General features: G+C 39.7%; 1 protein-coding gene across 2 annotated transcripts; it reads right to left on the bottom strand.

Moving 5' to 3' along the window:
- Window positions 1-10,524: 10,524 nt before the first annotated feature.
- On the bottom strand, window positions 10,525-61,926 carry OGT (O-linked N-acetylglucosamine (GlcNAc) transferase). 2 transcript variants are annotated; one of them, XM_084869468.1, is made up of 22 exons: window positions 61,660-61,926; window positions 58,723-58,873; window positions 57,636-57,879; window positions 46,186-46,254; window positions 42,805-42,921; window positions 40,261-40,340; window positions 39,267-39,462; window positions 38,878-39,018; window positions 38,092-38,192; window positions 37,807-37,960; window positions 37,620-37,721; window positions 37,238-37,417; window positions 36,036-36,194; window positions 35,544-35,633; window positions 27,148-27,273; window positions 26,591-26,761; window positions 26,360-26,476; window positions 26,098-26,268; window positions 24,231-24,383; window positions 16,542-16,794; window positions 16,175-16,298; window positions 10,525-12,798 (listed from the first exon to the last, which is right to left on the bottom strand). In XM_084869468.1, exons 1-22 carry the CDS (start codon window positions 61,694-61,696, stop codon window positions 12,624-12,626), a joined length of 3,111 nt encoding a protein of 1,036 aa, XP_084725594.1. In that variant the 5' UTR covers window positions 61,697-61,926; the 3' UTR covers window positions 10,525-12,623. The 2 variants fall into 2 exon arrangements, with proteins under 2 accessions (XP_084725594.1, XP_084725593.1); XM_084869467.1 differs by having other exon boundaries at window positions 58,723-58,903; window positions 61,660-61,925.
- Between the last annotated feature and the right edge of the window lie 5,855 nt (window positions 61,927-67,781).

Genomic DNA, 67,781 nt, shown 5'->3' with positions numbered 1-67,781 from the left:
AGAAGAAATAACTCTGGTAAACATATATGCACCCAATACAGGAGCACCCAAATACATTAAAAAAAAAATAAAAAAAAACTTCTGGAGGATATCAATGGAGAGATTGACAGCAATACAGTCATAGTAGGGGACTTTAATACCCCACTATTACCATTGAACAAATCCTCTAAACAAAAAATCAGCAAAGAAACATCAATCCTAAATGACTCACTAGACCAGATGGAATTAATTGACATCTTCAGAACATTGCACCCCAAAGTCACAGAATATACATTCTACTCAAGTGCACATGGATTATTTTCAAAAATAGACCATATATTGGGTCACAGGCAAAGTCTCTTCAAACTCAAGAAGACAGAAATCATATCAAGCATCTTCTTATATCACAGTGGCATAAAACTAGAAATCAAATACAATAAAAACAATCCAAAAAAAATCAAACACATGGAGACCAAATAGCATGCTATTAAATATTGACTGGGTTACCAGAGAGATCAAAGAAGAACTAAAAAAAAAAACATTCTGGAAAAATATGACAATGAATACACAATCCAAAATCTTTGGGACACAGCAAAAGCAGTTTTGAGGGAAGTTCAAAGCTCTACAAGCTTAATAAAAGAAAAGAAAAAGAAAAAAAAAACAGAAACAAGAAACAATGGTAATAAATTACCTAACCCTACAACTCAAAGAGTTTTTAAAAAGCAAAACGAAAATCCCAGTATAAGCAGAAGGAAGAAAATAATCAAGATCAGAGCAGAGATAAGCAACATAGAGACCAAAATAACACTACAAAAGTTCAACAAAACAAAGTGCTGGTTCTCAGAAAGGATAAACAAGATTTATGAGCCTCTTGCCAGGCTCACCAAGAAGCAAAGAGAGAGACTCAAATAAACAAAATCAGAAATGAAATAGATGAAATAACAACAGACCCCTCAGAAACACAAAGGATTGTTAAAAAAAAAAATACTATAAACAACTCTATCCCAACAAACTGGACAACCTGGAGGAAATGGACATATTCCTAGAAAAAATACAACCTTCCAAAACTCAATCATGAAGAATCTGAACAGCTCATTAGGCCAATAACTATGGAAGAAATTGAAGCAGTCATCAAAAAGCTTCCAGTAAACCAAAGTCTGGGGCCAGATGGGGTCACAGGGAAGTTTTATCAAACATTCAAGGAAGAACTAAAACCTATCCTTCTCAGATTATTCCAAAAAATTCAAGAGGAAGAAACACTTCCAAGCTCATTCTATGAAACCAGCATCACCCTAATACCAAAACCAGATAAAGACAACACAATGAAAGAGAATTACAGGCCAATATCCCTCATGAACATAGATGCCAAAATCCTCAACAAAATTCTAGCAAATTGGCTCCAGCAGTACATCAGAAAGATCATACATCATCACCAATTAGGATTTATCCCTGGGATGCAAGGATAGTACAATATCTGCAAGTCAATAAACATGATACATCACATAAACAAATTGAGAAACAAAAATCACATAGTCATATCAATTGATGCAGAGAAAGCATTTTACAAAATCCAACACTCTTTCTTGATAAAAACTCTCAACAAGGTGGAAATAGAAGGATCCTACCCCAACAAAATAAAAGCTATCCTATCTAATAAAAGAGTAATATGCAAATTGACCATCACTTCAACACACAAGATGGCTTCGCCCATGTGGTCAAAGATGGCTGCCCACATGTGGACACAAGATAGCCACCACAAGATGGCCAGGAGGGGAGGGCAGTTGGGAGGGACCAAACCTGCATGGGAGGGCAGTTGTGGGGATCAGGAAAGGGCAGTTGGGAAGGACTGGGCCTGCAAGGGAGGGCAGTTGGGGTGATCAAGCCTCAGGGGAGGGCAGTTAGGGGTGACCAGGCTGGCAGAGGAGGAAAGTAGGGGGCAACTGGGCCTGCAGGGGAGAGCAGTTAGGGGGACCAGGCCTGCAGGGGTGGGCAGTTAGGGGTGACCAGGCCTGTAGGGGAGGGCAGTTAGGGGCAAACAGGCTGGCAGGGGAGCACTTAGACATCAATTAGGCTGACATGGGAGTGGTTAGGGGGCAATCAGGCTGGCAGGCAAAAGTGGTTAGGGGCAACCAGGAAGGCAGGCAAGCGAGCAGTTTGGAGCCATCTGTCCTGAATGGTGAGAGAGATGTCCAACTGACCAGGCCCAAATGGGCAGTTGGACATCCCTCAAGGGGTCCCAGATTGGAGAGGGTGCAGGCTGGGATGATGGACCCCCCAAATCCCTCATGCACGAATTTCTTGCACTGGGCCTGTAGTATATGATAAACCCACAGCAAACATCATACTCAATGAGCAAAAACTAAAACCATTTCCCCTAAGAATAGGAACAAGACAGGGATGCCTACTCCCGTTTGACATAGTACTGGAAATATTAGCCATTGCAATTAGACAACAAGAAGAAATAAAAGGCATCAAAACTGGAAAAGAGGAAGTAAAGCTATCCTTATTTGCAGATGACATGATATTGTACATAAAAAACACCGAAAGACTCCATGAAAAACCTAATTGACTTAATAAATGAATTCAGCAATGTAGCAGGATTCAAATTAATGCCAAGAAACCTATGGCCTTTCTATACACCAATAGTGAACTTACAGAAAGAGAGACTAAAAAAGCAATCCCATTTTCCATTGCACCAAAAAAATTAAGATATCTAGAAATAAACTAAGGAGGTAAAAGAACTATATGCAGAAAACTACAGGAAACTGAAAAAAAAGATAAAGGAAGATGTAAACAGATGAAGAACATACCATGTTCATCATGGATTGGTAGAATCAACATCATTAAAATGTCCATACTACCCAAAGCAATCTATAGATTCAATGTACTCCCCATTAAAATACCAACAGCATATTTCACAGACCTAGAAAAACTCTCCAAAAATTCATCTGAAATAAAAAAAAAAAGACCCCGAATAGCCACAGCAATCCTGAGAAAGAAAAATAAAGTAGAAGGGATCTCAATACCAGATTTAAAGCTGTATTACAAAGCCACTGTTCTCAAAACAGCCTGGTACTTGCACAAGAACAGACATATAGATCAATGGAATAGAATAGAGAATCCAGATATCGACCCAAACCACTATGCTCAATTACTATTTGACAAAGGAGTCATGAACATACAATGGAGTCAAGACAGTCTCTTCAACAAATGGTGTTGGGAAAACTGGACAGATACATGCGGGGGAAAAAAATGAAACTAGATCACCAACTTACATCATACACAAAAATAAACTCAAAATGGATACAGGGCTTAAACATAAGACAGGAAACCATAAATACACTAGAGAAATCTACAGGCAGCAAAATCTTAGACATTAATAAACGGAAGATAAATGATCTAATAAAAAAAAATGAGCAAGGGATCTACATAGAATCTTTTCAAAAGAAGACAGAAGGAAGGCCAAGAGACACATGAAAACATGCTTTAAGTCACTAATTATCCGAGAGATGCAAATCAAAATGACAATGCAGTACCATCAGAATAGCTATCATCAAATCAATAAGTGACAAGTGCTGGCGAGGATGCGGAGAAAAGGGAACACTCGTGCACTGCTGGTGGGAATGCAGACTGGTGCAACCACTGTGGAGAACAGTATGGAGTTTCCTCAAAAAACTGAAAATGGAACTCCCATTTGACCCAGTAATCCCACTTCTAGGAATATATCCCAAGAAACTAAAAACACCAATCAGAAAGGATATATGCACCCCTATGTTCATAGCAGCACAATCTACAATAGCCAGAATTTGGAAACAGCCTAGGTGCCCGTCAGCAGATGATTGGATCAGAAAACTATAGTACATCTACACAATGGAATACTATGCTGCCATAAAAAAGAAGGAATTCTCATCATTTGCAGCAACCTGGATGGAATTTGAGAACATTATGCTAAGTGAAATAAGCCAGGCAATGAAAGAAAAATACCACATGACCTTACTCATTTATGGATAATAAAGAACATTATAAACTGATGAACAAAAAGATAGATACAGAGACAGTAAAGCATCAAACAGACTGTCAAATTATAGCAGGAAGGTTAGGGAGAGGTGGGCGAGATAAGAGATCAACCTAAGGACTTGTATGCATGCATGTAAGAATAACCAATGGATGCAAAATTCTGGGGGGTGAGGTCATGGATGTGAGTGGGGAGGGGTCAATGGTAAGATATGTACACATATAATACATTAATAAAAAAATTTTTTTAATTAAAAAAAGAATTTATATTCTACAATATTCATCCAACTCTCTCCCACTGCACTATTACTACCCTATTCTAAGCTATCATCACTTCTCACCAAACTTCTGCAAATCTAGTTCTCATGCCTTTGTTGTAAAAGAACTATTTATTCCATAGGACTATTGTGAAAATTAAACAAGATAATGTCTGCCTTCCTATATGATCGTGTACTTCTTCCCCATCACAGCACTTATCACACTATACTGTAATTGACTGTTTATATGTTTCTACCTTCCATCCCAGATGGTAAGCTATGCAAGAATTTGGTAGTATATCTGTTTCACACTGATTTGAAGTGTTGTTTTTAATCATGAACTAATTTTTTTTATGTACTCAGGTCTATTTCCAAACTTTGTGTCCTATGGTTTCTACACTCTTCCATATCCACTTTGTACATGCTTGTCTGTGAAGGAGGAAATCAGGGCAGTGTCCCAGGAGAAGACTGAGAGGAGATAAGAGAACTACCTTAAAGTACCTCATCACGGAGAAGAAAAATACATCTGTTACTTCTAGAGGGCAGCACTATAAACCGGGTGGAAGTAAAGATAGGTTTGAAATTCTTCAGAATGCAGAAAATTCTAGTAATTACCCTATACACATATTCAACAATACAATTGTGTAGGGGTTGTATGTTCCTGGCCACTAACAGAGATGTTATATAGAGGATAAGTGTATTGGGTAGGAGGCTGGACTCCAATGATTCTAAGATCCATTTTTATACTTATTTTATAACTAACCAAGTTAAGCACTCTGAAGACTCTAAATAAAGCAAATGTACTTTTGGAGAAAGTTGTGTTGCCAACAAAGTAGGGCTAACCTAAGAGAAAATAGAATTTTTCAAATCTCACCAATCATCATCATGAATCTTCTTCGATTGGCCAGCCTTTTCTTTGGACATGTCCTCACCTATAGTCAAGACAAAGATATGCATTTTAAGAAAACAAGAAGCCAGAACCAATAACACATTTCTTCATTGTGCATTAATTTTGCAGCAGCTTCTTCACCCTAATTTAAAGGCAATGAGAAGTGCTGTGAAATGAGAAGTATTTAAATTTCCTTATCGCATACTGCTTCGATGTAGAAAACTATTCCCACTTTGCCCTGATGAGTCAGAAAACCCAAAGCACCTTACTTCCACCTCACATCTCAAGGAAGTCTACCTACCAGGCTTCAAACCCTCTGTCTCCCCAGATCTCTCCACCTCTCTACTGCTGCTCCCTGCCAGTCTTACACAGACCAGGCCACCACATACCTCTATCCAACCACCACCCTCCCAATCCCCCCACCCCACCTCCTGCTGGTCTTATACCAATCAGGCCACCCTCACTCCACACTTCCATCTTCCTGCCTTCTGCCCCAACCAGTCAGGCCTCCACTCTTCCACTGACTCCACTCATGCCCCCCCTTCCCCATCCCACCACTCCTCCTCAAGTCTTTACACTGACAAGCCTAGAGCCCTCCCCCTACTCCTGCTTCCTCCAGCCAATCAGGCCACTACTCCTTCACTTGCCTGGCCCATGCCACTCCTTCTCCCTCTGCCTCTCCTCCTCAGGTCTTACACTGGCTGACCTATACCCTTGCCCCCCTCTCCTACCTCCAGCCAGTCAAGGCTCAACTTGTCCACTCACATCTGCACCCAACATCCATCCCTTTCATACCCCTGTACCCCCCTCCCACCTCTTCTGCAGCCAATCCGATCGTGGCTCCTCCACTCATCCCCCCCCCTTCTCCTCAGGAGGTCTTATATTGGCTGGCATCCATCAGGCCCCACACCAGCTTCCTACTTCCAGCAGGGTTATTCCACTCCCCCCACACCAGCTTCCAGCCTCCAGCCAATCAGGCCTCAACTCTTCCACTCAACCTTCTCTCCTCCTCAGGACTTACACCAGCAGGCCTATACCCTTCCCACCACTCCAATCACCTCCTATTCCCCCTGCCCCCTCTTCTCTTCAGGATGTCTTACTCTGGTAGGCTTACACCCCTCCCTACACCTGCTTCCCACCTCCAGGCAATTAGGCCTGGACTCCTCCACTCACACATGTCCCCCATGTCCTGTGCCCCCAATCCCACCTCTTCTCCTCAGGAGATCTTACAGCCTCTTCTCAGGAGGTGTTATACCAGCAGGCATAAAGCCCTCCCTCTATTCCTGCTTCCCACCTCCAGTCAATCAGGCCTCAACTCCTTCATTCACCCTCCATTCCCCTCCCTCCTCTTCTCAGGTCTTACTCAAGCTGGCCTATATCCCTCCCCACACTCCTGCTTCCAACTTCAGCCAATCTGGCCTGAACTCCATTCATTCATACACACACACACACACACACACACACACACATACACGCGCACACACACACACACACCATGCATGTCCTATGGGCCTCACTCCTCTTTTTCTCAGATCTTACAGCTTCTTCTCCTTAGGTCTTATACCAGCAGGCCTAAAGCCCTGTCCCCACTCCCACTTTCTGCCTACAGCCAATCAGGCCTCGACTCCTCCACTCACCCCCTCTTTTCCTCAGACTCTCGCTTCCTGCTTCCATCCAATCAGGTCACCAATCCTCCATCCACCCTTCATTCCCCTTGCCCCCTCTTCTCCTCAGGATGTCTTATTCACTGGCAGGTCTACATTCCTCCACACACACCCACTTTCAGCCAATCAGGCCTCGAGGTCCCCACTCACCCCCTCTCCCACTTCTGCCTCTTCTCCTCAGGTCTTAACACAGGCAGGCCTACACGCCTTCCCCCACACCTACTTCCTGCATCCTCGTCTCAGGATCTTTTTCCAGCAGGTCTACATCCCTCCCTGCACTCCGGCTTCCTGCCTCCAGGCCTATACCCCTCCCCCACTTCCCGCCTCCAGCCAATCAGGCCTCCATTCCTCTACTCATTGCCCCCACTACTACCTCTTCTCAGGATGTCTTATTCTGGCAGGCGTCCCCCTCCCCCACTCCCACTTCCTGCCTCCAACCAATCAGGCTTCGACTCCTCTCCTCACCACCCAACTCCCTATTCTCCTCAGAATGTCTTATTCCAGCAGGTCTACATCCTTCCCACCACAACTGCTTCCTGCCTCCAACCTGGCCTCCAGCCAATCAGGCCTCAACTCTTCCACTAACCCCCCCACACACACACCCCTCCTGGTCCTGCTGCCACCTCTTCTCAAGATGTCTTACTCCAGCCGACCAACACCCCTTTCCCCCATACCCACATCCTGCCTCCAGCCTCCAGCTAGTCTTGCACCATTTGGGCCTTGACTCCTGCACTTATCCTCCTCCTCACACTCACCTCTTATCCCAAACCAAATCAGGCATCAACCCCCCCCCCACCCCCCCCCCACCCCCACACACACACACATCTCCACTTCTATCCCCTAGTCCCCTTAACCAGCCTTCCACAGATCAGGCATCAATCACCACCACCCCCCTACACACCCTCCTTCACGCCTCACTCCCCCAGCTGTTCTTCCACCATTCAGCCCTAGACCCTCCCCAAAAACTCATGCCACCTCCCTAACCTCGACTCCCTCATACTCCCACTGCAACCTCCATGCCCCACCTTCATTCCCCATCTTTGATTTAGCAGTTAATATCACTAACAAAACAAAACAAAAATCCTTTCTTCTGAAAAGTCCTTTTTGAAAAGTAGAAACAGGCAAAACATTCTACCAGAATCTCAGTCCCAAAGTTCGTGGACAATAAGTATCCAGGGCATGCAGGGGTCTTCAAACTACGGCCCGCAGGCCACATGCTGCCCGCAGAGGAGTCTGATCCTGCCCGCCAGGTTTTTTGGGCAGTGAGCGCAGCCGAGGTGTTACAGTAGGAATTAGTAGTTCATATAGTCCGGCCCTCCAGCTCTCTGAGGGACCGTGATCTGGCCCCCACTTTAAAAAGTTTGAGGACCCCTGGGAGCGTCCTGAATTAAGTCTGTTCAACCAGGATGAGCTTTCAAAACTCTGCCCACTTCAGTACCCATCACAGCCCCTTTCAGTAACCTACCTGCTTCTGTAGCAGCTGAATGCCGCTGCTCAGCTCCACGAAGGTTGGAAGGCGAGATCCTGAGCAACTGTGAGGTTCGCCGGTAGGTGCGGACCAGCTTTTATAGAGTCCAGGCTCAGTGGAAGGTAGGACCTAAAGTGTTCCAGCCCTCTCTATACCCACCTATCACAGCTTGGTTGTAGGATTTATATTTTGCGGATATGAACTGAAACTGGCGCCCAGCCTTAGTGCTTCTGGAATCAAATCGCTTCCACGGTGCATTGCTTATCTGTCCTGAAAGCACCATTTCCCGCAGAATTCATAGTTTAGCAATCCCCAAATTAACTTTTTGGGTGACCGGACAAAAACTGAGCTGAATCCTCCCAAAGCTCCATCCTTGTAAGGACTTGGATAAGCGAGCTGTTCCCTGTGCATTCCTTGATTTAAACTGCCCGAACCTCTAAGGCTATTTGCCTGCCCTCCAAAGGGGAGGAGGGCACCTAGTCCCCTAGATAAGAGCGAAGCAGCAACCCTACAGTGCTTGGCAACACTGACTGACGTTCGCTTCCAAAACCCTTCAAACCAGGGAGATAAAAGGGGCTGGTTACTTGAAGCTTTTTGGCACTCACTCCAAACACCGAGAAAAATGGGGGAAACAAATGCTTTCTAGATTGTGCCTATTTCTCTATACATAATTTAACCATTTGGCAAACAATACAAATAACACGTCCCTGCGTGTAAATATATTAATAGCACTAAGTTTATTTCATGCAAGGCACTGTTCCAATTGTTTTATGTACATTTATTCCTTATAACACTCTTAAAAGTAGGCAATGTTGGCACTCACTGAACAGCGATCACATACATGGCTAGAAAGTGGCAGAACTGGGATTAAACTCCAGAAGCACTAGTTCCAAAACCTAAACTCTTAAGCACCAAACTGTCTACATACAAGGATAAGCAAAAGTAGATTTACAGGTGTTCATATGAAAATGCAATAATTAAAATATAAGAATAAACTATTTTGAGTACTCACAACTGCAAACCTACTTTTGCTCATCTGTCTATAAAGGTACTTTACTGCAGTGTTTTTCAACCTTTTTTGGGCAAAGGCACACTTGTTTCATGAAAAAAATCACGAGGCACACCACCATTAGAAAATGTTAAAAAAATTTAACTCTGTGCCTATATTGACTATATATAAAGTAATTCTCTTGAATAGGAATCAAATAAACACAAAGAAAGTATTTTATAATTACTTTATTATGAAATATTAAGTAAACAAAATAGTGAAAAATTATAAAATTCTTGTCTTGTCTGCACCTACGGCACACCAGGCAACATCTCGCGGCACACTAGTGTTGAACAGCGGTTGAAAAACGCTGCTTTACTGCTTTACAAGCCTCTTTTTTTAAAATGGGGGTGTAGTTATGGAACTGGGTGCCTCAGAGGTTTGGGGCGGTGGTCGGGAAATTGTGGCTCGAGAGCCACATGTGGCTCTTTGGCCCCTTGAGTTTTTAGCAAAGGCCAGCTTCGGAGTACCCCAATTAAGTTAGTAACAATGTACCTACCTACACAGTTTGTTTTAAAAAATTGGCTCTCAAAAAAAATTTCAATCGCTGTACTGTTGATATTTGGCTCTGTTGACTAATGAGTTTGCCGACCACTAGTCTGGGGGAAGAACCTGAATGTTAGCTGTAGTGAATATTAAAAGCCATATGCTTCAAGTTGACAAGTGGGTTAGAAGTGGAATCAAATGTTAAGTTACACAAGTTTATTCGAGGTGCACAAGCACTTCTTTTAATAACTGATGTGTATTTCTAACAAATAGGAAAGGGTGGGAATGAGAACTTTTATGAGGAGGCTTCTTCCCCCACTATCTTTTAGGAAACAAACTAATCCACATTAGGGCTTTGAGGGTCACAACCCACAGAAGTTATGAGGTAAATTACCTGAAATCTTATTGCAAAAGATTCTCATTTGTATCTCCGAGAAAGCTGGCAGCTAAGCAACATGTTCTGGTCCCTGATGCATTGCTATTTGTTTTGGTCCCTCCCTCATACCACCCTTCAGAGCAGAAAGGAAGAGTCCACAAAAAGAATGAGACCACAAGTGTACTGAAGCCACAGCAGTCCTAAGCAAAACAGGAACAAATATGAATGGATGTGCTGGGAGATGAATGCTTTGTCATCTGTTCAAATTTAGGTTTCATCATTGGATGACCAAATTATTCTGTCCAACACTCAATCTAACAGAACACGAACTACATCAGCCATATTAAGGACAAATCATTCATTTATTAATTATTTTAAAGATCACAAGACAACATCTGAGTTCTGTAGCACAATTTCAATGTTTTACTTTTTTCATAAAGCAGAGCATAATAGAAAAAACAATTTGTTTCCAGTGATCTCTATATCTCTATTCATAATTAAGTCTTCCACAGACATATTACCTGGAAACCAAAGCCTGTTACAAATAAGCAAAGCTTTAACCAGAGCGGCTACTTTCGTGCCAGGAGAAAGTTCATCCCTATAGGAGAAATGATGTGCTATGTAAAATGACTGTAAGGTCACAACCTTGAGGGCACTAGAAGTATATCATCTTATTCCACATTAAGTAGTTTGGTGAATTTCAAACATCAGTTTATCTGCAACCATGCTGGCAACCTTTAATATTTCAATCATGTAAAAAATAAATTAAGAAATCCCTAAACTGATGTTCCTTGATTTACACTGTTAAAAGATACAGTTCATTCACATGTAACCTGGCTAAAAATTATATTTGAGACTCCTGCTCAGATTTTGGTTAACAGTAAGACTTTCAGGAATTCAAGTTCTTATTAATCAATAATTTGTCAGCTAGGATACATTCAGGCATCAGCTGCAACTACAGAATAGGTACACTGCCTTAGTGCTTTGAAAAGACACAATAATCTAGAACACTACTAGCAGACAAAAAATTATCTGTTACTGTTACTGAATAGCATTAAGTGCAGTATAGCAAGACAAAAACATATATTCATATGTTGGTTTGTTTAAGCCTCAAGTCCTCAATCATTTGTTGAAATTCAATAATTTTATTCCTATGGTTTTTAATACCAAGAACTCAAGCTCCAGGTGGCCTAAAGTCTAATTTGTAACTCCAAACCAAATAGCAGTACAGTTTGCTACTATGGCTGAATCCACAGAGACTTCAAGTCCAGAAGACAGTTCCTACATAATACCCTAGAAGGTCTGAAAAATAATTACTCATATACATAGCTGGTCCTTCAGAGCTTTTCACCCATAACATGTTTTTGATGAAAGTTATTTAATGTATTCGTAATAACTTTAACTTAGTGATCAAATATTTGAATACTTATACTTACCTGGGATTTCATCTCTGCTGACAGAAATAGGAAGAACAGGACTAAAAAAAAAACCTTAGAAAGGAAGGTAAAAATCTTATCACACACTATTACTTCGGGAAGCAGCATAGAGGAGCAGTTGAAGATAAAACACTGATGAAATAGATGAAAACTAGGCCAAAAAAAAAATCATTATCATCATCAATGATAGTATCACAACTGTGCCCTTCATAATTAATAATCATTCCTAAGAAGTTTCATTTGGCACTAGATGATGTGTTTTAGAGAAACACTCTGGGATGTTTTGAAACAGACTTAGTTTTGTTAGTTGAGTTACAGGAGAAAATTTAAAGTAGGGGGAAAGGGAAATGGGCCAGAAAAAGAAAATTCTGAATCACCTAAATCAAAAAGCACTGATAGCTCCATTCATTAGGTCAGACACTCAAATGACTGATATAGGCTTAAGTGGTTTATAAAACCTATAAAAAGACTACACCAGCAAAGTTCCCATTAATCTGTAGAGTTCAGAAACTAAAACAAGCAACATTTTAGTTTAAAACCTTATCGCAAGAGAATCATACACACTTCACATGAATAAAATCACCTGAAACCAAACATTTTTAAAAGCTCCAATACCAAAAATATAAAGAAAAAATTAATTCAGAAGACTATCAAGCAATGGAATCACAAAACGGCTGGACAATCTAGATCTCCCCTCCACTAACGGAAGACCAAGGGAGAGTAGACCTTCCAAATCTATGCACCACCTGGTTGCTGCAAAATCCTATGGAGATTCCTTGTAAAATCCTATGGAGATTCCTTGTAGAACAGCAGTTTCCCTTCTCTTGTGTCTCTTCCTATCATGCACAAAGCAACTCTGGCTGTGCTATTTATTCTATTATCCTTATTTGTCACCCATCTGTAATATGACACTATACAGATAAGTAAAAAGTACATTATCTAGTTCCCTTTCCCCTGAAGGTTGAGGCTCAGGTACAGGGGTAATCCTCCTATGCAGAGTCTTTATTTAGGCTGACTCAGTGACTTCTACAGGCTTAATCATGTGATCAGGTTTGTTGCCAGCTGCATAATGCTCCCACATCTGTAGATAGAGCCGCTCTAGTTCCATTGTGTATTGTTTGGTGTTGAACAGAGGGCTAGATATTCTCTGCTTCCAGACTTTGCCACGAATTTTCTTCAAGCTAATTTAAAAAAAAAAAAAAAAGAGAGAGAAAAAGAGAGCTAAGTTTACAAACAGAGCAGGAACTCAGAACTAGCCTCTCCCTACCTAAATACCTAGTCATCTTTGATAAAACACAGGATGAAACTTCACCTTCCCTCAATGCTAAAAAAGGTCACATCTAACATAACGCTAACACTTATAATCAAATTCACATTCTTAAAAAAAAAATTAGTTCTTAAACAAATATATCCAAGATACCATGCTTTCTCCATTCCATCTCATTTTCACCTTTAAAATATGACACCTGTATATTCCTACATACCACTGGTTAGAACATAAACTGCTTATTTAGCAATGTGTACATTAAGAACTTTAAATGTTTATTACCCTCTGGCAATCAGAAACACTTTAAAATCTATTCAAAAGAAATTAATCAGAGATGCAGGCAAACCTAATCATGCAAAGATGTTCATTGAAGCACCATTTACAATAGCTAAGGCACATACATAATACTAAATGTAAACTATAATTGAAAAAAAATGTTTTTAAAGAACCAACAGGCCCAGCCGGCTTGACTCAGTGGTCGAATGTCAACTTAGGAACCAGGAGGTCTCAGTTCAATTCCCAGTAGGGCGCATGCCCGGGTTGCAGGCTCAATTGCCAATGCAGGAGGCAGCAGATCAATGATTCTCTAACATTGATGTTTCTCTCTATATATATATCCCTCTCTCTTCCTTTCTGAAATACAAATATTTAAGAAAAATAAAAAATAAGAAACATTAAACTAATTAATGATGTCCACATCTAAAGTGTTTAGGGAGAAGAGTACGGATATCTGCAATTTACTTCAAAATGTATCAAATAAGATGAATTGCTAGATGCTAGAGGAATAAACAGATGGACAGATATCAAGCATAATAAATTTAGTGGTGAAATCTAGATCACAGGTATATAAGTGTCCATTATAAAATTAATAGTTTTCATTACAATACACTGTAAGAAATCAACTAAGTTCCAAAGAGTAAAAAAAAAGAAAAAAGACACTAAATTATTTGCTGTGGTTATCTCTGGGATGATGGACATGAATATTAATTTTTTTAATGCCAGGACTAAAAATTTTCACTCATTTTCCTTAGATATATATGATATTTAATGGATAAAATTATGAAAATACTTAACCACTGTTGAATGCTTACTATATACCAAGAACTGTTGTGTTTTACACAGAACACCTTTCTTTTCCTTTTTTTAAAAATATACTTTTATTGATTTCAAAGGAGAAGGAAGAGGGAGAGAGAAATAAAAACATCAATGATGAGAATCATTGATTGGCTGCCACCTGCACGCCCTACAGTGGGGACCTAGCCTGAAACCTGGAAATGTGTCCCAATCAGGAATTGAACCATGACCTTCTGGTTCATAGGTTGTTGCTCAACCACTGAGCCATGCTGGACAGGCCAGAACACCTTTTTTTCTTTTAAATATATTTTATTGATTTTTTATAGAGAGGAAGAGAGAGGGATAGAGAGTTAGAAACATCAATGAGAGAAAAACAATAATCAGCTGCCTCCTGCACACCCCCTACTGGGGATGTGCCCGCAACCAAGGTACATGCCTTTGACCAGAATCGAACCTGGGACCCTTGAGTCTGCAGGCCGATGCACTATCTATCCACTGAGCCAAACTGGTCAGGGCCAGAACACCTATTTTTAATTGTCACAACAGCTCTGCAAAGTAAGCACTATCAGTCATCCCTGTTTTTGCCAATGGAAAAACCAAGGCACATAGAAACTAATTTGCCTAAAGTCACAAGCTTATAAGTGGGAGAGCCTGGATTCAAACCCAGGCAATCTGACTCAAAGAGGTAGCCTCTTTAAACTTCCATTTAATGCTACTTCTTAGAAAAATACAAAGGAAAAAAAATATCCCATAATGCACAAAGAAAAACCACAGTTAAGAGATAAACACATTTTCATTGTAAGAATCACTTATCTGCCGAAACTGGTTTGGCTCAATGGATAGAGCATCGGCTTGGGGACTGAAAGGTCCCGGGTTCGATTCCAGTCAAGGGCCATGTACCTTGGTTGTGGGCACATCCCCAGTACGGGGTGTGCAAGAGGCAGCTGATCGATGACTCTCTCTCATCGATGTTTCTAACTCTCTATCTCTCTCCCTTCCTCTCTGTACAAAATCAATAAAATATATATATATATAAAAAAAAGAATCACTTATCTAAGCATCACTACTCTAATTCCCACCTATTGGGACATTTAAGTTATGGTAGTTGTTTTTTTTCTTATGCTCTAGTGAAGATGTGGCATTAGGGTCAAAGCTCTGGGTATTGTTGTTTTTAAGGATCTTATAACTTTGAGGAATGGTTGTACCAATTTACTCACCAATATATGAAAAGGCCAGCACCTCAATACTCCCTCATCATGGGTATCATATAAATCTTTTGTTTGCCCCACCTGCGTGGCTCAGTGGTTGAGCATCGACCTATGAACCAGGTCAGGATTCGATTCCGGGTCAGGGCACATGCCCAGCTTGCGAGCTCGATCCCCAGTATGGGGTGTGCAGGAGGCAGCTGATCAATGATTGTTCACTCTTATCATTGATGTTTCTCTCTCTCTATCTTCCTCTCCCTTCCTCTCTGAAATCAATAAAAATGTGTTTTTAAAAGCTTTTGTTTTAGCCCTAGCCGGTTTGCCTCAGTGGATAGAGTGTCAGCCTGTAGACTGAAGGGTCCCAGGTTCCAATTTGTTCAAGGGCACATGCCTGGGTTGTGGGCTAAATCCGCAGGAGGCAGCCAATCAATGATCCTCTCTCATCATTGATGTTTCTCTCTCTCTCCCTCTCCCTTTCTCTCTGAAATCAATAAAAATATATATTTTTTTTAAAAGAAAGTAGAGTAAGGTTAAAAAAAGGTCTTTTGTTTTATAGGCAAATAATGGTTATGCCTCAACATTATTTTAATTTATATTTCTACTACGGAGGTTGAAACTTTGTCTTATTAACCATTTTAATTCTACTTCAGTGAGTTGTCTGGTCATTTCCCAGTTTATGTCTTTATTAAGGGACTTAAAATGTAAATATGCTTCAGTCTTTATATAGCCAGGCTATTAATATTAGGATTTTTTTCCTCTTATTCGTCTTTAAATTTATTTTACTTACTTTCATTCAGCCATTTACTCTCTGCATAATAAAACCTATCAACCATTTCATTTATGAAAGTTTAGAAAGTTCCTCTCCTTGCCAGAGATAATACAACTAATCCACCTATTTTATATTACCCTTATTGTATTATTTCATTTTATAGCACCTATACCAGTATTCTCTCTAAATTTTCCTGATTCCCTTCACTCTATCATGATTTATTCATAGAAAAGTTTACTTACTATTCTAGATCAGTTCCCAGTTTCACAGCTATATCTTCATATTCCTGTCTATTTTTAGCAATAAGCTCAAGACAACCTAAACAAGTGAGCTGGGAAGCCGCAACTCGAGAAGCAAGAGTCTCTCCTGTAATAAGAAAGATAACAATTACTCACAAGAATGCAACTAGCATCAGGTTATTAATGTTATTTATGTTAAGTATCTATACTACACAGACAGAGAATAGAGATAAGTGCTCAGAACAAGTCTTGTTTTTTTTACCATCCTTCCCTAAATGTTGCTTCTAGTATACACAATTTCACCTGGAATTATCTTCCATAAAAGGGATCTTAAAAAGAATAAGATTCCAATGATTTATAAGTAGCTTACCTGGCATAGTCACCATTGGTGTCCCAGCCCACAGGACATCCATTCCTGTGGTGTGCCCATTACAGAGTGGAGTGTCCAGACAGACATCAGCCAGCTGGCCTCTCCTGACATGTTCTTCTTTAGGAGCAACAGGTGAAAAAATTATACGGTTCTGGGGAAGACCCATGTTTTGTGCATACTGCTGAATATTAGGTTCTCCTACTGCTGGAAAACGCAACAGCCACAGCACACTATTGGGAACACGCTTCAGAATCTAAAATGGGGAAAATAGTAATTATTAATAGCAGCTCCTCCCTTCTCCAGAAAGGTTCCTATAGAGCTCTAATAATTCAACCACACTCTACCCTTTTCATCCAGATAACAGCCTACTGTGAACTTATAAGTCTTTCCTTCACACAGATGAATTAGATCAACTGAACTATAGGTTCCTGTTCTGCTAAGCTGTCCCCAAGGAGAGTTTAAAGAGGAGACTGATGTTAGAAGATACAAAACAAGATACTAACTGGCAAAATCTCAGGCAGTGATTTTGTAGAGATAACAATTTCCCACTTCAAATTTTAAATCTCCCACCATGACACAACAGTTAATTCACACTTGCCTAACTTTATTTCCCTAATCTAGATCAGATGTCAGCAGACTTTTTGTAAAGGTTCAGAGAGCAAATATTTTGGACTTTGCAACCACATGGACTCTGTCCTAACTTTAGGCTCAATTCTCCCTCGTCACTGGAAAGCAGCCACAGACAATACGTAAACAAGTAGATATGACACTGTGTTGATAAAATTTTATTTACAAAAGCAGGCAGTGGGTTGAATTTACCCACAGGCCAATTTGCCAATGCCCGATTTAAATCTACCTCTACTCAATGTACCTTACTAGTTGACCATCCCCTCTCTGAATGCCATAGGAAGAGATGAGTTTCAGAATTCAGAGTATTACAAATTTTAAAAAGTGTACAATGCATGTACATTAGTCTCAGCAGCAACTTCCTGTAAACACACCAGCATCTCTGCATCAAGATGTCAGAATATTCACACTAAATGGGTAAGAGACCATTAATAGAGTAGTTCAGGTAAATGTGATGACAAATAAATTTACCACAAACATATGAAAAAACTTTTTTTTTTTTTAATATTGGGAAGTGAAGATTAAGGAATAGTAAACCTGTACTCATCTGCTTCCTCTTCTCCTCCACCCTCCCCTCTCCAAAGGGGGGAAAAACAGATATTAATCAGAAAAGAAAGCAACCAAGAATCATCTCCATTTTAGCTCCATGGAATAAGAACAAATTATGAAAGGCCCTGGTCGAGTAGCTCAGTGGGTTAGAACGTTGTCCAATATGCCAAGGTTGTGAGCTCCATCCCCACAAGCACATTTAAGAATTAACTAATGAATGCATAAATAAATAGAACAAATCAGTATATATATATATCTCTCTCCTCTCTCTCTCAAAGTTAATTTAAAAAATAATAATAATAAAATGCCCTAGCTGGTTTGACTCAGTGGATAGGACGTCAGCTGCAGACTGAAGGGTCCTGGGTTCTATTCCAGTCAAGGACACATACCTTGGTTGCAGGCTTGACCCTCAGCCCTGGTCGGGGAGCGTGCAGGAGGCAACCAATCAATGTGTCTCTCTCACATCAATGTTTCTCTCTGTCTCTCCCTCTCCCTTATAATATCCTTGGGTGAGGATTAACAAAAAAACGAAAAATTTATCGAATTATGGATAACAAAGGTTGGAACCTTCAGAAATCCTCCTTATGCAAACTGGTCTGATAAGCTGACTAAAAGGTAATGGCCTAAACTGAATCCTTCCTGGTTATATCTCTACAATATTGCAAGAATGTTTAACATGGGTGAATAAGCATGAAGTCTGCTATTCATAGACCATAAAATTATTTTCATTGCTACTTCATAACTATAATTTTGCTATTGTTATGAATTGTCATGTAAATATCTGTGTTTTCCAATGGTCTTAGGCGACCCTGCTAGTGATTTGAGAACTGCTGTTGAAGAGCCTAAGATATTTACATTACTGATTTTCTCTTGCTACTTTTAAGGTTCTCTCTTTATCTTTAATCCTCACTTTGGCCGCCTCCCTATGTTTGTTTCTATGTATGAAGTCAATCTGTTCCATCTCCTGAAAACACAGATATTTACATTACGATTCATAACAGTAGCAAAATTAGAGTTATGAAGTAGCAATGAAAATAATTTTATGATTGGGGGTCACCACAACACAAGGAACTGTATTAAAGGGACCCTACCGGTGCACGGGCTTCTAGTATGCATATAAGATCTTTAGTTAACCTTTTCCCCGCCCTCCCCCCTGAGATTCATCAGTCTGTTCCATGTTTCCATGCCTGTACGTTAAGCATCTGCCCCCTGGTGTCAGTGCACATCATAGCCGGTTAAACAGTCGGATAGTCGCTTAGGCTTTTAAATATATAAATGCCAACAAATTGGATAACCTGGAAGAAATGGATAAATTCCTAGAAACATAAAATCGTCCAAGGCTGAATCCAGAAGAAACAGAAAATCTGAGCATACCAATAACTACTAACAAAACAAAGTAGTATCTCAAAAAACCTCTCTGCAAACAAAACCCTAGACCAGATGACTTTGGATATAAATTTTACTAAACATTTCTTAACACCTATGCTTCTCAAACTATTCTAAAGAAAGGATGGCTCCCCACAAATTTTACAAGGCCAGCATTACTCTAATATCAAAACCAAACAAAGATACTACAAAAAAAAAATAATGGGCCAATATCCCTGATGAACATACAATAGATGTAAAAACCTTTGACAAAATATTAGCAACTGAATTCAATGATCCATTAAAAAGATCAAAGTCCATGATCAAGTGGGATTTATTCCCAGTACACAAAGTTGGTTCAATACTACAAATCAATTGCGACACAACACATAAAATAAAGGTAAAAATTATACGATCATATCAATAGATACAAGGTAGGAATAGAGTGAACATTCCTCAACATAAGAAAGGCATATATGACAAAGCCACAGATAACATTATACTCAAAAGTAAAAAGCTGAAAGCTTTTTCTTTAAGATCAAGAACAAGACAAGAATGCCCAGTTTCACCACTTTTATTCAATACTAGAGGCCCAGTGCACAAAATTCATGCACGGAGGGGGAGAGTGTCCCTCAGCCCAGCCTGCACCCTCTTGCAGTCCAGGAGCCCTCTAAGGATGTCTGACTGCTGAGGAGGCAAGAGAGGCTCCCGCTACCACCACTGTGCTCTCCAGCCATGAGCCCTGCTTCTGGCTGAGTGGTGCTCCCCCTGTGGGAGTGCAATGACCACCAGGGGGCAGCTCCTGCATTCAGCATAAGAAAAAAAAATAAAGGCATCCAAATTGCAAAGGAAGATGCAAAACTCATTACTTTCAGATAAGATGATACTATTGTATATGGAGAGATCCCTAAAGAGTCCACCAAAAAACTATTGGAATTGATGAATGCAGTAAAATAGCAGGATACAAAAGTTAATATTCAGAAATCAGTGGCATTTTCATGCACCAATAACAAACTATCAGGAGAAATTAAGATAATCCCATTTACAATTGCATGAAGAATAAAATACCTAGGGATAAACTTTTTTGTTGTTGTATTTTTTCTGTTTTGTTTTTTTTGTTAATTCTCACCCAAGGATATGTTTCCCATTGATTTTGAGAGAGAGTGGAAGGGAGAGGGAGAGACAGAGTGAAACATTGATGTGAGACACACAATGATTGGTTGTCCCTCAGACCCACCTTAACAAGGGCCGGGAACCTGCAATCAAGGTATATGCCCTTGACGGGAATCTAACCCAGGACCCATCAATCTGTGAGAGGATGCTCTATCCATTGAGCCAAACCGGGTAAGGCTTGTATTTTTTTTTTTTAACTTGTTAACCGGGAAGTTCCCTTTTTAATTACGCAACGTACAATGGGCGCATACTCTTTCACTAGGACGTGTCAGTATCTCACGCCCAGCGGACGTAATTTTATATTATTATTTTTTTATTTATACTTAATTAAAATAAATGAAATATATATTTTTTTCATTTATTTATATATAAAGCACAAAGGAAAATACAAAATTACAAACAAATAGAAAAGAATACCAACAAAAAAATGGAAACATCGAATTAAAAAATTATAAATTTTATAAACAATTATAAAGATTACAGCCGAAGCCGGTTTGGCTCAGTGGTAGAGCGTCGGTCTGCGGACTGAAAGGTCCCAGGTTCGATTCCGGTCAAGGGCATGTACATTGGTTGCGGGCACATCCCCGGTAAGGGGTGTGCAAGAGGCAGATGTTTCTCTCTCATCGATGTTTCTAGCTCTCTCTCTCTCTCCCTTCCTTTCCTTAAGAAAATCAATAAAATATATTTTTTAAAAAAAGATTACAAAAAATATATACAGTCCCTCTCAAGGCGCAACATATATTTCAAGGACGTATTCATATGTCCTACCCGTTCCTGACAGTGTTTATGTTTGACGTATTTATAGGTCCCACTCGGTTAACAGGTTAATCTTTTTTGTATTTTGTTGTTGTATTTTTAAAGTTTATCTTTATTACAGATGTCCCATTTTTTTCCTCATTGACCCCCTTCACCCTGTACTTGGAATCCCCCACCCACAGGCCTTCACCACACTATTGTCTGTGTCCATGGGTTTTGCGTATCTATAACAAAAGCGTAATATGCTAATAAGATGGATGTCCTTTCGGATGACCTTCTGGAAGAAGCCTGGGTGCCAGGTGCCAGAGGGCAGCTGGGGGAAGGAAGGCCTACTCTTTCACGAATTTCATGCAATGGGCCTCTAATTATTTGGTTAATCTCTCTCCACCCACCCACTCACCCAACCCTGCCTTCCCTCTGAGATTTATCAGTCAGTTCCATACTTCTATGTCTCTGGATCTATTTTATTCATCAGTTTATTTTGTTCATTGGTTCCACATATGAGTGAGATCATGTGATACTTGATTTCCTCTGACTGGCTTATTTCACTTAGCATAATACACTCCAGGTCCCTCCATGATGTCTCAAAGGTAAGAGATCCTTCTTTTTCATAGGCTAGGAATAAATTTAGCCTAGGAGGTAAAGAACCTACCTTGTGCCCTAGGCAATTTGGCTCAGTGGACAGAGCATCGACCAGCAGACTGAAGAGTCCCAAGTTCAATTGGGGGAAAGGGCACATACCTTGGCTGCAGGCTCGATGCCTGGCCCTGGTAGGGTACTTAGGTGGGAGGCAACTAATCCAATGTGTCTCTCTCACATCAATGTTTCTCTGTCTTTTCCCCCTCCCTTTCACTATCTCTAAAAATCAATGGAAAAATAATATCCTCAGGTGATAATTAACAACAACAAAAAAGAACCTATACTCAGAAAACTGTGTCATTGAAGAAAGGTACTAAAGAAGATAAATACATTGAAGCACATACCGTGCTCATGGATAGGAACATTTCACATTATTAAAATGTCCATACTTCTCAAAGCATCCTACAGAGCCAAAGCAATACTTACAGGGTAAAGAAAGTTTCTTAAAAAAATGGTGTGGGGGACACTGCACAGATACATGCAAAAAAAAAAATGAAACTAGATCACCTGCTATACAAGAATACACTCAAAATAGATTAAAGACTTAAATGAAACAATAAAATTCCTAGAGGAAAACACATGCAGTCAACCCCATGACATTGCTTGTAGCAATATTTTTTAATGTCTCCTTAGGCACAGGAAACAAAGGAAAAAATAAACATGGAACCACATCAAATTAAAAGGTTTCTGAATAGAGAAGGAAACCATCAACAAAAATACAACCTACTGAATGAGAGATATTTACCAATGATACATCCAATAAGAGGTTAATATCTAGCCCTAGCAGATTTTGGCTCAGTAGATAGAGCATCAGCCCATGGACTGAAGGGTCCTGGGTTTAATTCCAGTCAAGGGCACGTGCCCAGGTTGCGGGATCAATACCCAATACAGGGGCATGCAGGAGACAGCCAATCAATGATTCTCTCTCATCATGGAAGTTTTTATCTCTCTTTCCCTCTCCCTTTCCCTCTCTGAAACCAATAAAAATATTTTTTTTTTAAAAGAAGTTAATATCACCAAAACCGGTTTGACTCAGCGGTAGAGCGTCGGTCTGCGGACTGAAAGGTCCCGGGTTCGATTCCGGTCAAGGGCATGTACCTTGGTTGCAGGCATATCCCCAGTAGGGGGTGTGCAAGAGGCAGCTGATCAATGATTCTCTCTCATCAATGTTTCTAACTCTCTATTCCTCTCTCTTCCTCTCTGTAAAAAACAATAAAATATATATTTTTTTAAAGTTAATATCTAAAATATATAAGGAACTCATATAACTTAACACCAAACAACAAGAAATCCAATTGAAAACTTAACCTAAACAGGTATTTCTTCAAAGAGAACATACAGATGGCCAACAAACATATAAAGGTGCTCAACATCATTAATCATTGGGGAAATGCAAATTAAAACCACAATGAGTTATCACCTTACACCTGTTATAATGGCTACATCAATAGATCAACTAACAAGTGTTGGCAAGGATGTGGAGAAAAGGGAACCCTCGTGCACTGTGGTACGATTACAAATTGGTGTGCAGTCATTATAAAAAATAGCATGGCTGAAACCGGTTTGGCTCAGTGAATAGAGCGTCGGCAGACTGAAGGGTCCCGGGTTCAATTCCTGTCAAGGGCATGTACCTTGGTTGTGGGCACATCCCCAGTGTGGGGTGTGCAAGAGGCAGCTGGTCGATGTTTCTCTCTCATCAACGTTTCTAGCTCTCTATCACTCTCAATTCCTCTCTATGTAAAATCAGTAAAAGATATTAAAAATAAATAAATAAAAATCAATAAAATTTATTTTAAAAATAAATAAATAAATAAATAACAAATATGGAGGTTACTTAAAAATTTTTATCATATGACTCAGCAATTCCACTTCTGGGTATTTATTAGAAGAAATCCAAAACACTAACTTAAAAATATATATGTACCCCTATGTTCACTGCAGCACTAATATCCGAGATATGGAATCAGCCTAAGTGCCCATCAATGATGACTGGATAAAGACACCATACATATCTAAAATGGAATGTTACCCAGCCATTAAAAAGGAATGCAGTCTTACCATTTGTGACAACATTGCTAGAACTAGAGAGTATTATGCTAAGTAAAATAAGTCAGAGAATTTCATATGACTTCACTTATATGTGGAATCTAAAGAACAAAATAAATGAAAACAGAAACAAACTCATAGATACAGAGAACAAGTTGATGGTCACCAGATATTCCCCCAGATGGGGGTTGGGGAATGGGTGAAAAATTAATTGTGAAAGGTGTTAAGTAGTACAAATTGCCAGTTACAAAAATAGCCATGTGGGTGTAAATCACAGCACAGGGAATATAGTCAATAGATGAGTACTCAACTTATTGGGGAAATCACTTTGTAAAGTATATAAACAACTTATTACTATGTTTTACACCTGAAATAATATTGCATGCCAACTGTAACTGGAAATAATTTTTTTTTTTAAGAAGAAATGAGCACACCAATTCATGAATGGGGGTCAGAGGTGGTCTCAGCAAGATGACCTGTATACCAAATTTTTCCCAGTCTCTACATATTAATGACAAATCTACATAAACTCACATTTGCCCACATTTGCAAAGTAGAAGGGTCAATTTTATATAACTGATTGAAGTTACAATAGACAATGGCATCTTCTGGTAAACCATATTGAGAACGTGTAGTTACAATAATGGTACGGGGAACCTCCTCTCCAGTGGCAGCCTTATTGTTGATCTAGAACAAGAAAAAGAATACAATGATTATACTTAAAATCAACACAGTCCGATATTTTTTTAATCAATGAAGAATTAATGTGGAAAATGGTATAGCCGTCAAGAACTACAAAATATTCAGGACATAATAAGTTAAAAAGAAAAAAGTTATAACATTATCTTAATTTGGTCTGTGTGTGGGGGTGGGGGAGTAATGCACTATAAAAACTTTTCATTCTGGTTAAAAAGTTACCTTCAAAACCCTATTAATCCAACAACCATTTTTGCTTATTCTTTTCTTCATGAATGAAATGTCCTTTTCTAAATGAAACATTCCCTTTAAGACTAAACTTAAATAATTCCTCCAAACATTTTCTACTAAGACTGCCTCTCCCCACATTGATCATTACTGAGTACCTATATACCCAACTATCATCTTATCTTGTAATTCCCACATGTGACTTACTGCCTTACGTTGTTATGTAACTTATTCCTTGTGTGTAAGGTCATTTCATACATATGGGCATTGTGTTCTATACTCAAAACTCTTCTCTGTGCATTTCAACTATATTTTAGTGTGGTGACTGCAAGGGGGATGGAGATGGAAAAGTGATTAGAAGGGATAAATGGTTATGGGGGGAAATGAAATACAAAAAAAAAACAAAAACAAAACCCTATACTTTAAGTCAAACATGTCTGCTCCAGTGTTTCCAATATCAGGTAACCAGAGGGAAAAAGAACACAACACTGTCTTTTTAGCCCAATATTTTTAATTTTCTGAGGATCCTCCATACTGTTTTACACAGTGAGTGATTATTAATTTCTTTACTTCCTATTAAGGAGCTGGCCTATAAGCAAAGAGTTCATTTTGAGCAACCTTGGTATAAAATGATGTACAAGTAAAATTTTGAACTAAGAGGTCAGAGATCTTTGCTTATGATCTTGTGACAGAACTCCATATTCATTTATTCAAGTATGCATTATATATTTATTGAGCACATATTGCATTATTGTGCTAAGACACAAGTCTTCAATTCAGTGGAGAACACAAAACTAGGGAATTATGTGTCACATTGGATATATAAAGATATATCCAGATATTACAGAAGTTACAGTATACCATGGGATCAGGGAAGTACAAATTAAAACCAAAATGAGAGATCACCTCACACCTGCCAGAGGGCTATTATCAATAAATCAACAAGTGTGGGTGAAGATGTAGAGAAAAGGGAACACGCATACACTGTTGGTAGAATTGGAAATTTGTGTACCCACTGTGGAAAACAGTATGGAGGCTCCTCAAAAAATTAAAAATAGAACTACCATAAGACCCAGCAATCCCTCTTCTGGATATTTACCCAAAGAAATCTGAGGATAAAGACAGGAACAGATTCTTGGAGCTCTTTAAACTGAAAGTCTTAAAAGATGAGTAAGAATTAACCTTCCTCCAAAGGGAAAGGATAAATTATAGAACCAAGTTTATCATTCTTAAAGAGTAAAGCCACAGAAGGATATAACAAGATATGAACACAACAGATTCTCACTAGTATAACCTACTGGCTGAATCCAGACAATTTTAAAATCGAACAAACCTATTTAAGATGCCAATTTCCACTGAATTCATCTCCTCATCTATAAAATAGGGATAATTATACTTACCTGGTAGAGTTATGAGATTTCAATGAGGTGAATGTATACCTAGTAGTACATATTATGCACTATTAATGTCTTCTCACCTGGGTAGTTGCCAGTCCGTTGCTAATACTGAATCCATTAATTGTTATCTGAATTTGTCCTCTGTTAATCATTTCAATAACTGCTTCTGCAATAGTATTCATAGGAATAACTGGCATATTAAGAGCTGTATTACTGCTGTCTGCATTATCTCCTCCATCAGGACATTTCATCTTTAAAAAAATGGCACAAAATATATCATTAGGGAAAAGATTCCAAACACAGATAACTTTATTTCAATGACAATATTGACCAGGTTCTGACCTTGACAATTTTCACATCCGGTAAACTATCAAGAAATGCTTTCAGGTCGATGCCATTCAGAACAATCCGATTGTCATAAATGTGCCCATTGGACTTAAAATCGATGACTGCCTTTTTCTAATCAGAAGAAAAAAGTTTCAGACATGTCTTTTAGGATACATAAGGACACTAGCAAGAAAATAAATGACTACAGTTCTTTGCAATTCCCCATAGCACTGTTTTTCTACCTACCTTCAGATGAGGAAACATATTAGCATGATCACCAATGAAGAAGGTATGTGGCATATAAGCCAGTTTTTCAGAATACTGTTCAGCAACTTCAGCTGGTGAAGTTTCCTGATCAGTGATGATATAATCCATGAAAAGCGCCCCACTAGTCCCAGGGTATCCAAGCCACATTGCCTAAGGGGGGGGAAAAACAGACTGAGAACCTTCCACCAAAGGGTCCAAAATTAAGTAAACAAACAAACAGGGAGGATTGACTCAGCCAAGAGCAATCAAATAGTATTTTAGACTAACTTAAGTGCTGAAGTGTTTTTCCAATTTACAAGACAAAAGACCTATTTATACCCAACTATAAAATGCATATCTCTGTATACATGTACTGTGGGCATTGTGTTCTACACTCAAAATTCGTTGTCCCTGGGCCTTTCGAGAACTATACTTTTTTTCCCTTAAGTCAGGTATGTCTGCAAATTGTTTCCAATGCCAGGTAACCAGAGGGGAAAAAATGACATTACTATCTTTTTAGCCCAATAAACATTGTGGGCAATTATTAATTCCTTTACCTGAATAGGAGCTGGCCTGAGAGCAAAGAGTTCATTTCGAGCACCCTTGGTATAACCATTCATATTTACAAGGATGTGTATACCATCCTGATGGATGCGATCAGCTGCTTTTCCATTGCATGGAATCTGTGGAATAAAAATATAAAAACTCATTAGGTATAATCTCAGGTTAATTCAATTCATTTTTTTGGCATTAAATACAATTCAGATTCCTAGATGCAAAAGTAAGAACACATATTAATGCGGGATAAAAATATGATTAAGTGCCATTAAAATGGGCCCAAAGCATTACAGAAACAGAATATATTTAACTCTTGCACAATACAAGTTTGACAGTGCAGTTTTTTTCCAATAAATATACTGCAAAAATTTTTGGAGACAAAAATTTCTTTTGACAGTTTGAAAATACTCACAAATGAATTACATAGCCTAGAACTATTGGAAAAAAAACATGCCACAAAAAAGTTATGCTATGAATGCATAAAGCATATACAGATACTATTCTATTTCATCATTTACTACCATAAAAAATGTACAAAAATCTAGTATAAAAGTTAAAATGGATCAAAACTAATATTTCCAGACCATACACTGAGTGGCCAGATAATTATGACCTCTGAACGCATAATAATCTGGCCAGAGTGTGAGAGTGTGTGTGTGTGTGTATATGTGTGTGTACGCACACGTATTAGAGGCCCAGTGCATGAATTTGTGCATGGATGGGGTCTGGCCAGGGGGAGGGGACATGGGTGGTTAGCCAGCCTGCCTGCTGGTCTAACTCCTGGTCGAAGGGACAATTTGCATATTAGCCTTTTATTATATAGGATATACATTGAGTGGCCAGATTAATGTGTTCAAAGATAATAATAATCTGGCCACTTAGTGTATGACTCCATTTGCAGTTGAGAGAAATGTAAATAAACATAAAGATGTGGTATTATAATTTCATAAAATTAACTGTAGTACATATTGTACTACTGTAATAATTTCATAGCCCCCTCCTGTTGCTATTGCAGTGAGATCAACTGCTGTATCTGCTTAAAATGCCATGTGATGCTAATCATCTCTGTGCAAGCAGTTCATCTCTCCAGTAAATAGTGTATGGCAGTCAAAAGTGATCTCTCACGGTCCTTCCATACTTTTCATGGTGTTTAATACAATGCCATAAACCTTGAATAACACATGGGACCCACAGAAAGTGCCACTAGTGATACTGAAAATGCTCCCAAGAAGCAGTCATGACACTATAAGAAAAAGTTGAATTGCTTGGTATATTCCACCATATATTGAGGTTTACAGCGGTAGTTTCAAGATAAATGAATCCAGTGTAAGTTCCATTATAAAAAAAGAAAATTCGTGAAGCATATCTGTAGCTATACCAGCAGACTCAAAAATCTTGCACTTTTGTGAAGTACCTTTCTATTTTGTACTGCAAATGCAGCTTTGATGTGGGTGCCAAACTGCTGTAAGAAAGGCATACTTATAGACTTATATGACTCAAGAAAAAGAAATCATTCTATGGCAACTTAAAGCAAAAGGAAGGTGAAGGGTCTAAAGTAGAAGAAAGTAATGCTAACAAAGGATGGTTTGATAATTTTAAAAAGAGGTTTGGCTTAAAAATGTCAAAACAGCCCAGCCGGTATTGCTCAGTGGTTGAGCACTGACCTATAAACCAGGAGGTCACAGTTCAATTTCCAGTCCAGGCACATGCCTAGGTTGAAGACTCAATCCCCACTGAGGGGTGTGCAGGAGGCAGCCGATCAGTGGTTCTTTCTCATCATTGATGTTTTTATCTCTCTCTCCCTCTCCTTTCCTCTCTAAAATCAATTTAAAAAAAATTTAAAAATTGTCAAAACAATGGGAGAAGTAGCTTCTGTCAACCAAGAGGCAGCAGATAAGTTCCCAGGTGCCATTAAAATCATTGGGGGGGAAAAAGACGGCTGCCTGAACAGATTTATAATGCAGATGAAGGTACCTTTATTTATTTATTTATTTATTTCGGGGGTACCACAAAGGACATTTATTAGTAAGAAAGAAAAGCGAGTACCAGAATTTCCCAGGTGCCATTAAAATCATTGGGGGGGAAAAGACGGCTGCCTGAACAGATTTATAATGCAGATGAAGGTACCCTTGTTTGTTTGTTTGGGGGTACTACAAAGGACATTTATTAGTAAGAAAGAAAAGCGAGTACCAGAATTTAAAAACACGAAGGGATAGGCTAACTCTGTTTTGTGCAAATGTAGTAGTGTATATGATCAGGAATGCCCTTATCTATAAAGCTGCTACCCTCCCACCCATCCCCACCCCTTTACCCCAAGCCTGAAGTGAAAAGATAAAACACCAGCTGCCAGTCTTTTGGTTTTAGAAGAAGACCTGAATAATGAGAATCCTAAGTACGTTGCTCAGTATGGGACTCCCTTTTAGGTTCTTTTGATATGGACAATGCCCCTGGCCACGCAGAACCCCATAAATTCAATACCAAAGGCATCAAAATGGACCACTTGCCCCCAAACATAATGTCTCTAATTCAGCCTCTAAATAAGGGAGTCATGAAGACCTTTAAGGCTCATTAAACATGGTACTCTACGGAAAAATTTATCAACTCTGTGGAAGAGACCCCTGATTGAGAGAACACTGTGAATGCCTGGGAGGATTACAGCATTAAAATGCCACTGCCACAGAAAAAGCCATAAAAGCCATCAAGCCTGAAACAATAAATCCCTGCTGGAGAAAACTGTTCAGATGTTGTGCATGACTTACCAGGATTCATGACAGAGCCAATCAAGGAAATCATGAAAGATTGTGAATATGGCACAAAAAAAGGGGGGGGGGGCAGGGAACTGAAAGATTTCAAGACATGGATATTAGAGAAATTAATCAGCTAACAGGCACCAAACCAGAAGAATTAATAAAAGATGATCTGATAGACATGAGTGCTTCCAAACCAGTGCCAGAAAACAAATTGACAACAGGCAATCTGGGTTCTACTTATTCAAGACTGCTTTTGACTTTTTACAATATTAGCCCTTTTATGATACAGGCACTAAAACTAAAGCAAACAGTGGAAGGGTTGGGCACCATGTAAATGTAACACATTTTTAGCAAAATGAAAAAGGAAAACTGTAAATAGAAATTACAAATGTATTTCTCAAAAATTATAAGTATGCCTGCCTCTCCTACTACCGCTTCTACCTCTACCCCTGGAGACAGAGAAACCAACCCATCCTGTTCCTCCTCCACCAGTGCCCACTCAATGTGAATATGAGGATGAAGGCCTTTATGGTTCCACTTCCACTCAATGAATAGTAAATTATCTTGCCATATAGTTAATAATGGCAAAAACTGCATGAGATATTTTTGTGTCATTATCACCTACATATTCATCAACGTAGAACATGGTGTGCAAGATTTGTATGGAAGTGGATAGTTATCCACAAATAGGTATAAGGTGTGTGATATTTAATATTAAGAATGTATGTTTTCGCACTGACGGGTTTTGTTCAGTGGTTAGGGCGTCGGCCTGCAGACTCAAGGGTCCCAGGTTGGATTCCGGCCAAGGGTATGTACCTTGGTTGCAAGCACATGCCCAGTAGGAGGTGTGCAGGAGGCAGCTGATCATGTTTCTGATCAATGTTTCTAACTCTCTATCCCTCCCCTTCCTCTCTGTAAAAATCAATAGAATATAATTAAAAAAAAAAAAAAAGAATGTATGTTTTCTTACTGTTTTATAACTTTGCTTTCAAAGAATTACATTACCATATGCCTATCAGTCTATAATTAAGGTAAGTGGTTTTTTAATAATGTAACTATGTTTCCAATATTGATATATGACTGTAATACTGCATGCCACAAAAATTTTGTAACTATTCATTTATGCATAGAGGCCCGATGCACGAAATTCATGCACAAGGGTGTGTGTGTGGGGGCTCCCCTTCAGCCCAGCCTGCACTCTCCCCAATTTGGGACCCCTTGATGGATCTCAGACGACCAGGCTGATCAAGGGAAGGCACCAGCCCCATTACCCGGCTGCTACAGCCATTGCCAGCCACTGCAGCTGCCAAGGTGTTTTCATCAACAGACTCTTCACTGTGAAAAAATGACAACTTCCTTTAGGCATTTTCAAGATGTATCTTTCATAGGATATGCCATTTCTCTTTTTATTATCCTCACCTGAGGATATGTTTCCATTGATTTTTAGAGAGTGTGGAAGAGAGAGGGAGAGACAGAAACATCAATGTGAGAGGGACACTTTGATTGGTTGCCTCCTGCATGAGCCCTGCCCTGGGCCCTGGCCAGGGAAGAGCCTTCAACCTAGGTACATGCCCCTGACCAGAATCCAACATGGACTCTGCTGTCTGCAGGCCAAGGCTCTATACCCTGAGCCAAACCAGCTAGGGCAATAGCAGACCTTTGTTTTTTCCTTCAGGAGTGTGGTAGAAATACCCTAGATCACCTTCTTGAATTTTTATTACCCAAGTTACCAAGAACATTGCAAGTGGTGGCCTACAGAGAGCTTAGCCAATGAGCTGTCAGAAAAAGTATTTACTCTCAAACTGGTTTGGCTCAGTGGATAGACCTGACTGAAGGGTTCCAGGTTTGATTCCCGTGGGTATGTACCTTGGTTGGAGGCACATCCCCAGTGGGGAGTGTGCAGGAGGCAGCTAATCAATGTTTCCCTCTCATTGATATTTCCGACTGTCTAACCCCGCTCCCCTCTTCTCTGTAAAAAAAAAAAAAAAATCAAAATCTATATTTTTTAAAGAAGGTGTTTCCTCAGCAGCTCATGCTAGGGGCATGGCCCTGCCACCTTGTGGTGGCTGCCAGGGTCTCCACACAGCCCAGAGACCAACAGCTATCCCCCCCACACACACACAATTGAGGGCGCTGGGCTAGGGGCATGGACCTAAACCGCCACCACTTGGCAACTGCACCCATAGACTTGGAGTGGCCAGGGGGTTCTGAGGCCCCTGCCACTCAGGGCCTATGCGTGGGCCTACAGGCTAGGAGCTACCTGGGTCTGGAGGATGTTCCCGGGACCCAGGCTGCTCAGCATCTGCAAATTAACTGCCATCTTTGCTTGGTTAATTTGCATACTCACTCTGATTGGCTAGTGGGCATAGTGGAGTGATGGTTGTTTTATATGTTTCTCTTTAATTAGATAGGACAAGCTAAGCTACCATGAAGCAATCATGTTGATTACACTAGGCTAAAATAAAACAATCACACTGCTACTTCTTCATTATCAATGCATGAATCATTATACCTGTAAATAAGTGTATATTTCTTTTTCACATTTTTTTCATTTTTGATTTCTAGTGTTAGTAATACATAGAACAGTGTTTTCCATCAAGTCAAACAATACTGACGTAGGTTCTGACAGACAGATGATTCACCTTATAAACAGAAAATGTTATGGTACTGATATACAGTATAGTACAGTACTATAAATGTATTTTGTCTCCATTATGATATTAACATTTTATCTTTTCTAGCTTATTGAAAGAATACAGTATATAATACATATGACATACAAAATATGTTAACTTACTGTCATATTTGTTATCAATAACACTTCCTGTCAACAGTAGGCTATTAGGAGTTAAGTTTTGAGGGAGTCAAAAGTTACACATAGCTTTCAACTGCATGAGGTAAGCATCCCTAACCCCTGCATTGTTCAAAGGTTAACTGAACAGAGGAAAAAGAGTTTACTTATAGATTGAATGTATGAATAACAAGGCTCCATAGAGAAGATGGTATTTAAAAGTTGGATAGGAGCTTGAAGAAGTTGGATAGAATACAATCTCAATAGAGAACAGGATGAATTAAGAACCAGAGTAAAGTGTATAGCAAATTTAAAAAATGGTGAGCCCTTGCCAGTGCTGCTCAGTGGTCAGAGCATCGGCCGCACACCAAAAGGTCATAGGTTCAATTCTGTCAAGGGCATATACCTGGGTTGCAGTTAAGATTCCCAGCTACAGCTGGGATCCAACAGGAAGCAACCAATCAATGTGTCTCTCTCACATTGATGTTTCTCTCTCTCTCACCCCTCACACACTCTCTAAAAAGCAATGGGGCGGGGGGGGGGGGGGGGGGGGGGGGGGGGGGGGAAATAGCCTTGGGTGAGGGGGAAAAATTTTAATAGTGAGTAGATCACTTCCAATTGGTATAGGACAGTGGTCGGCAAACTCATTAGTCAACAGAGCCAAATATATATAAGCAGTACGACAATTGAAATTTCTTTTGAGAGCCAAATTTTTTAAACTTAAACTTCTTCTAATGCCACTTCTTCAAAATAGACTCGTCCAGGCCGTGATATTTTATGGAAGAGCCACACTTCAGGGGTCAAAGAGCCAAATGTGGCTCGCGAGCCGCAGTTTGCCAACCACGGGTATAGGGTATATACATAAGGGTGAATGGCGGGTGAAAAGTATTGGCAAACAAGGTTGTGAAGGCCACGTTGAAGAGTTTAGACTTCAGTCAATAAGCAGTGAGTCTCTTTAGAACTGAGAGGTGGAGGGCAGTATGATTTTCAGTCACTTTCAAAGCAACAGCTACATTGCAAAAGATGTTAGTAAATATTATGTATTAAATGACAGGTCTCACAACCCTCTTGCTAAGACTTCAAAGACTCATATACAAATTACTACATATACTATATATTGGGTATCACTTTTAGTCACCAATGTGGTCAATAAAGTCTATAAAAAAATAACTCTTGCCGGGACCGGTTTGGCTCAGTGGATAGAGCGTCGTCCTGCGGACTGAAAGGTCCCGGGTTCGATTCCAGTTGAGGGCATGTACCTTGGTTGCGGGCACATCCCCAGTAGGGGGTGTGCAAGGGCAGCTGATCGATGATTCTCTCTCATTGGTGTTTCTGACTCTCTATCCCTCTCTCTTCCTCTCTGTGAAAAATCAATAAAATATATTTTAAAAATAAATAATAACTCTTGTCTACACCTCGGTAAATTAATTCCCTCACAGGTTTCAATCTTTTTTTGTGGTTGTTAATCCTCACCTGAGGATAAGGATATTTTTTCCATTGATTTTAGAGAATAGAAGGGAGGAGGAAGGTGAAGGGAGAAAAAGAGAAGAAAGAAGCAACAATGTGAGAGTTGCTTCCTATGATTCCGACCTGGGGGGCTCAGAAATCTAACCTGCAACCCAGGTACTTGCGCTTGTCTGGGAATTGAACCTGTGATCCTTTGGTACAAGGGCCAACGTTCTAACCACAAAGAACACAGGCCAAGGCCAAATGAACCATTTTTAAAATGACCTATTTATTCTTCTTCCAAGCCACCATTTTGTTCAATTCATTCAGTTATTAAGTATTTACTGTCACAAGTGCTGACTGAATCCCCAGAAAAGTTTTATGTCCAAGCACAAAGATCCTACATTTCATTTGCAACCTCAGCAAAATACATGCTGATTAAAAGGAAATAAGATTAACCTATTAACCGGGGAGTTCCCTTTTTAATTACGCAACGTACAACGGGCGCATACTCTTTCACTAGGTGACTAGGACGTGTCAGTACATCACACCCAGCGGACGTAATTTTATATTATTTTTTTTATTTATACTTAATTAAAATAAATGAAATATATATTTTTTCGTTTATATATAAAGCACAAAGGAAAATACAAAATTACAAACAAATAGAAAAGAATACCAACAAAAAAATGGAAACATCGAATTAAAAAATTATAAATTTTACAAACAATTATAAAGATTACAGCCAAAGCCAGTTTGGCTCAGCGGTAGAGCGTTGGTCTGCGGACTGAAAGGTCCCAGGTTTGATTGCAGCCAAGGGCATGTACATTGGTTGCAGGCACATCCCTGGTGGGGGGTGTGCAGGAGGCAGCTGATCGATGTTTCTAGCTCTCTATCTCTCTCCCTTCCTCTCTGTAAGAAAATCAATAAAATATATATTTTTTAAAAATTACAAAAAATATATACCGTCCCTCTCAGTGCGCAACATATATTTCAAGGACGTATTCATATGTCCTACCTGTTCCCGATAGTGTTTATGTTTGACGTATTTAACAGGTTAAGGAAATAAGATCAAAGCAATTGACCTGACTGGTTTGCTCAGTGGATAGAGCATCAGCCTGCAGACTAAGGGTCCCAAGTTCAATTCTGGTCAAGGGCATGTACCTTGGTTATGGGCACATCCCCAGTAGGGGTGTACAAGAGGCAGCTATCAATGATTTTAACCCTTTTTCCTTCTCCCTTCCTCTCTGTAAAAAATTAATAAAATATATTTTTTTAAAAAGATGAAAGCAATTGCCCATAGGTAGTAGCTGAGGTTAAATACTTGTCATGAAAAGTACAAGCTATATGCCAATAGTTTTATTCACTATTTACTCAAGACAAAAAGAAGTGTAAGCATTTCACCTACCTGAGAAAGGTCAATGAAATGATTGGCTTCTGCCATTACCTTCACTCGGAAGTTTGTGCCATCATCAGGGCTCAGGGCATAACAGAATACCTGAAAGACAGCACACAGCATATTTAATAACTTTGTGTCCAATCTTTCCAAAAAACACTGGGCTTAACATCTAATGGTAACAATAAAGCCCACTGTGGGATTTGATTTATTTTATAAACAAACTAGAGGCCCGGTGCATGGATTCGTGCATTGGTGGGGGGCGTGGCCTGCGGGGATTGGCCCCCTGTGGGAGCGCTGCTCAGCTCATCCCAGTCAGCTGAGCAGCTGTGGACTCGCACTGACCACCAGGGGGGCAGCTCCTATGTGTTGAGCGACTTCCCCTTGGTGGTCAGCGCACATCATAGCAAGTGGTCAACCAGTCGTTCTGATTGTTACACTGTTCAGTTGCTGGACTTTTATATATATATATATATAGTGACGCTAGGGAAACAATCATCTTACCTCAAATTTATCAGGATTGTGCATGCCTGGAATAGACTGCATAAGGTGAGAAGTAGGATGATTCCCAAAGTCAGAACTCACATATCCTACACGCAGTCGACCATCACTGAGCTTCAAATCTTTTGGATGTTCATATGGTGGTTTATGAAGGACATTAATCTACCAATGGAATCCAATACTTGTTAGAAATTTTCATCTAGAAAAAATGACTAAAAACACACCACTAAATCTGCACCTCCTTTTGGGAATGGTTTACACACAGTACTTCATTTAACTCATATAGCTAGTTTAATGCAACCTTACCCATTTATATAATATGCTTCATACTTTCACCTGTTCCCCCAGAAACAGCCCGAGGAAATCTAAAATTTACAGGAAGGAGGCAGTGTAGACAGAGCATGACAAACCCTGCATTTTAGAAAATTGCGTAGGGAAGTATTTTAAAAAACAAACAGAATTATACTTTGCAGTCCAATATATTCTACCAAGCAAATTCTCACCTTTGATCAAGTATGTAGTGCACTAATTCTCAAAAATGAGTATAAAATATCAACACTTTATTAAACATTATGGCTTTTTCTTTTATTACTGAAATATTTGGGTGACATTTAATAAATTTATATAGGTTTCAAGTGTACAAATGTACACATCAAGTGTATATTGTATTGTGTGTTCACCATCTAAAGTCAAGTCTCCTTCTGTCACCATTTATGCCCCCCTTTACCTTCTTCTACCTTCCCCGCACCCCCCTACCCTCTGGTAATCACCATACTGTTGCCTATTAGTTTGGATTTCTTTTGCTTAATCCCTTCTCCTATTTCATCCATCCCCCCAATCTCCCTCCCCTCTGACACCTGTCAGTCTGTTCTCTGTATCTATGAGCTTGTTTCTATTTTGCTTGTTTATTTTGTTCATTGCAGAATATCATACTAAGTGAAATCTAATGAACGTTACGATTTTCAAATTAAAGAAAACACCAACAATTTATTGAACATATTCCATTTAAGAATCCCACCTTGTGGGATGGACTGAGTTCTAACTGAAACAGAACACAATAGAAGGGGCTTCTGGGGTGGCTGACAAAGTTTCATTTCTCAACTTGGGTAGTGTTCACCTTATGGTAACTCATCAAGCAACACGTGTGATTGATGTAGTTTCTGTATGTGTTTTATAACAAAAAGATTAAAACAAAAGAGGCGCACCTTATCCAAGCAGAGGTTCCCATGCCTCTCAGCAATGGCCTTCCTAAAGCCATGAGAAAGAGGATACAGCATACTATGATGAGGATGCACAGAAGGCAACCTATTCTTCTCTAACTGGTCAGCCACAATGCTGACCAACTTCTTCATTCGCTCATCATAGTCTGTCCAATCACAAACAATCTAGAGACAAAAAAAAATAAGTTATACAGAAAACCCTTTTCCAAGATTTAACATTTTATATGTCTTTAGCCTAATGGCAAATAACCTTTAAAAAAAAAAAAAAAAAAAAACAGTCTCCAGGCACGCTTTGATTAATATGGTCCATAACAATACAAAAGTGATTACAACATGGAAAGCCAATTACTGGCTTGTTATTCTTTACCTGCAGGCAATGAGCCAAGTTGCAATAAGCATCAGGAAAATCAGGTTTAAGTTTCAGAGCAGTGCGGTAAGAAGCTATTGCTTCTGGAATATTTCCCGAATCCTGCAAATAGAGTGAAATGGCTAAATTTTGTCCTACAATCAAACATTATGTGCCAAGATGTACATATTACAATAAACAGGAGTACCTTGTGAATGGAAGCCAGATTGCTGTGGGCATCTGCAAATGCAGGGTTAATCTGAATGGCACGGGTGTAACACTGCAAGGCTCCCTGGACATCCTGCATCTCCTTTAGGGTGTTTCCCATGTTAGAGTAGGCATCAGCAAAGGTAGGACTGATTCTAAAGAAGAGGATACAGGTTTTATCAGGTACAAACCCCTTTAATCCCCTGTAATGTGAATTTAGTCTCTTATTTTAGCACAAGCCAAATGCCAAAACTTTAAAAGAAAAAAAAAAAGGCTGTTATCTTACCGAATGGCCTCCTTATAATGCATCAAAGCTTCCTGCAGTTTTCCCTGTTGCTGCAGTACACTTGCTAAATTGGAATGGGCAGCAGCAAACTCTGGGAAGACCTAGAAAGAAGCAAGAAAACTGAAGTTCAAAAAACCTGCTTAAACAACAGTGATGACTTACCACAGGAACTTTGTTCAAGTCTGTATCCCTGCACTTCTTTCCAGCTTCTCCAAGCCTAGTCATACTCTAAAGCCAAGTAGCTCAAATTCTACCTCTTCCTTTATTTTATACCTCTCCTTGTTTCAAAACATGAGATAGACCTTTCTTCATCTTAGTTTATGATGATCACTCCAGCATCTCTCTCTTCTAAAATCTCTCAGCTACAAACTCCTACCACACCTACTAACCACCGTTACAGCAATCAGGCACTGAAATTATATACTTAAGTGGTAATGTCTCTTGAAATGTAACTTACTCTTCTATTTTTCTGTGCAGATTTCATCTAAAATAAACTCAATATAGTGATTTTCTTAAATGTCACTCATACCTTAGGTTTTCAAGTACTGGTTCAATGAATGATTCCACCACTATTTTTACAAAAGAGGTATTTAACATGGCAAACTTTTTTTTTTTTACATATTTTATTGATTTTTTTTTGCCCCCCTCCCTCCCTCCCACACATCCCCTCCCTCCCCAGAGTTTTATGTCCATTGGTTGTACTTATACGCATAACATGGCAAACTTAACAGCCCTCCCTCTACTATCACATTGACAAAATACCCAGCCACAACACCCTCAACATACTTCTAATGCTTTACGATACAAGCGAACTGCCTCTTCGATATTTCCCTGTTCTCGTTTGATATTGGCTAAGTTATTCAGTGAGTCTGCATGGGTGGGACACAGCCGGAGAGCTGTATTATAACAATCTTCTGCTTCAGCAACCTAGAAAACAAAGCAAACTATTCAAAACCAATACAGAGGAATTGCAGAACTACCAATGATATGATTCTAACAATTGCTTAGTTAAGCCTAATGGCTGGTAAAGATTCCAGAAAATATTTTTTTTGTTCTTCCTCTCAACCAAAACTCTGAATGAAAACAATTTATCACAATTCTTAATACAATGTACAAAAAAAGACTTTTATAATCATACCACATAACAAAGAAATAGACTGAATAAAAATCCTTACACTGCCCTTCTCTTTGAGAGCATTGGCTAGGTTGCAGTAAGCATCAGGGAAATGTGGTTGCAGTTCAATAGCTCGCCTGTAGGTGTCTATTGCCAGATCTATTAGGCCTTGCTCATAGTATACACAAGCCAGGTTGCCGTGCACCACTGCATGATTTGGACTCAAGCTTAGAGCACGAAGGTAAGCTGCCACAGCTCTGTAAATAAAAACACACACACACACAAAATGCGACTAATTTTTAATGGATGCTTTGTTACAATTAATTCATGCTATACTATACATAAGTATATCAATTAATTGTAATTAGTTACAATTCATTCATGCTATACTATAATTAACCTCAAATCAAAACTGTACCTTTATAAAATATATTTTTACACTGAAAAGTTTTCTATAACCACCTAAGAAATAGGTTTTCCTTTGACAACCAAAAAAGTCAGAATTTACTTAGCTTTCTGAATCAGATCAAAGGACTAAGTTAGTCTAAAAGATAACCATTTCAATATTTTTACAATAAATAAAATTTCAACTGAACTCTAAAGTGAGGATAATGGCTTTGTGGAAAGCCAACAATGAAGTCAGGCAACAACACCTATAAATTAAAGGTAACCGCCAAAACCGGTTTGGCTCAATGGATAGAGCGTCGGCTTGGGGACTGAAAGGTCCCGGGTTCGATTCTGGTCAAGGGCATGTACCTTGGTTGCGGGCACATCCCCAGTAGGGGGTGTGCAAGAGGCAGCTGATCGATAACTCTCTCTCATCGATGTTTCTAACTCTCTATCCCTTTCTCTTCCTCTCTGTAAAAAATCAATAAAAATTATATTTTAAAAAAAAGAGAAAAAAAAAAGAAAGCTAACCAGCAGACCTGATCAGAAAAAAACATTATACTAGGAAAGGAAAATTATTTCAATGGAAGACTGTCATAATTTCAGTCTAAACTCTCAAGTGTCAATACTACAAAAACTCAAGATTATCAAATAGAACATACTCTCACCTGTCAAAAATCCGTGCCTCTTTCAAGACATTTCCTAAATTGATATAAGCATCCAGAAAATTGGGATCAAGGGTGACAGCCTGAAAGTTACAAGACAGTAGTTACTCAAAGCAAGTTAGGATTTCAGATTCATTTCCCAATTAAGAATTTTTATTGAGAACATGTGAGACCTCTATATTTTCTAGTGCATTAAATCTTATTTATTTTTAAAACCCAATTATTTTAGTACCTACTCATTACCTACTACTATTCACAAATCTCAATGTTATCAAATAACTTCTCATGTAATATAAAAGGTATACTAGTATATCCTGAAGGGAAAATTTTTTAATTGGGACTACTCCGATTTCATTTTTCTGAATACTTCTAATGGTTGGCCCTATTTTATTAATGATTAATCAGCCTAAATCTTAAAAAAAAAAAAAAAAAAAGGCAGGAAGAAGCAACAAACTCTAACTGAAAAAGAATATATGTATCTCAGTAACTGCAATTATGTATTCAGTAAGACCTTAGCAAGCTATGTAATTAGAGTTGTATACTCAATAAGATACACTACTTAAAGAAGAAACCATTAAATCATTTCATCCAGATAATTCTGAGTTGTCTTAAAATATGCCCTATATTATCTAGAGCAGTGATTCTCAACCTGGGAAGTATATTAAGAATTCACCTAAAAGGTGTTTGGAGTTCATCACGGGCCAGTTAAATCAGACCCTCTGAGGACAGGGCCAGGTCATCCATATCTTTTATAAGCTCCTCATGTGCAACCAAGGTAGGAATCACTGAGCAAGAGAGGCGTAATTACTTGCAAACCTTAACTGAAACACTGAAAAGGTAGTAACTGTGAATACATTAAAGATTCATAAAGAACACTTCCTTTTCACTTAAATGCCAACTATATAGTAAAGTGATGCACTTAAGATTGTCTCTAGTGATAAGATGCTCACCTCCAAAACTCTTAACTTTTTACTATGAAAAATTTCAAACATATACAAAAGCAGAGGAATATAATCAACTCCCAGGTCTCTATTACCCAGCTTCAACAATTAATCATGTCCAATCCTCTTTTTAAATTGATTTCAGAAAGGGTAGAGAGAAACATCAATTTGTTCTTCCACTTATTTATGCATTCACTGGTTGCTTCTTGTATGTACCCTGACAGGGGATCAAACCCACAACCTTGGTGTATCAGGACAATGCTCCCACAACTGAGATATCTAGCCACGGCTAATCATGTTCAATCTTATTTGGTCTAAATTCCAACCTACCTTTCCCTCTTCCCAGATCACTTCGAAGCTAACCCAAGACATATCAGTCCATCTTAAAATATTCCAAAATGTACCTCAGGGACTAGATGGAATACTTTTTCCTCCCAACATAACTGTAATATCAATATCACAACTACAAAACTGACATTAATTCCTTAATATCAAATATCAATTCATTGGTACAATTCCTCATCAGTTTTGATTCAGGATCCAAATTAGACCCATCCAATTTGTCGACATGACTTTGTGAGGTTCTTTTAATCTTTTAAAGATTTAATTTAAATAACCATTTTTATTCCTGTAATTGGTTCAAGAAATCAGATCACTGTCCTATACAGCTTCTCATGGATTGGATTTTGCTGATTGCACCCCTACAGTGTCCTTTAACATGTTTCTCTGTCCAATGTATTTCCTATAAATTGGTAGTTAAAACTAGAAGCTTAATCAGATTTGGGTTCTTTCCTTGTTTTGCAAGGCTACTTCCCTAGCGCAATTATTTACTTCCATCACAAGGTACACAATCTCTGACTGTCTCTTTTATGTCACTGATAAATTCCTAAATCTATTAATGGTGATACTCTGATTCTATCATTCCTTCTTCACTAATTAGCTGAAATATTTCTATAAACAGAAACTTTCCCATATCAACTACTGTTACCCTGAGGTCCAGTTCACACAATGGAGAAAGGATTTATGTTTCATTCTTCCCTTTTCAACCAGTTTTCAAAATGAGTTGCTCCTTATCTTCCAAAGGTGACCAATGAATTTCTTCTGAGTAGAATTACGAATTCATGGATTTAAACATATCTGACAAGTTTTAATATATTTCAGTTATTTTTCCTACTGATGCTCAAGTCCCATCTTTAGCCAATAGGAGCCTCTTCCAGTCTTTTTGTGTCCTCCTCTCCTCTTTGTGTCTAAAAAGCCTCCTGAGTCTTTTTAGACACAAAGTTTCCTTGCTTTCTGGTATGACAAGGCACTCCAGGTAAATTTGTACATTTCTTGCCCTGGATCGAGAATCAGCCGTTTTACCAAGAAGCCCTGCTTCTTTACAGTAAAGCTGCTTGTATTTTTTAAGGGTTTTTTATTACTAAAAATATATTTTCAATGCAAAACTGGAAACTACCATATCGCATACCAGCAAATGCTATAATACTGTCAGGGAACAAAGATATTGTGTGATTGGTTAAGTAAAGGCATATTATGTAGTTCTATTTAAAAACACTTTGCGCACATGAGCACATCATAAATACCAATTATTAATTTAATGACTAACCTTTTCAAAGTGATGAATTGCAAGCCAAATTTCCCCTTGTGCATTGAAAACACAGCCAAGATTACTCCAAGCTACTGCAAAGTTCGGTTGCGTCTCAATTGCTTTCAAATAACATGCCTTAGGAGGGGTTAATGAAAGAAGATGGGAGGGAAAGGAGGTAAAGGGAAAGGGGAAAATTTGTACAGGGAAAAAAAAGATTGGGGGGGGGAAGGGAAGAAGGTGATATCATTATTCCTTCTCTAACCAGCCAAAAGTGACCCTGCAGCATAGGCTCGCTTGCGCCAAAACTAATGCGCTGCCACAGCTGGCTGCTCCTGCGCCTGCGCCACCAGAACCCAAGTGCAAACCAACATGTTCAGTTCTGCCAACCAATGACCAACCCTTACAATGGGACTTAACCGGGAAGTCAGTTGCCTTAAGAATCTATGCTAGACTTCTCTTAACTGAGCACCTAAGGGCTTGTTATCTTTTCAAGAGATATCTAGAGGGCACGTTTAATTAAGGCCAAGCCCCCTAACCCCACCCGTTTCCCAAAGTAAGTTCTCTTAGGTGTTAATAGGTTTCAATGGAAAAAGTATTTCATGATTAAATAAATTAGAAAAACAGGTTACTTTACAACAGGACTTCCCTAAGCCTTTAGTAGGATATATACATGGTTTCCTGATCTCAGCTGATCCTAGAATTCTACTTTCATTTTATTAGTATACTATAAAACACAATTTGGGAAATGCTGCTCTAAACAATTATGTTCTTCTCTAACATCAAAGCTATGCTACTGGGAAGAAAAATGTTTTTCTGCCAAGTTAGATATAAACCCAGGGTATAAGTTACATCCTTGCAATGTCCCTATCTCCCAAGAGGGACTGAAGCTGAAACCTCATATGACAGGATTGCACCTAGGTTGAGGTCCCTGTAATGCGAGCGCAAACATCGCTTGCGCAACCTAACAGCATCGCACTGCGCAATCGCTGCGAACTGCTGCGCTACATAGAACACCCCTAGACGCAGCAAACGGCCAACCAGATCCATTAATCTACTAGACAGGCCCATGGAGAATATTTGTTTAATGTGATTAGTTGGACTTGAGATATGTTAAAACCCAATTTTATCCAAAAAGGCTACAGAATAGGACTGAGGGAGCCAGTCAATCAGATTACTCATCTAGTCAACCGTTCACAGGGGCTCATTTGCACGCATTGCGCATTAACGCTGCGCAGCCTTTGCGCTACTGCAGGGTCACAGCGCATCATCAGAAGAGCAGAATGCTGCAATCCAAACAAAGAAGAAAAAAGGAAAAAAATGAACAACAAGAAGAGTTAGAAGCTTTTACTAGTAAATTATCTAATAATTTTTAATATCAATTAACTTTTACTTATGTTTGACAGAATTGTGGCTATAATTTAAAACATTCTCTTACATAACTTGCTTGTAAATAAAATTATTTTAAGCTGTTTCTGAAGCCACAAGACAGAAGATTCAGGCATGGAGGCAAATTGTTTTGCTGTGGCAGTTACAAACCCGTTACCATATTTCTCATCATGTGACTTTTCGGTGCGTTCCTTGCTGGAAGAGGAGGAGGTGTGTGTCTGCCCTAGATCCAGGCCTCGAGCTCCCTTCAGCGAGGCACCTTACGCATGGAATAGGAGGTTTCACCCACCTGAAACCTTCTAAATACAATATCAATGGTGAAAAACCAAAAACAAGAGAGAAAATAAAAACAAGATCATTAGTAAAAGTTCAACAAAGCAATTGAAATTCTTTGGATGTCTATTACATATGGGAATGAGGACAGTCTCAAGTCTGTAACATGGGAAACATGCAGAAGGGAGAGGGTTAATCAGGGCTATTGCATACAGCAGGGATTTTTACTGGAAGAAAGGCTCTTCATTTTCTACAAAGACACTTCAATTTGCTTCCATCTACTAGGAATATGCTGGCTTGAATTTTCAAATGCACTGATTACAAAAGAAATACATTGCATTTCACTCAAGAGTATTTTCTTGTTCACTAGTTCTCACAAAAACAGAATAACATTTTTCAAACTAGGTGTCTCCAGAGCTCTGAAATAAAGAAGTCAGCAACCTAAGGCAGGCGCAATGTCTCAGCCTAAACCGATCTCTAAAGCTGCAGTGAAGTGCAATTCATGTTAGCTGTCCGCTTGGTGGTGTAATAATTAATAGGAGCTTATCAAAAATTTGTTATATAAATTACCAATTGGATTTATCAGCTAAGACTGAAATCAATTATAATTCATTTATTAACCTCCATAAGGTTAATCCAAAGTGTCAGCAGAATTTATGAACTATGCACTTAAAACTAGTGCCTTTGAACATGAGATACTAAAAAGCCTTCGCCCTCCCTGGATAAAGCAGGCAAACAGACAGCTACGCTGCGCATACACTCCACGCATTAGCATGCGCGTGGGGCTCAGAGCAACAGGTGGGAGTTTCAGAAGCATTCTGGTTTCTCCCCACTCCTCACCCCTGCAGCGCGGTTGCGTAAGGTGGCTTGTAACAAGACAATTTCATTTATAAATTTAATTTAAAATTATACCAAATGCTTTAATAACCCAACCTGGTGTTCAAATTCATTATTTGGTAACACAGAATGCTAAAAGCCACCTTTCCACTTCGGCAAGTTTTCTTTCGATCAGTCCATTTCCCAAACAAACCAGCTTTGTCCTGACGTGTTGTTTTTTTTTTTGTTGTTGTTGTTTTTTAAGGAGGTGAGGTAGGGAGGAATAAAAGAAGTAAAGGGGGGAAAAAGGTAGACAACTAGGATTGGAAAAGAGGGAAAAGGAACTTGGAGGAAGGAATGGGGACAAGAAGGGGCAGGATGTTCCAATTACTAATTTGCAATCATCTTAACAGCCTTTCTTCCACTGTAAAAAGGGTGAGGAAGATGGAGGGAGGAAGGTTAAATAAGATTTTAAATGCCAGTATTACAGGGTAACATTTGGATGAAGTTCTTCTCCACTTACAAGCCACAAAGGACTTAGAAGAGCAGCATTTTCAATGGCACCTGCATCATAAGGAGTCTTGAGCCAAATCACAGGCGCTCTGCTTGTCACCAGCAGGCAAGCCTCAGATTTGAAGGAATGTTATTTATTCCCACAAAAGATCATGTCGGAGCCCATTGTTATAAAGATGATCTAGCTCAGCAGAAAGGCTCCAAGATGTTCAGGTTCTTGCTTTACCCCCAGATTTAGAACAGATATGCCAAAGCCTGGCCCTGCTCTAATCTGAGGCGATTCATGCCGTCAGTTTTCCTCAGTTTCTTAGGACTGTTTTGTGAAGACAGCTCAATGAAGAGTTGAAGACTTGGCAAAAAGTACAAGTTTTCATAACACTGATGTTTAAATGTGCTCTATCAAACACCTACCTTGGCTTCTTCCAAGCGACCCAGGGCTTTGAGCAGGTTCCCCAGGTCACTGCGAACACAGTACAAATCCTAGAAACCCAGAGACAGTAATTAATTATATTTTCTCAACTAAAAAATATCTTGAAATAACTTTTATGCATCTAGCTTCCAGTCAATTTATTGTCAACTAAATCTACTGGTTAACAAATGTAAGTACAGAACCACAATCCCTCATCCTCAATTTCAAATTCCAAAACCTTCCAAGACTCATTTGATGATTAAGCCTGACAAAAATTGGCACAAATTTATTTACAGAATGTATTGATCCCACTTAAGTGTGAATACTCATATCTTTTGCTGCAGAAATATAAATGTGTTTTACTACAAGATGCTATTCCAGACCCACCTAGGAGTTTTATGTATGGTATTATCTTTCTAAAACCCTAAAAATTCTGTTTTTTTATTTTTTATTTTTTTAAATAAATCTTTACTGTTCAGATTATTACAATTGTTCCTCTTTTTCCCCTCCATTGCTCCCCTCCACCAGGTTCCTACCCCACCCTCTGGCCTTTCCTCACCCCCCACTGTCCTCATCCATAGGTGTACAATTTTTGTTCAGTCTCTTCCCGCACACCCCCTTTCCCTGAGAATCATCAGCCTACTCCCCTTCCATACCTCTGATTCTATTATATTCACCAGTTAATATTGTTCATCAGATTTTTTAATTCCCTTGGTTTTTAGATTCACTTGTTGATAGTTACATGTTTGTTGTTCATAATTTTTATCTTTATATTCCTCCTCTTCTTAAAGAATATCTTTCAGCATTTCATATAATACTGGTTTGGTGGTGATGAACTCCTTTAGCTTTTTTTTTATTTGTGAAGCTCTTTATCTGGCCTTTAATTCTGAGTGATAGCTTTGCTGGGTAGAATAATCTTGGTTGTAGAGGTTCTTGCTATTCATCACTTTGAATATTTCTTGCCATTCCTGTCTGGCCTGTATGGTTTCTGTTGAGAAATCAGCTGACAATCGTATGGGTGCTCCCTTATAAGTAACTGCTTTTCTCTTGCTGCTTTTAATATTCTCTCTCTATCTTTTGCTCTTGGCATTTTAATTATGATGTGTCTTGGTGTGGTCCTCTTTGGATTCCTTTTATTTGGGGTTCTGTGTGCTTCCTGGACTTGTAAGTCTATTTCTTTCACCAGGTAGGGGAAGTTTTCTGTCACTATTTCTTCCAGTATGTTTTCGGTATCTTGCTCTCTGTCTTCTTCTGAGACCCCATAATTCTGATGTTGGTTCGCTTGAAGTTGTCCCAAAGGCTTCTTACACTATCTTCAACTTTCTAGATTCTCTTCTCTTCTTACTTCTGTGGAGGAGTGTCCTCTGGCTTTTTGTGTTCCAAATCTTTTGACTTGTGATCTTCCATTGTTTTTAGGACTCTATATAATATATTTTATTTCAGTCAGTGTATGCTTTATTTTCTAGTTGATCCCTTTTCATATCCTCAAAGGTCTCGTTTATTTTATCAGCCTCTTCTAGGAAATTCTTGAAAAACCTTATAACTGTGGTTTTGAACTCTATGTCCATTTTTTTTGCTTTCCTCCATTTCCTTCCTTTGTGGCCTGCCTCTTCTCTGCATTTTAGCTGCTTCCCTGAGTTGATGGAGTAGCTTTGTGAGCTAGGTGTCCTAGCAGGGCCTAGTAGCTCAGCCTTCCCAGTTACCTGAGGTGGACAGTCTTGGTGCAGCCCTTTGTGGGCTGTGTGTGCAATCTTGCTAAGCCTTGCTTGTTGTTGGTTTCACTGGGGAGAGTTGATCTCCAAGCCAATTGGTTGTGAGGATCAGCAATGTCTCAGCTAGGAGGGCTTCTGTGCTCAGCTTGGATGGGGCAGAGTCTCAGAGTGGCACAGACAAGCTTTGGTTTCCCATCAGCACCGCCTTAAGAAAGTCCTATTTGCCGAGTCCCACAACACTGGCTGTTAGCATGCGCACCACTTGGGGGAAGGCTGTTCTCGAGTTTTGCCTGCTCCTTGACAGTCAGTTTCTCCTCGGACCAGAGCTGGCTATCAGTGCATTTGGGAGGTTTTGTTTTTCTCCCGAACGAGAAAGCTAGCCACTGGGAGGGCTTCTGTGCTCCGCTTGGATGAGGTGGAGTCTTGTGGTGGCACAGACAAGCTTTGGTTTCCTGTCAGCCTCGGCCTAAGAGGGTTCCTGAGTCCCACAGTAATGGCTGCTGGCCACACACACCTCTGAGTTTTGTCTACTATCTGACAGTCCAATTTCTCCTTGACTGGAACTAGCTATCAGTGCAATAGGGAGGTTTTGTTTTCCTCTGGAACAAGAAAGCTAGCCGTGCGTTAGCTGCCCACCCTCTCCACGCGAGCCACAAGCAGCCTATTCAGCAGCCGCCCTTTCCGCGCACATAGATCTCCACACCTCCACAGCTCCTGAGGCTCAGCATCCTTTCTCTTCCCTTCCTGGTTTGGTAGAGCTTCCACTCAGCCAGGATTCTGGTGGTTCAGGGCGATGTTTGCTCTGTTTTCCAGGTGTAATTTTAAAATTGTTGTGGTAGGCTGCATTTAGGTGTTTACCTTATGCTTCCATTTTGGTTTCTCAAAAAATTCTGGTTTTTTAAATACATTTGATCCCAACAGTTTCAGATAAAAAACTGTAGGCCTTACTATATAGCTTCTCCTCCCCCCAAATGTCAGACATGTTAAAAAGAAAATCAGCCTGGTCCATGTGGCTCAGTGGTTGAATGTTGACCTATAAACAAGGAGGTTATGGTTTGATTCACGGTCAGAGCACATGCATATGCCTGGGCTGTAGGCTCAATCCCCAGTAGGGGGGGGCAGGAGGCAGCCAATTCTCTCTCATTATTGTTTCTCTCTCCCCCCTTTTCCTTCCCTCTTTCTAAAATCAATAAAAACATTTTTTAATCAAATGTTTGCTCAACTATTTTATTCAGTTATAATGAATCACGCCTATACAGAGTCGCCAGATTATTATGACCACCTCACAGTACTTCGTTGGGCCACCTTTTGCCTTCAATACTGCGGGGATTCTTCTTGGCATTGACTCCACGAGATGTTGAAAGATCTGACACCATGCCTGATGAATAGCACTGTCCAATTCTGTGCGATTTGATGGTTGTGGAACCAGCTGCCTGATGTTTCTTTTAACTTCGTCCCACAAATGCTTAATTGGATTGAGATCTGGCAATTGTGGGGGCCACCTAAGCAAGGTAAAGTCTTCCTCATGTTCTTGAAACCACTCCTACACAATATGAGCACTGTGGCATGGGGCATTGTCTTGTTGGAAGAAGCCATCTCCATTGGGATACACCATCATGATAGGATGAACTTGATCAGCAGCAATACTTAGGTATGTTGTGCTACTCAGACCTTGTTCCATATGAATTAAAGGGCCCAAATCATGCCAGGAAAACATACCCCAAACCATAACACAGTCCCCACCAGCTTGAAGGGTTGTACTCATGCATGTGGGGTGCATGCTTTCATGCTGTTTCTTCCAAATTCTCACTCTGCCATCTACATGATGCAACTGGAAATGTGATTCATCAGACCACATGACTTTTTTCCAAAGCTCGACTGTCCAATACTTGTGTTCCTGTGAGAATTGGAGACTTTTACCTTGGTAACTGCAGACAGTAAAGATGTTCCAACAGGCCCCGGGCTTCCATATCCCATACGATGCAGTGTACGACAATCAGTGCATTCAGAGATCATTTGAAAGGATCCCTGATTAAGATCTACAGTAATCTGCCGAAACTGGTTTGGCTCAGTGGATAGAGCATCGGCCTGCGGACTGAAAGGTCCCAGGTTCGATTCCAGTCAAAGGGCATGTACCTTGGTTGTGGGCACATCCCCAGTGGGGGGTATGCAAGAGGCAGCTGATCGATGATTCTCTCTCATCGATGTTTCTAACTCTCTATCCCTCTCTGTAAAAAATCAATAAAATAAATTTTTTAAAAAATAAAACAAAACTAAAAAAGATCTACAGTAATCTGATACACTGTTGCCCTTCTGTTGTCTTGTACCAGTCTTGCCACTCTCCGTTCTTCCCTAACATTGACTAGTCACTGACGGCCACAATTTGCACGTTCAGGCCCAGATTTTCAGCTGACAGTCCAGTCTTTAAACACTTTAACAGCAGCTGCTCTTGAACATTTAACACAGTGGTTCTCAACCTTCCTAATGTCTCGACCCTTTAATACAGCTCCTCATGTTGTGGTGACCCCCAATCATAAAATTATTTGTTGCTACTTCATAACTGTAATTTTGCTACTGTTATGAATCGTAATGTAAATATTAGCAGTAGCAAAATTACAGTTATGAAGTAGCAACAAAAATAATTTGATAGTTGGGGGTCACCACCACATGAGGAACTGTATTAAAGGGTAGAGGCATTAGGAAGGTTTAGAACACATGTGTCAAACACAAGGCCCGCGGGCCAAATCCAGCCCGCCAGGCCTTGCAATGTGGCCCGCACCGCGCTGTCATCACTGCACTCCGCTGTCAGTTTATGACATTGTCAGTTTATGACTGTTCAGTAAACCATTCGGCCCGCGATTTAGGCTGGATTTTAGATTTTGGCCCCTTCTCTGATTGAGTTCGACACCCCTAGTTTAGAACCACTGATTTAATGGATTCAGCTGTTTTGCGGATACTCGCTCCATGGCTCTGAGCACCAATAATCATCCCACATTCAAAGGCTGTTAAATCACATTGTTTACCCATATCTTCAGAAAAAACTCACTTCTACTGTCGTGGTAAACAACCTGCTTCTCTATTTATAGTGGTCTGGCCCTGTAGCAACTTCAGCACGAATTATAGCTATTTTGTCTACAAATGTCAGGTGGTCATAATAATCTGGCCACTCATTGTACATTAAAGACCAAAAATTTTCCCAAGTAAAAAGAGTCTTTAGACATGATTAGCTATCAGCTAACCTACCCCTATGCTATCAGACATATTTTGAAACCCTGCCTTCATTTCACTGTTAGAAAAAAAGGATTATCATCCAATCAAAGCTTCAATCCTGGCACCTGCCACTAGATTACTCACTAGTATTAAGTGCCATCAGAGTTGAATGGGTGAATTAATGAAAAGCAGTTGACTCTGCTTTTTATTAGCAGCATTAATTGTGTTGCTAGTCATCTGCCTCACCAGTGCATTCATTGTATGAAAGGAAACATCAGAACTGTGAGTTTAAATTTCTATATGTCCTCATTTGTCTTTGTCAATCAAATCTATCCATCAATAAGCAGAGACACTGGCAATAGAAAGTAGGTTTATTATTCCAAACTGTTCCATGGGTGGAAGAGCCTTAAATTAAATCCTAGAAAGTGAAATTTTGTCAACTGTGTTAAAGTATCATCACATATATCATTCTATATGCAAATGATTAGAATAAAGTGATTAATTTTACTGATACAGTTGTTTATTATCATCCAACAGTTGTTTGTTATCATCCATCAAGTTAACCAAAAATCAGCCAGCAAAGAATAGCTTGCTACAAAACACTCTTATGGTCTGCAAACTCATTTGTCAACAGACCCCAATATCAACAGTACAACAAATGAAATTTCTTTTGAGAGCCAAATTTTTTAAACTTATTCTAATGCCACTTCTTCAAAAAGACTCGTTCTGGCCGTGGGATTTTGTGGAAGAGCCACACTCAAGGGGCCAAAGAGCCGCATGTGGCTTGGGAGCCACAGTTTGCCAACCACGGCCCTGACCCATCTGCCCATCAAGCAATGATTGGTGTTTGGGAAGAGAATTGCCTCCAGTGACCTCAAGCACAAAAAGGCAGATACTAATTCTCAAAATATTATACATATCATTGATCTTATTACAGACTTATCCTCCCCTAATGAGTTTAAGCACTTTTTTAAAGTACCCTGACCAGGGCTCAAACCTGCAAACTAGGTATGTGCCCTGGCTAGAAATCAAACCTGCAAAAAAAAAAATTTTCCTGTAGGGGACAATGTTCCAACCAACTGAGCCACCTGACCAGGGCAGTCTAAGAACTTTTTAAAAAAAATATTTTGTTGATTTTTTTAGAGAGGAAGGGAGAGGGAGAGTTAGAAGCATCAATGAGAAACACTGATCAGCTGCCTCCTGCACACCCCCTACTGGGGATGTGCCCAAAACCAAGGTACATGCCCATGACCGGAATTGAACCTGAGACCCTTCAGTCCACAGGCCGACGCTATCCACTGAGCCAAACTGGTTAAGGCCAGTCTAAGAACTTATAACCCTATTTACTAGTTAGTATACTCTCAGAAGTAACAAATTCTGTAACTCCCTTTATCTACTTTGTATGATTTTCCCCCTAAACTTTAAGGTTATTCTGTTTTTGCAAACCATGACTGAACAATCTGATCTGTTCATACAGTTTCCTACTACACCAGATTATTATGGTTATATACAGCTTTGGACTTTTACCAATTCCTATGTGTTTTCTGAGTAATAATAATAAGTCTTGCAATAATTCTCTAACAATGACTCTAATGGGCTGTATATTATAGCCAACTATTGCATAATTTTACCCTTTAGTTTCTATTAACTCTTGGATAATTGCCATCCAAGTCCTGAAAATGTATCTATCTATATTTAGTAATATCATCTAGATCCATTGCAGCATACTAAATCATTAGCACAGTAATCATAGTTAAAAATAGATTATCTTCAAGATTACTATAAGGCAGTTTTAGAAAAAGGTAAAACATATCGTATAAATATAACAGTGAAATCTGATACTCCTATTTGAGGATCTAAACCTTATGCAAGAACAGTTAATTTCTAGAAAAGTCAAGGATACCACTATTCTCCAAAATGTTTAAAATCTAAGATATCAATTCTGCTTCATTTATTAAATCAAAAGTTTCTGCTAAAAGAATACATTTCTCAGACCCAGCCAATTCTATCCATTCCCAGGTTATTATCTCTTATGCAAACCTCTATTCAATTCAATAATATGCCTGGAATTGTAGGGAAAATAAAATAGAATCTTTACCCTAGACAAGATTGCAATCTTATATGGAAAGACAAGGCATATTAAACACCCACAAGATGGTAAAGAATTTTAGAGAAGTAAATGAATTCAAAAAGAAATCTAAGCTGGGCCTTAAAGGATGAATGAGTAGGACTTTAATGGACAAAGGAGGAGAGCACTGTATCAAGGGAAAATAGTATGAATGTTAAGGAGATGGAAATGAGTAAAAATGTCCTGCATATCCACCCCTCCTAAGATAGCATCTATTTCCTCCTAGGACCCCACTCCACCCCCACCATTTATATACACATATACACATGAAGTAAAATCAGGCTGATAAAAATCCACAGTTCTCAACTGCCTATCAAATTAAATTCAAACTCCTCAGCCTCTCTTCTCATTCTAAATCTTCCAATTGACTTTCCTCTACCTCACTCACTTCATAATATTTGACTCACCACTTCAGCTAAGGAAGTCTACTGCTATTTTACCTTCCTTCCTACAGAATGCTTAGGATTAAGCACCCACTCAAGAAAATCTTCTGATTAGTACTCTCTAATGATAATCATCCAAGGAGCTCACACCTTTTAACTTTTATGGGTCAGATATTCTCTTATAGTATAATCCACAACTTTTCCCGAAACACATCTCCCCAATTCCTAACAAAACATTGTACAAACAATAAGCACTCAAATACTTAATTTTTTAATTAAATTTATTGGAGTGACATTGGTTAATAGGATCATATAAGTTTCAGGTGCAGATTTCTATATTACAAAATCTGTGTTCCACACACCACCCAAGTCAAATCATCTTCCACCACCATATATTAGTTCCCCTTCACCCCTCCCCCCCAATCCTCTGGCATGCACCACACTGCTGTTTAAATATGACACTTGCATGGCAAATTTAAACAGCAGAGCAGAGAGGAATAGAAATATATAGTTTGCTACAGTGTAGCTAGCAACAATAAAGTTAACATGATAATAATATATGATGGTCAGTATGCTTGTAGCTCTCGGTGTTATGCATCCACAATCAAATAAGCAGCAATGGTTTAACAACCAATAGACTAAGAAACAGCTACTTAGAGCAACTCAGGATTATAGATAGTCACGTTACAACGGACAATTTTACACATAATTCATAAAAAGGATCACAAGGTATGGGCAGCTTTAGTGAGCCATCATGTGAAAAGTCATCAGCTACAATAGTACCTTCATATACAATAGACTAAACTTTTAGTGAAATTATTCAATCATCCAACATTACAAGAGATAATTCAAACTGTAAAAATGTAAAACAGCTTTCTTAAAACTAATTTCTATAATCAAGTCACATAATAACTTCTAAACAGACATACCATTAACTTAAAAAGATAAACACTGCCCTGGCCTGTGTTCTCAGTGGTTGAGTGTCAACCCTTATAACAAATGGTTTTTTAGGTTCAATTCCAGGCCAAGGGCACATACCTGGGTTGCAGGTTCAATCCCAGGCCAGGTCTCAGAGCTGCATGTGGTAGGCAACCAATTGATGTGTCTCTCACATCGATGTTTCTCTGTTTCTCTCCCCCCCCCCCCCTTCTCCCCATCTCTCCCTCCATTTCTCCCTCACTTCTAGTCTCTAATAAAAGCAATGAAGCCCTACCTGGTTTGGCTCAGTGTATAGAACAGTTGGTTCAATTCCAGTCACGTGTACATGCCCGGCTTGTGGGCTCAATCCCCATTAGGGGGCACGCAAGGAGGCAACCAATCAATGATTATCTTTCATCACTGATGTTTCTTTCTCTCTCTCTCTCTCTCTCTCTCTCTCTCTCTCTCTCTCTCTCTCTCTCTCTCTCTCTCTCCGCCCCCCCTCCCTCTCCCTTCCTCTCTGAAATCAATAAAATATATTTTTATATAAAATTAAAATTTAAAAAGTATGGAAAAATACCCTCAGGTGTGAATTAACCAAAATTAAAATTAAAAAAAAAAGATAAACACTGCTGAAAACAAGTTACCAAGATTACTACTTTTAACATTTTACTTTTGCAAAACCAAAATAACCTGAGTTTCTTCAAATATTTTCCATAGAATGCCAAATACATCTATGACTCGGGCCAACAATGCACTGCCAACAAGAACACAATTTAGGAAGAGACTCAAGGTTCTGTCAGTACTGAAATGACAAAGGCATTTGACAGTAAATCTAGTTGAGACTAGATATCTTGAAATGCATTAAAACACGATCACTATGGTATATTTAGGTGAAATCAAAGCATTTTGCACAATCTCTTTTTCATTCTTTCTGGCAAAGACAGAAATAAAGCAACACTTCCCACTAGTAGAAACTGGACCAGATGGGAATGCTTAACTATTCAATGCCTTCCCCTTCAATCCTTCAATGGGCAGTCCCAGGATTTAATGCTATATCTTACTTCTTTGGAAGGGCATAATGATAAGCTCCCTATTAACAAGTTAGATATTGAAAAGCATGGTTCTGTCTCCCACTTCAGTTTTCCCTCCTCGTCATACTCCAGTCTAGTATTCTGTGAGCAGCAAAGCTCTGCTACACACTTAGGTAACTGGAAACTGGAGCCAAGGAGATCAAAGTTCAAGATGTTTGGAGCCACAGCTGTGTAGAGGGCACACGTGAGCTTACACTCAATAAACAAGTGAAGGGTGAAACCAATAAAGAACTTAACTGTGACAACGAGGTGCCCAAGTGAGCTCTGAGCCTTGGCAAGAACAGGGTCCAAGCCTCAGTGGCAGCATATACAACAGGGTTCTCCAACATTTTTGGTGGGTAACTAGCTGGATAGTACTGTAATAAAAATTACAAAATGCAGGGGGTGGGGGCTGAGAGTTTTTGTACGTGTCAAAGGCAGACAAATAAAATGCGAACTATCCTTTTAAAAAATTACAAAATGCACTCAAATTTACATATATATGCGTTGAATATCTCTGAAAGAATATGTAAGAAATTGGTTTCATTGGCTACCTCCAAGAAGGAAAGGCTGAGAGACTTCACTGTATCCATACAAAAAAAGCAATGAATTTTTAAGACATATTTTTATTGATTTCAAAGAGGAAGGAAAGGGGGAGAGAAAAACATCGATGATAAGAATCATTGAACAGCTGACTACTGAACAACACTGAGCCCATGACTCCAGCATGTGCCCTGACTGAACTGTGACCTCCTGGTTCATAGGTCAACGCTCAACCACTAACACCAGCTGGGCAAATAAAAAAAATAATAATTTTACACTCTCAAAATAAACTGAAAAAATAACTTAATAGATGTCATGAGAAAAAGTGATTTCAGATTTTTGTGCAAACTACTAAATCAAGCTTCAGTTTCCTGACCTGTAAAATAGGGGTTAAGGGAGAGCAGGATATAATCAATGAATTTCAAACTGTCCTCAACTGGGGCTGCCTTGAGGGGTGCATGCCCTCTGGGCACATCATCCCCTTTTTATCTTTTATTTCTTCTCTCTTGAATGTTTGCTTTATTCAGGCTCAGGTTTTAATATTCCCTTCACCACTACTAGCTGTGTACTTCCCCCAAAATTGCATAACCCAAGTCTGGATTTCTTAAATTGGTAAAATTGAACATAACCTATTTTGAACACTCACTGTGAGCATTATGTAAGATCAACAATGTCTGATGTCTGAAGTAATTGGTAGTGTCTTGAGCAAAGAGTAGAATTTCAATAAATGGTAGCTATAACAGTTCATTATAAACCATTCCCAGGGTTGCTGCTAAACTAAATACTGACAACATAGCTTGGAAATGTATTCTTAAAATTTTCTGGATTCCTTCCATTCCTCTTTATCACTTACCTCTTAAGTTTCTATCTATCTTCTATCCCTAACCACATCCAAAGTTCTGAAGGCATGTCTTACTCTTGTGTCCCCAGAAAACACCTGCAATTTTTTTTTTAAGAATTTAAGAACTATTCAGAAGCCTGGGATGTACACTATCACCTCAACTCTACCACTTCTTATTGTGCTGAAAGAAGAGTATAGGATATTGAGGAACGAATTTTGCAGCCTAGTTTTCATATCACTGATCCATATATTGGCATCTTGTTGTAACTATTTTATATTACAGATTAAAACCCTTCATTCACTATTCCTTGAAAACCAATTAACCTATCAGAATTTATCCAAATTTAATCAAAACAACCCCAAAATCAATGTCATATGTTCTGTACTATTACAGGCACTATAAAAATAGAATTTCTTGCAATAGGGATAATTTTATGCTTTGTAATATAATTTGCTAGATAAAACAAAATTTTTAAAACATGACGCAGATCTGATCAAAGCAATTTCACCATTCTGAGTAGACACATTTCTAAACTCTTGATTTTATTCCACACAAAAACCTATGTTAGTGTCTGAGATATCAAACGATATTTCTTTCTGGGCTTTTGTGAAGGGAAAATAATAAATGTTAAAATTGTACTCACAGGATTGTACTGAAGAGCAGATACGTAAGCTTGTACTGCCCCTTCCATGTCACCTGCTGCTACCAATGCGGCTGCCAGGTTAATATAACCATCGATGAAATCGGGCTTGAGGCGCAATGCATGCCGGTAATGCTCAATTGCTTCCTGCAACTGTCCTCTTTCCTTGTACACATTCCCCAAATTCGAATAGGCTTCAGCCAGAAGGGGGTTCTGTTTAATTGCCAGAGTGCTAAAATGAGCAGATCTGAAAAAGGCGAAAAGTATTGATGCAGGGGTATGCACGTTAGAGAAAGAAGGTATGGCCCATACACAACTCAAAAAAAAAACAAAACAGTTTTTGAGGACCCTGTGCTATTGCTAGTTATGTAATAAAAACATTATCTTTAAACTAGCACACAGGAAAATTTTTGGAAATCAACTTTTTTCAAAAGTGAAGGTATTCCAGATTTCAAATTGGAATGCTGTTGTTCCTTATAAGATAAAATTCTTACTAGAGTCTTATTACCAAACTGCTGAATTGTAAACCATGATCATTAAGAGATCAAGAATGAAAATGCTATGTGCATGAGTCTCACTTTCCATTTGTTGGTACACATCTTTTAATGTCTAAATAAACCAGAATGACAATTTATTAAAAGGATATGAGAACTGATTAATTCAACTGATTATCTAAAGTAGCATATCATAACTTAATGACTGTCTTTACAACTAATAACCTCCTACCACAGCATATACACCATCATTTCTGAGTAGTATTCTGTCCCTTAAGATGATATACCTCTTACAAAGTTGAAGGTCAGATGTATACTAAGAATATTTATTACTTGAACAGGGTTAAGAAAGCAGCAGAGTTAGGTGGAAAAATCTAGAAAAGGTCTGTAGTCATACTGATAATATAGCCACCACCACAAAAGGAGGGAGAAAAACTGGCAGCTGAGCATGTCACAAGTGGACAAGACAGATGTGCGTTGGTGGCTCAGTTGAAACCTAGTATTGGAAACATTTTAAGTTCAAATATTTAAGTATTATTTTTCAAGCTCAGAACCTAGAGGCAGCAATCACCAGACGGTACCCCCACATCTCCTACCTGTCCAGCCTTCGACACTGGAAGTGTATAGACGAAAGTAATAAAAGCACACCAGTATTGTCTGGCTCTTGTCTCCAGAGCTGCATGCAGTGTCTCTCAGCTGCCTCAAAATCTCCTGCCTGATATTCTCGATGTGCCAACTCAGCTAACCCTTGGAAGGAAAGCATACGTTTCGTTGGTTCTGGAGAATCATCAAAACATTTGAGGGAAGGAGGGGGGAAAACAAAAAGTTAGAAATGCAAACAAAAAATGTAAAAATATGGTCTTTTAAACTTAAAGATGAAAACGCTTGAAACTATGTAAAGCACTAGAGTGTTCTGCACATTATTTATACTCCCGAATTAACATCAGGTGCAGAAGTGACATTTTAGAATTGATCTATTAACTTTCTTTCCCAGAGTGCATAGAAATATTTGCTTCCAAGTAAGATTAAATTTAATGGTATAAATACTTTGCATTTTTAAGTTACAAATCAGAAATAGCATCTAAAGATTCACTAAACATTATTCCTTACAGTTAACATATAGAAACAAATACAAAACATGATTTGCAAGGTCACAACCGTTTAATAATGTCAAAATAACATACTGGGAAACTTAATACTTTTTAGGTGGGATTTCAGGAGGAGGTAGTATTGCTAACATTCTATCTCTTAACTTGGTGGGGGACACAAGATGTGTTTTAAACTCACAATTTTATTGACGTTTTTGTATACTTCACAACTTCATTTGTTTAAATTAAGGGCAATACCAGAAACAAGCATAAGGGGGGGAAAAAACCTAAAAGTCAAGGTGCTATTTTTAAAACAGCTGATAAACAAGAGGAATTCATCTGTCAAGAGCAAATATATTTAAAGGGGCCATCAAACATTTTAAATAAAGAAACCAAGATTATATTGCTCCTCTACCATTCCATACTCGTGATGAAACCAAATTAGCTAAATCCCATCCACGCTGATTTAACTCTGGCATTTTCCAAAGAGCCCTGACATTAAAGGATTAATACATTGCAAAAAACGCTATATAAATCAAGTAGTTACCTAACACTGCAATGATTTTTTTAAAGAATGGGAAAACAAAATATAAAACCATTTGACAAAGTGCAACAGAATGAATAATAAATTAAAGCACTTTGCTGTGCCTAAGTGACTGGATTCAGATATATAATGATAAAGCCCAGATGATGATAAAAAACAAACAAAACAAAAAACCACAAAAACACCTAAGTCTCAACTTAATACTTTAATTTAAACAGTGACACATTGCTGGAATTTCACTAGATGGTTACAATGGGAAACCATTTACAAATCCTTTAAATTCTACCAAGGTCACAGTAACCAGTTCAAATTAGAGACAAGCTCTCCCAATGATTAGAGCTGACAAGTGATCTGTAAACAGGAAAGCAAAATCAATTTCCTGAAGAGAATATACAGCTGACCACAACACAAACCAGAAACTTGCATCCAAATCTGGAGGAGCTTATAGCTCTAACTAAACTAGAAAATTACATTTCAGTCTCAGCTCCTTATTTCAACAATTATCAACTTTTCAAAGCCACTTATTTAACACTGAAAATGAAAACTCTCTCAAATAAAATAACACACATTAAAAAGGGCAAACCAGCACAACCTGAAATCTTAAAAATCCCTGAGAGGAAGGGGAACACTATTAATTTCACTACCTACAAACACAATAAATATATAAAGTCCTGGACAGATCTCAATTGAGAAAAACAGAAAACCACACAAATAAAAAAGAACCTCATGGCAAAGCTTCTAACTGTAGCCCAATCCCCACACCCTCCCCCGCCCGCCCCAAACAGCCTCAATAGGGAAAGGCAGCTGAAGGACACTCCTATAATTTGGTTGTTTTCTTATTTTTAGAACCAAATGCACTCGACTGAATTGTCGAGAAGGGCAACCGCTTTGCACTTGTGCAGCTAACACTCCAGTTGCTTTACAAACTCTTCAAGCAGGATGAAAACTTAAAAAAAAAAAAAAAAAAAAAAAAAAAACACGCACCCTATGAATAAAGAGGTACCGAGCTCAAGAATGGGAATGGAAGACCCAGAGGCGGCGGAGGAATACACGGAGAAAGTAACACAAAGCGAGAATTCGGCCCGCGGGGTGGTCATCGCCAGAGAGCCGGCCCCGGGGGGTTTCTCCCCGAGGGGTCCCCGGGGTAGGAAGCGGGCGCGGGGTGGCCTCCGCACGAAGGAAAGGGTGTGGCTCCCCGCGGGAGGGGGGGGGACCCGCGGGATGGGAAATCCAGGCCGGGGCAGCTGGTGGAATTGCGCGCTGGCAAAAGGAACCCCTGGAAATTTCCAATCTAAATCGGGGCTGCTTGACTGAAAGAACACCAGGAAGGCACTGCCGGCGGGGTGCTTTCCATGTCCCTCTTCTCGAGGTGACGCGCAGCACACCGGGCAGCTTTTGCTCATCCTCGGGTGATGCAAAGTGAGGGTGTGATTACACAGAACAGCACCCCCGCCATTGATTGACAAGAGAACCAAATCGGGCTAAGGAGAAAGGGCGGCAGGGGGGGGCGAAGAGGGCTGTGAAAAGGGGTAAGAGGAAGGGCCGTGAGCTAAATGTGGGAAGAAAACGGTAGCGACGGGGAGTGAAAGGACGGGGATTCCAAACGCGGTCCATTCCGAAATATTCTAAGCGTGCACGGCCGACAGGAGCGTCCCGAGACAGCGGAAAGCTAGGACCTTTGTGAGACTGAAAAGCAAGAAAGGAAGCAAAGAGCGGGGGAAGCGAGAGGAAATGTTTGCGGAGCAGACAGCGGAAACCCCCATTAGGTGCCGGTAAACGACGGCAAGCTCGGCAATGCACTGGTGTCATGGGGATGGCTGGAGGGAAGGGAAGGGATGAGAGGCAGAGAACGGCGCGAGACAACAACAGGGCGTCTGCCAAGGTAGGACGGACACCGGTACCTGTGCTGTCGGCCACGTTGCCCACGGAAGACGCCATCTGGAGCTTCTGGAGAGCGAGCAGGGTGTGACTGAGTCCCGCAATGCCACCACTGCTTACGAGGTTTCTAGAGGTAGGAGTGAAGGAGCAGCTCCCGCACCGGTGCTCTGGGAGGCTCGAGCGGAGGCAGCACTTCCAGTCTCCGAACCTTAGGAACTCTGCCTAGCCATCTACTCTCACGGTCTTGAAATGGCGGCGACGGCTCCTCCACCGAAACAACACGGGCCGGAACTACTTTCTGGTTACAATCAAGTGCCAGCGCGGAAGGAGCGGGCGGCAGCGCACCTTCAGCTGGACTGTGAGAGCCCGGGTAACCTTCCGCGCGGAGTCCATTGCGACAAACGAGATTGTATCCAGGGCGCCATGGAGTAACCCTTTCGTTTCGACTAGGGGTTAGGGCACTGTCTGCTGCAGGAGTGCCCAAGTTTTTTCACCGTGAGGCGGAAGGTTAAGAAGCAATTCACGTGACTAATACATTTTGGCCAAAGCGGTCTAGTCTATTTACTCAGCCGAGAATGTAGACGATAACATGAATGCCAAAGGAATCTGCAAAAGTTTAATCAACTTGATTCCTACAAAAACGGACAGTTACAAGCCTGAGAGAGCAAGTCAATATAAAATTGATTATATTTCAAAGACTGAACTGTTCAAAACAACGGGGAGTAAAGGTTCATATTTGAACACGTCTTAATTCTGATTTCAGCCATTGATTGAAGTACTTGAAAAAAAGACTGGTCCTTTCACTGGCCAAACGAAGGCACACATCTCAGATTTCGGTCATTCAGCCCAAAACTTCAAAATCATTTTGGTATTTAGATAATTCTGCCCACAGTATTAAGGCAGACTGCTTCCTAACTCACTGACATGCTGAGAATTTGCACTCCAAAGGCAACCGTAACAATATTAAGGGTGATTCGTATTCCTCAAAATTCATGACTTTTTTCTGAGTTGTGACTTCATTTCCATCAAATACAATAGCTTTGCAAATTCTCACAATTGATTATTTCATTTAGCTCAAGGCAGTGCAACAATGATAAATGAATCCACTTGCTTATCTACCTAAACCACACCTCTAGGTTGAATTGCAATTGCCCTCACAAGTTCCTTGAACAAATTAGCTCTTATGATCCTCCTGCAGTTTCAAGTCTACTGTGTAGACATTTTGTCAGATTATTATTTATGCCTCATCTCTTGTTCTGGTAACTTGCCAGATCAGCAAGAAATTATTATAAACCACCCTAGCCAGTTTGGCTCATTGGATAGAGTGTCAGCTTGTGGACTGAAGGGTCCCGGGTTTGATTCTGGTCAAGGGCACATGCCCAGGTTGTGGGCTCAGTCCCAGTGTGGGGTGTGCAGGAGGCAGCCCATCAATGATTCTCTCTCATGGTTGATGTTTCTATCTCTCTCGCTCCTTCTTCCTTCCTCTCTGAAATCAATAAACGTATTTTAAAAAAAGAAATTATTATAAACCAAGAGAGGCAACAACTTGGATTTCTCAGAGCCTTTTTGTTTCAGAAAAAAAAAAATCCTTGATTAGGAAGCAAAGTCAGTTACATTATTCAAAACGTTTATATTACCTAGCCACGTGACCACATTAAAAAATACCTAAGTCCTTAAGTTCTGCTTCAGTATCTTTGAGACAGTTCACAAACTGTTAATAATGGATATGAGCACAGAGAAAATTCCTAATAATGATATTTTTTTTCAATCACATACAGTACACAAACTCTCCTGGAAATTGGGCACCAGCCTCTTCTCTTAATTTCATTTAACTGGTAAAGCATTCCCTCTCTCACCTCCTCACAAGCGCCCCATCTGTGGTGAATAAACTCAGCTTTTCTTTTAGAACAGGCTTCTCAGATTCCACTGGCAGATGTTTAGGCCATATTGATTAATAGGTGCTAGCTAATTAAGTTAAACTGCGGTTTAATGCCAGGTGATGTTCCCAGTCAGGCAAGCTATTTGGGTTATCCATATTTGTGGTCCTCATCCTGAGAGAAGAGTTGAAGAATGTTATGACATATTTTGCTGCTGTGGAAATCTGGGTGGTGGAGCTCACAGTGGATAATAAGGAAAGCCCCTGTTGGAGTCTCAAGAACCATCTCCAGTTTCCTTCCAGGAATAGCACCTAGAGCGTGTAATTTTTTTAAATATATTTTATTGATTTTTTACAGAGAGGAAGGGAGAGAGATAGAGAGCTAGAAACGTCGATGAGAGAGAATCATGGATCAGCTGCCTCTTGCACACCCCCTACCGGGGATGTGCCCGCAACCAATGTACATGCCCTTGTCTGGAATCGAACCTGGGACCTTTCAGTCCGCAGACCGATGCTCTACCACTGAGCCAAACCGGTTTCGGCTAGAGCGTGTAATTTTTAACAAATATATATTTTATTGATTTTTTTTTTAGAGAGGAAGGGAGAGAGATAGAGAGCTAGAAACGTCGATGAGAGAGAAACCTCGACCAGCTGCCTCTTGCACACCCCCTACCGGGGATGTCCGCAACCAATGTACATCCCTTTGACCGGAATCAAACCTGTGGACCTTTCAGTCCACAGACTGATGCTCTACCGCTGAGCCAAACTGGCTTCGGCTAAAGCATGTAATTTGAAGAACTTACTCATCAAGACAATACACCTTCTTTAGCCAATCAGTACTATTCACTTCTGTATGTGCAAGGTACTGTGGAGGACACAAAATCAATTAGGTTCAAAAAGCCACTAGAGCATAAAACAGAAAAATATCATTTAAGTGATAAAGTACATCACTGTCTATTAATATCTGGGGAGGGAAGAGTCCCTTCAGGCTGGAGGAACTTTGACAAAGAAGACCTGACCTGAGCATTGAAGGAGATGCTTTTTTGTGTTCTCTTTACCACCTATTCTATTCCCCCACCCCAACCCCTTTTACGTACAATTCAAAATTCAGACTCACCTGCAATAAATTAGCTATTGCTTCAACTACAGTCCCAAAGCTTGCCACCACAATGGTGTATTCACTTTCTGTTACGGTATAAGGAATTACCACAAATGTAGTGGCTTAAAACAACCCAAATTGGCCGAAACCGGTTTGGCTCAGTGAATAGAGTGTCGACCTGAGGACTGAAAGTTCCCAGGTTCGATTCCGGTCGAGGGCATGTACCTTGGTTGCGGGCACATCCCCAGTCGGGGGTGGGTAGGAAGCAGCTGATCGATGTTTCTCTCTCATGGACGTTTCTAACTCTCTATCCCTCTCAATTCCTCTCTGTGTAAAATCAATAAAAAATATATTTTTAAAAAAACAAAAAAAACACACACACACACAAAAAAAAAAAAACCCAGATTGGTCAGTAGTCAGCCCTACTGGGCAAGACAGGGAGCAGAGACAAGCTCTGGCCGCTGTCACCACCACCACCACCTGAAAATGACCCCGAAGGTTAAATGAAGCTGGAAGAAATATGTGCTTGTAGCACCAGTCTCTCCAGATGTTTGGAGACAGTATCCCAGAGAGAGATTCATACCTTTCGATTAGATAACTAGACTTAACAAAGGAATTTAGTCTTCAAACATTCCAGAAATCTTTGAACCTGAATAAAAGCAAAGAGGAAAGAGATTTTGAGATTAAAAATGGTGACTGTGGAATAAGTGGATGCTGCTCAGACATGCTCCCAGGAACCAACTGGAATTACAACTAAAATACAGAAACACTTTCTGAATAATCAACAGAAGACTCGCTGGAGAGAAACCTGATAACCTAGGACCAAAAGTGGAGAGAAACTGGTAGGAGGGACAGAGGCACAAAAGGGCTGGCCAGGCTCCCACAGGTAGCAACTGTAGTTATGGAAAGATATCTCAGCTGTGGAGGTGGCCACTGAGAACTCTGGGGTCTAATCCTCAAGCTGGGCCCCCAAGCAGAGAGCACCAGAACTGAGAAGGGTACCCACATAACATCTGGCTGTGAGAAGCAGCAGGGTTGCTGTCTGCCAGGGAGAGGTGGCTGGAAATTCAGGCACCCTCTTAAAGGGCCAACACACAAAATTCCCTATGAAGCTACCCACTCACCTTGTGCTCCTGCAGAGGGAGAGCAGAATGGACTGGAGCTGTGTGAGCAGAAGGCAGGATCAGGGTTTCTGGGGTTAGAGCTCAGAAGGCAGACACCCAGGTATCCTGTGCTGAGGTGTCATCTTTCTCATGCAAGCATTTGCTATCCAGGCAACGTAAATTGGAGGGGAGATAATTGATCCACCCAATTGGAAAACACCTAGTCACACTGTGTGGAGTTGCTCAGGCCCAATAAGAGACTGAGATTAAGTATTTGAGGCATGCCAAAACCGGTTTGGCTCAGTGGATAGAACGTCGGCCTGCGGACTGAAAGATCCTGGGTTCGATTCCGGTCAAGAGCATGTGCCTTGGTTGCGGGCACATCCCCAGTAGGGATTGTTCAGGAGGCAGCTGATCGATGTTTCTAACTTTCTGTCTCTCTCCCTTCCTCTCTGTAAAAAATCAATAAAATATATTTTTAGAATAAAAATAAAAAAAGAATTTGAGGCAGAAGTAATTGCACCACCATGTTGAAAAGAACTCTTGCCACACCTGTGGATGATTGCTTGAGGGCAATTCAAGACAAATCCTATCAGTCTGTAGAAACAGGTGGTGTCTGGAGGCTTTGAATCTTTGCCTGATCTAATTAATAAGAAACAGCATTCGGCACTGCCCTGCACTAGAGATTGAGAGGCATGGTAGATTTAATACAGAAACAAACCCAAATAGGCAGCCAAAATGAGGAGACAAAAAAAACAACCTGCAAATGAAAGAACAAGAGATTTCTGCAGAAGAAGAAATAAATGAAATGGAGATGAGGCATTTATCTGATAACAGAGTTCAGAATAATGATGGTAAAGATGCTCAACAGCGTGAGAAAAGTTATAGTAACTATGAAAACAGAAATAAAGAATGACATAGCACAAATAAAGAACACATTGGAAGGAATACATCACAGATTAGGGGAAGCTGAGGATCAAATCAGTAAATTAGAAGACAGGGTTGAGAAAAATCACTCAATCAGAGAACCAAAAAGAAAAAAAAAAACAATTATAAAACAGGAGGACAGCTTAAGGGAGCTGTGGGACAATGAAACATAACAATATTCAAATAGCAGGTGTGCCAGAAGAGAAAGAAAGGGAAAATGGGATAGAGAAAGTGTTTGAAGAAATAATGGCAGAAAACTTCCCTGACCTGGTAAAGGAAAAATCCAGAGAGCACAGAGAGCCCCAAGCAAGAAGAACCCAAACAGGCACACTCTCAGACACATCATAATTAAATGCCAAGAATTAAGACAAAGAGAGATTATTAAAGGCAGCAAGAGAAAAGCGCTTTAGCTACACAGGAGCTCCAATAAGGCTCATACTTGATTTCTCAGCAGAAACTCTACAGGACAGAAAGGAATGGCAAGAAGTACTCAATGTAATGGAAAACAAGGATCTGATACCAAGATTACTGTATCCAACAAGGCTATAATTCAAAATAGACAGTCAAATAAAGAGCTTCCTGGGGGGGGGGGGGGGGGGAGGAAGCTAAAGGAGTACATTACCACCAAGCCAGCATTAAAAGAAATGCTAAAGGGACTGCTGTAATGAGAAGAAATACAGAAAACTAGGCATACATCGATGAGAGAGAAACATCAACCAGCCACCTCCTGCACACCCCCTACCAAGGATGTGCCCGCAAACAATGTACATGCCCTTGACTGGAATTGAACCTGGAACCCTGCAGGCTGACGCTCTATCCACTGAGCCAAACCGGTTTTGGCATAGGCATAGAGAATTTAAATGGCAAGAGATAAGTACCTATCAATTTATAACCTTAAGACTAGCTGGTATGCCTCAGTGGATAGAGTGTTGGACTGAGGAATGACAGCCTCCATTCCCAACAAGGGCACATGCCCAAGTTCTGGGATCCATCCCCAGTAAGGGGAAGGAGGTAGCCAATCAATGATCTCTCTCATCATTGATATTTCTATCTCTCTCCCTCACATTCCTTTATGAAATAAAAAAATGTATTTTTTTTCAAAGATTTTTGCCCTAGCTAATTTGGCTCAGTGGATAAAGT

The sequence above is a fragment of the Pipistrellus hanaki genome (assembly GCF_964339955.1).
Source record: "Pipistrellus hanaki genome assembly, chromosome: X".
Lineage (NCBI taxonomy): Eukaryota > Metazoa > Chordata > Mammalia > Chiroptera > Vespertilionidae > Pipistrellus > Pipistrellus hanaki.
Note: the sequence above shows the minus strand (reverse complement) of the source record. Positions and strands in the feature narration are given on the sequence as shown.

What these genes read in the sequence shown, in the direction of transcription:
- OGT (XM_084869467.1), bottom strand. Translation starts at nt 61,696, where the DNA reads ATGGCGTCTTCCGTGGGCAACGTGGCCGACAGCACAG. An exon ending in ACAATCCTGATAAATTTGAG is followed by an intron (nt 35,634 to 36,035) that starts GTAAGATGATTG and finishes GCTGTCTTTCAG; the next exon opens with GTATTCTGTTATGCCCTGAG. An exon ending in ACGGACTGGCAACTACCCAG is followed by an intron (nt 24,384 to 26,097) that starts GTGAGAAGACAT and finishes TTCTTGTTCTAG; the next exon opens with ATCAACAATAAGGCTGCCAC.